The following is a 72,089-nucleotide window of genomic DNA, read 5'->3' as shown; positions in this document are numbered from 1 at the left end:
GTCACCTAAAAATATTTTTAAAAAGGAGTTAGGCGGTAGTGCAGCAGGTTAACTGCAGGTGGTGCAAAATGCAAGCACCATCATAAGGATCCTGGTTCGAGCCCCTGGCTCACCACCTGCAGGGGAGTCACCTCACAAGCAGTGAAGCAAGTCTGCAGGTGTCTTTCTCTCCCCATCTCTGTCTTTCCCTCCTCTCTCCATTTCTCTCTGTGCTATCCAACAACAACGACATCAATAACAACAACAACAATAATAACTACAACAATAAAAACAACAAGGGCAACAAAAGGGAATAATAAAAAAAAGAGTATGAACATCACATGATCTCATTTGGTAGTTTCCCAAGATAACAAAAATGTTGGAATGTTAACTAGGTTTTCCAAGAAGTTCTTTCCTCCTGACTTATCACTGTGGAATAAATAGGTTGTCCCATTCTCTGCCCCCCCACTCTCTTCTCCTCCCCTCCCATCCTTTCTTCTCTTTCTTCTCTTTCTTCCTTCCTTCCTTTCTTTTTTTACCAGAGCACTACTCAGCTCTGGCTTATGGTGGTGTGGGGAATTGAACCTGGGACTTAAGAGCTTCAGGCATGAGTGTCCATTTGCATAACCATTATGCTATCTACCCCCGGCCCCCTCATCTCTTTCTTAAAGATTTATTTATTGGTGGGCGGGAGAGATAGCCTAATAGGTATGCGAACAGTCTCTCATGCTTGAGGCTTCAAAGTCCCAGGTTCAATCAGTCCCCTGCACCACCATAAACTAGATCTGAGCAGTGCTCTGGCAAAAATAAAATAAAAAGAGAAAAAGAAAGCTTAAAAAAAAGAAAGAAATATATATGTGTGTGTTAATGGGGCAGGAGGGGTGGGGGAGAGAGAGCTAGAGAATCACTCTGGCACCTTTATTACTGAGGAATGAACACCCATGCCAGAGAGTTCAATGCTATATATATACACATACACATACACATTTATCCTTTTGTTGCCTTTGTTGTTTTATTGTTGTAGTTCTTGTTGTTATTGATGTTGTTGTAGTTGGATAGGACAGAGAGAAATGGAAAGAGGAGGGGAAGACAGAGAGGAGGAGAGAAAGATAGACACCTGCAGACCTGCTTCACCGCCTGTGAAGCAACTCCCCTGCAGGTGGGGAGTCGGGGCTCGAACCAGGATCCTTACGCAGGTCCTTGCGCTTTGTGCCACCTGCACTTAACCCGCTGCGCTACCGCCCGACTCCCAGAGTTCAATGCTTTATCCACAGCACCACAGCTAGCTTGTTTTCTGGGACTGTCTGACCACCTAAACTTCCACCCAGTTTAACCAGATTCTGAATTCAGTCTCAGCAACCCGAGGGCAGAGTAGACAACTGTGGAGGTCCCAAGTAAATCCAGCTTATCATATTTAGTATATTGATTTGGCTTTTTTGATCAGTGTTCTCAACATTGAAAGTTTTCATTCTACATTGCACTATTATATTAGCAATCAAGGGCATGGTGTTGGTGCACTGGGTTAAGCACTCACATTATCAGCCCCCAGGCCCCACCTACGGGAGGAAGCTTCACCAGTAGTGAAGCAGGGCTGCAGTTGTCTGTCTTTCTCCCCCTCAATTTCTGTCGATATACCCCTCCCCTTTCAATTTCTCTCTGTCTCTCTCCAATAATAAATAAATATTTTTTAAAAAAGAACTTTCAAAAAAACATTAGCAATGAAATGTTGATTCCCCACACTGTGCAAATGTGCAGTTAGGCTGCCAGCGGGTAGAGCAGTGTCCGAGAAGCAGAAGCCATATGCCAACATTCAGCCCCTCCACATGAGCTCATCTCCCACTCCCAGAACTGCTGGAAGCTGGGACTCTGGTTCAGGAATCAACCTACTACTAAGCGCTATTGTTTCTTAGTATACAAAAAACAATGGCTGAGCATGTTCTCTTGTTGATATAGTGTCCCTCACTTTCTATTCTAATTCACTTTCTTTGAAGAACACACACTCCTTTCTTGGTATTCAGGAGCAGAAGTACACATGCAGCACATCCCAGTTCTTGTCTGTCTATCGGACGGTTCATTCCCACTTTCCTGACTACAATTTAAGGTTCACTTTGAAAATGCTGTTCATCCCTCTCAAACTAAACAAGAGCATTTGAACTATTATTATTTTTATTATTGTAGACTTTTCCCTCCTCCCTGGGTAGAGAGAAGCAAACAATAAAATGGCCAGTCACAGACAAGAAAGCATCCTAATTTTAGCATGAATAACTGTTTTTAAAAAAACTCTCTGGAGGGTGCTTGGGTGGGGAGAATACAGGTCCAAGAAGGATGACAGAGGACCTAGTGGGGGTTGTATTGTTATATGGGAAACTGTTGAATGTAAAACATTAATTTCCCAATAAAGAAATAAGAAAATTAAAAAAAAAAAACTCTCTCTACAAATGTCAATATATGAGGCAGCCTGTCCCGCAGAGTAACCTACAGGCCCAGGCTCTGTCGCCTAAACTCGCACTAGTCGCCTTCATCTACTGCAGTGTGGTATATTCTGTAAAGTCACCAAAAGATCAAGATAGTCAGGACTTGCATGTCAGGATCTTGGGTATTAGACATCTTTGGGCATGAGCCTGGATTTTTCTTTTTATTATTTATTTATTGGATAGAGACAGCCAGCAATCGAGAGGGAAGGGTTGTACGTACATGTGTGTGTGTGCGTGTGTGCGTGTGTGTGTGTGTGTGTGTGTGTGTATGTGTGTGTGTGTGTGTGAGAGGCAACTGGAGCCCTGCGTCACCACTTGCAAAGCGTTCCCCCTGCAGGTGAGGACTGGGGGCTTGGCCTCAATCCTTGAGCATTGTAACATGTATGCTTAACCAGACATGCCACCACCCAGACCTTATTTATTTATTTATTTATTTATTTATTTATTTATGACATTGACTGATTAAGGTCATCATGTTTCTGCCTTCCCTTTTGTAAAATGGGTATAGTAAGACCTGACAAGCTTAGTGAAGGCTTATATAATACAAAGGTTCTTTTCTTTTCTTTTCTTTCTTTCTTTCTTTCTTTTTTTTTTTTGTCTTCACTGGGGCTCAGTGCCTGCACTACGAATCCACTGCTCCTGGATTTTATTTTTACCCTTTTGTTGCCCTTGTTTATCATTGTTGTTGTTATTATTGTCGTTGTTGTTGGATAGGACAGAGAGAAATCAAGAGAGGAGAAGAGAAAGAGAGACACCTGCAGATCTGCTTCATCACTTGTGAAATGACCTCCCTACAGGTGGGGAGCCAGGGGCTCAAACTGGAATCCTTAACACAGGTGCTTGAGCTTTGCACCATGTGCGCTTAACCTGCTGTGCTACCGCCCAACTCCCCACAAAGTGTTATTTATTCACTCCCTTTTGCTGCCCTTGTTGTTTCATTGTAGTTATTATTGTTGTTATTGACGTCGTTGTATAGGATAGGACAGAGAGAAATGGAGAGAGGAGGGGAAGACAGACATGGGGAAAGAAAGATAGACACCTGCAGACCTGCTTCACTGCCTGTGAAGTGACTCCCCTGCAGTTGGGGTGCCAGGGGGCTCGAACTGGGATCCTTACGCTGGTCCTTACGCTTTGTGCCACCTGCGCTTAACCCACTGCACTACTGCCCGACTCCCCACAAAGCATTTTTAATAGCATGTAAAATGTAAAAAAAAAAAAACAAACTATAGCATTTCTGACTAGTGAAAAAGCTTACATGTGTGCTAAGCCCAAGGACAGGCATAAGGATCCCGGTTCGAGGCCCAAGCTCCCTACCTGTAGGAGAGTCACTTCACAGGTGGTGAAGCAGGTCTGCAGGTGTCTGTCTTTCTCTCCCCCTCTGTCTTCCCCTCCTCTCTCCATTTCTGTCTGTCCTATCCAACAATGACGATGACACCAATAACAACAATAACTACAACAATAAAACAAGGGCAACAAAAGGGAATAAATAAATAGTTTTTAAAAAGAAGAAGACAGGGATTCGACTTCCGGAGGCGGAGCTACGAGCAGCAGATCGCTTTCTCTCCTCTCCTCTCCTCTCCTCTCCTCTCCTCTCCTCTCCTCTCCTCTCCTCTCCTCTCCTCTCCTCTCCTCTCCTCTCCTCTCCTTTCCCGGATCAACTAGGAATACCAAAACAAGACAGGACTAGAATGACCACAGGAACCCAGTAAATCACCGGTGAGTACAAACACGTGTGGCTGGTGACAGAGAGGAGAGAGGGGCCTAAGGAGAGATTAAGTGACTGCTAACAGTTCAACAGTTTATCAGTGGAGACACCACCTCCAGTCTGCTCCACCAACAAGGGGACAGCTGAAGGGAGGAAAGGACTCCCCAGAGACTCACCAAGTACAACTCTGAGTCTCCATTGCTACTACCCTCAGAATCTGGAGCAGCAACAGGGAGGGACACCAGGGGACAGAGATCTAACCAGGAAACTCAGGAGAAGACCTATACCTCAGTGGCATAGCTGAGGGGCTATGAAAGTCTCTTTGCATAACCACTGGATTATCTCTGCCACACCCTGCTTTATCTCTTGGTCAGGAGTCAGTGATTAAGCTAAGAAGCCTATTGATAGTTTAAAACCCCTCAGGCTCCCATAGCCTACAGGGAAGAAAAACAAAGAGGCTTTTAAACCACTGAGCTCCAACTCAGGGATTGAAACAACTGTTAATTTCCACCACAGTAAACCCTTTAATTAAATTACTTAGACACAAGTCAATCCAGGCAATAGTGATCAATAATTTGAAAAGTACTGATAAAGGGAACTCATAACATAATATATAAAATGGTTAAAACAACAAGAAAAAACATTGGAGACTCGAACCAGGACAAGAGTCCAGCTAAAAGTCCTCCAGAGGGTGAAGCACAAAACAACGAGTTCAACATCCAAACATTAGCTAAGGAAATAATAACAGGAGTGAGTAAAGAATTTGAAAAAATGGTAATCAGAAATGCAGGAACAACAAATGAGAATATGGAAGAAAATTCTAACAATCTCATGGTTATTAGAGAGCTGAAAGCTGAGCTAAGAAGGCAACTAGCTGAACAAGCTAAAACAGTATCAGAGCAAGGCAACAAAATAGATGAACTCCAGAAAGCAGTAGAGGGCAGAGAGAATAGAATCTATGAGGCTGAAGACAGAATTAGCAAGATTGAGGATGAATTAGAGACAACTAAAAAAGAAGTAAGAGATCTCAAAAAGAGATTAAGAGATGCTGAAAACAACAACAGAGTCCTATGGGATGACTTCAAAAGAAACAATATACGCATTATTGGCTTACCAGAGGAAGAAAGAGAAGGAGAGAAAGAAAGCATTCTCCAGGCCATAATAGCTGAAAATTTCTCTAGTCTAGACAACACCAAAGACATAAAGATTCAAGAAGCCCAGAGGGTCCCAAACAGAATTAACCCAGACCTAAAGACACCAAGACATGTCATACTTAGAATGGAAAGGAATAAGGATAAAGAAAGGATCCTCAAGGCTGCAAGAGAAAAACAAAGAGTCACCTACAAAGGAAAACCCATAAGATTAGCAGCAGACTTCTCCATACAAACACTACAGGCCAGAAGAGAATGGCAAGATATCTATCGAGTGCTCAATGAGAAAGGCTTTCAGCCAAGAATACTATATCCTGCTAGACTGTCATTCAGACTAGATGGAAGCATCAAAACCTTCTCAGACAAGCAACAGTTGAAGGAAGCAACCATCACCAAGCCTGCCCTGAAAGAAGTTCTGAAAGGTCTCCTATAAACAACCAGACCACCACAAATAGGACATATATCAAAACACTCTAAAACTCTACAAGAATGGCGTTAAAATATCTTCAATCTTTGATATCAATAAATGTCAATGGCCTGAATTCACCTATTAAAAGACACAAAGTAGGAAGATGTATCAGAAAACACAACCCAACAATATGTTGTCTACAGGAAACTCACCTAACTCAACAAGACAAACACAGACTTAAAGTGAAAGGATGGAAAACTATCATACAAGCCAATGGCCCACAAAAAAGGGCAGGAACAGCTATTCTCATTTCTGACATGATAGACTTTAAGATAGATAAGATTAAAAAGATAGGAATGGACACTACTTAATGCTCAGAGGATCAGTCAATCAAGAGGACTTAACAATTATTAATATCTATGCACCCAATGAGAAGCCATCTAAATACATCAACCTTCTACTGAAAGAGCTACAGCAATATATTAACAGTAACACAATCATAGTAGGGGACTTCAACACCCCACAGCATCAGCCAATTCAAGAGCACTGAAATCATCCCAAGCATCTTCTCAGACCACAGTGGAATTAAACTAACACTTAACAATCAACAAAAGATTAGTAACAGTCCCAAAATGTGGAAGCTCAACAGTACACTTCTTAACAACTTCTGGGTCAAAGAGGATATCAAGGAAGAAATCAAAATGTTTTGAGAGTTCAATGAAAATGAAGATACAAGCTATCAAAATATTTGGGACACAGCTAAAGCAGTCCTAAGAGGGAAGTTCATAGCTATACAAGCACACATTAGGAAACAAGAAAAGGCACAAATAAAAAGCCTGATTGCACATCTTAAAGACCTAGAAGGAGAACAACAAAGGAATCCTAAAGCAACCAGAAGGACAGAAATCACTAAAGTTAGGGCAGAAATAAATAACATTGAGAATAGGAAAACCATACAAAAGATCAATGAAAGTAAATGTTGGTTCTTCGAAAGAGTAAACAAAATCGACAAGCCTTTAGCCAGACTCACAAAACAAAAAAGGGAGAAGACCCAAATAAATCGGATAGTAAATGAAAGAGGAGATATCATAACAGACACTGCAGAAATTCAACATATCATGTGAGGCTTCTATGAACAACTATATGCCACCAAGCTAGAGAACCTGGAAGAAATGGACGATTTCCTAGATACCTACCAACTTCCAAAACTAAGTAAAGAGGAAGTGGATAACATGAACAGGCCCATCACAGCTAATGAAATTGAAACAGTTATCAAAAATCTTCCCAAAAATAAAAGTCCTGGACCAGATGGTTTTACAAATGAATTCTACAAAACTTTCAAAGAAGAACTAATACCTCTACTTTTAAAAGTCTTCCAGAAGATTGAAGACACTGGAATACTCCCTGCCAGCTTCTATGAAGCCAACATCACCCTGATACCAAAAGCAGACAGAGACACAACCAAAAAAGAAAACTACAGACCAATATCTCTGATGAACATAGATGCGAAAATATTGAACAAAATTCTAGCCAACCGGATACAGCAGTATATCAAAAAGATTGTTCATCATGACCAAGTGGGGTTTATCCCAGACATGCAAGGTTGGTTTAATATACGTAAATCAATCAATGTGATCCACCACATCAACAAAAGCAAGACCAAAAACAACATGGTCATATCAATAGATGCAGAGAAAGCCTTTGACAAAATACAACATCCCTTTATGATCAAAACACTACAAAAAATGGGAATAGATGGAAAATTCCTGAAGATAGTGGAGTCTATATATAGCAAACCTACAGCCAACATCATACTCAATGGTGAAAAACTGGAAGCACTTCCCCTCAGATCAGGTACCAGACAGGGCTGCCCACTATCACCATTACTATTCTACATAGTGTTGGAATTTCTTGCCATAGCAATCAGGCAGGAGCAAGGAATTAAAGGCATACAGATTGGAAGAGAAGAAGTCAAACTCTCCTTATTTGCAGATGACATGATAGTATACATGGAAAAACCTAAGGAATCCAGCAAGAAGCTTTTGGAAATCATCAGGCAATACAGTAAGGTGTCAGGCTATAAAATTAACATTCAAAAGTCAGTGGCATTCCTCTATGCAAACACTAAGTTAGAAGAAATTGAAATCCAGAAATCAGTTCCTTTTTCTATAGCAACAAAAACAATAAAATATCTAGGAGTAAACCTAACCAAAGAAGTGAAAGACCTGTATACTGAAAATTATGAGTCACTACTCAAAGAAATTGAAAAAGACATAAAGAAGTGGAAAGACATTCCATGTTCATGGGTTGGAAGAATTAACATCATCAAAATGAATATATTACCCAGAGCCATCTACAAATTTAATGCTATCCCCATCAAGATCCCAAGCACATTTTTTAGGAGAATAGAACAAATGCTACAAATGTTTATCTGGAACCAGAAAAGACCTAGAATTGCCAAAACAATCTTGAGAAAAAAGAACAGAACCGGAGGCATCACACTCCCAGATCTCAAACTGTATTATAGGGCCATTGTCATCAAAACTGCTTGGTACTGGAACATGAACAGACACACTGACCAGTGGAATAGAATTGAGAGCCCAGAAAAGAGGCCCCACACGTATGGACATCTAATCTTTGACAAAGGTGCCCAGACTATTAAATGGGGGAAAGCAGAGTCTCTTCAACAAATGGTGTTGGAAACAATGGGTTGAAACATGCAGAAGAATAAAACTGAATTACTGTATTTCACCAAATACAAAAGTAAATTCCAAGTGGATCAAGGACTTGGATGTTAGACCAGAAACTATCAGATACTTAGAGGAAAATATTGGCAGAACTTTTTTCCGCATAAATTTTAAAGACATTTTCAATGAAACGAATCCAATTACAAGGAAGACTAAGGCAAGTATAAACCTATGGGACTACATCAAATTAAAAAGCTTCTTCACAGCAAAAGAAACCACTACCCAAACCAAGAGACCCCTCACAGAATGGGAGAAGATCTTTACATTCCATACATCAGATAAGAGTTTAATAACCAACATATATAAAGAGCTTGCCAGACTCAACAACAAGGCAACAAATAACCCCATCCAAAAATGGGGGGAGGACATGGACAGAATATTCACCACAGAAGAGATCCAAAAGGCCGAGAAACACATGAAAAAATGCTCCAAGTCTCTGATTGTCAGAGAAATGCAAATCAAGACAACAATGAGATATCACTTCACTCCTGTGAGAATGTCATACTTCAGAAAAGGTAACAGCAGCAAATGCTGGAGAGGGTGTGGGGTCAAAGGAACCCTCCTGCACTGCTGGTGGGAATGTCAATTGATCCAACCTCTGTGGAGAACAGTCTGGAGAACTCTCAGAAGGCTAGAAATGGACCTACCCTATGACCCTGCAATTCCCCTCCTGGGGATATATCCTAAGGAACCCAACACATCCATCCAAAAAGATCTGTGTACACATATGTTCTTGGCAGCACAATTTGTAATAGCCAAAACCTGGAAGCAACCCAGGTGTCCAACAACAGATGAGTGGCTGAGCAAGTTGTGGTCTATATACACAATGGAATACTACTCAGTTGTAAAAAAAAAAAATGGTGACTTCACCGTTTTCAGCCGATCTTGGATGGACCTTGAAAAAATCATGTTGAGTGAAATAAGTCAGAAACAGAAGGATGAATATGGGATGATCTCACTCTCAGTTCGAAGTTGAAAAACAAGATTAGAAAAGAAAACACAAGTCGAACCTGAAATGGAATTGGAGTATTACACCAAAGTAAAAGACTCTGGGGTGGGTGGGTGGGTGGGGAGAATACAGGTCCATGAAAGATGATGAATGACATAGTGGGGGTTGTATTGTTAAATGGGAATCTGGGGAATGTTATGCATGTACAAACTATTGTATTTACTGTTGAATGTAAAACATTAATTCCCCAATAAAGAAATAAATTATTTAAAAAAAAAGAAGAAGAAATAGCCTACATCTACCCATTCATTATTAGGTTTATAACAACATGAATAATTTAATAACTATTTTGTATGCATACATGGTATTGAGTTGAGTTTTAACTATTTTTTTCTTTCTTTTTTATTGTCTCCTCCCAATAAAAAAAATAATAAAACAAATTTAGATTGGTGTTGGGTGGTGGCACATGTGTGATTGAGTGACGTGTTACAAAGTGCAAGGACCCAGGTGTGAGCCCCCAGTCTCCACTTGCTGGGGGAAAGCTTTGTGAGTGGTGAAGCAGAGCTACAAATGTCTCTTTCTCTCCCTCTCTATTTCCCCCTTCCCTCTCTATTTCTGGTTGTCTCTATCCAATAAACAAAGATAATAAAAATTAAAAAAAGAACATTTAGATTTTCATGTGACTGCACAGATAATAGGTTTTTATTAAAGACAATAGGGGTTGGGTTGGACCAGGTAGAGGAATGGAGGGAGGGAGGGAGGAAGCAATGGAGGGAAGGAGGGAAAGAGAGAGAGAGAAAGGAGGGAAGGAGGATAGATAGCATAATGGTTATGCAAAGAGATTCTCTTGCCTGAGGCTCCAAAGTCTCAGGTTCAATCCCCTGCAACACCATAAACCAAGCTGAGCAGTGCTCTGTTAAAAAAAGAAAAAGAAAAAGGAGGGAGCTGGGCGGTAGCGCAGCGGGTTAAGCGCAGGTGGCGCTAAGCGCAAGGACCGGCATGAGGATCCTGGTTCGAGGCCCCGGCTCCCCACCTGCAGGGGAGTCGCTTCACAGGTGGTGAAGCAGGTCTGCAGGTGTCTATCTTTCTCTCCTCCTCTCTGTCTTCCCCTCCTCTCTCCGTTTCTCTCTGTCCTATCCAACAACGACAACATCAACTACAACAACAATAAAAAGACAACAAGGGCAACAAAAGGGAAGATAAATAAATAAAATTACAAAAAAATATTTAAAAAAATAAAGAAAGAAAGAAAAAAAGAAAGAAAAAGGAAAGAAGGAAGAAAGAAAGGAAGAAAAGAAGAATCAGGGAAGGAAAGGAGCAAGGAAGGACGAGAAGGAAGGCAGGCAGGGAAATAAAGGAGGAAGGGAGGGAGAGATAAGGAGAGGGAAAGGCCAGGTGGTGGTGCATCTGGTTGAACGCACAGGATACAAAGTGTACAGACCCAGGTTCGAGCCCCTAGTCCCCACCTGCAGGGGGAAAAGCTTCATGAGTGGTGAAGCAGGGCTGCAGGTGTCTGTCTTTCTCTCCCTCTGTGATCCACTTCCCTCTCCATTTCTGGCTGTCTCTATCTATAAATAAACATTAAAAAAAAGAGAGAGAGAGGGAAAGAATGGAGGGAGGGAGAGAGGAGGGAAGGAAAAAGGAAGGCAGGAAGTAGAGTAAACCAATTCAAATTGCATGCCATTAGATTTGAAAGCATATATATATACATATATACATATACATATGCATATGCATATACATATATACCAGAGCACTAGTTAGCTGTGACTTATGGTGGTGCGGGGAGAAAAAAAGATTAAGATATTTGCTAGGCAGCTGTTTTGTTATTGTTTTTGTTTTTTTTAATTAGAGCACTGCTCAGATCTGGCTTATGGTGGTATGGCGGATTGAACCTGGGACTTGAGAGCCTCAGGCATGAAAGCCTCTTTGCATAACCATTATGTTATACCCCCACCCTTAGGCAGTTTTTTTAATTATTAATTTTATTTTTGAGAGAGATGCAGAGAGAGAGACACACAGAGAAACACCAGAGCACTGCTCAACTCTGATTTATGGTGGTGCGGGGGATGGAACCTGGGACTTAGGAGCCTCAGGCATGAAAGTCCGTTTGCATAACCATTATGCTGTCTCCCCCGCCCAGGCAGTTGTTTTGAGACAGAAATATAAAAATCTGTTTTGCTATGTATTAACCAACCACAATTAACACACACACACACACACACACACACACACACACACACACACACATATGCCATAAAAACACTTGTTATCTGGCAGCAAAGTGAAACTGAAATTCATTTCCTCAACAAGGGTAACAAAAGGGAATAAGTAAATAAATAAATAAAAACTTTCTTTACTATAAAAAAAGAAATTCATTTTCATTTCCTAATTTCTAAAGATTATATGCAAATTTAAGGGATCAAAATCATGGGTGATGCCCACTGATTATTCTAGTCATGGAAATTACATTTAATTTGTAAAACTGGATTACTATGTTGACCTCTTACATAGATTTCTAAGCCAGTCCTCTTAAATAATGAGTAATTGATTATTTTTCTAAGTCATAAAAGACGTCAGAGTACAGTTTATGACTTGTTTATCACAGAAATAATCTATGTCACCTGGGAGAAGAATATGATGACACATATCTAATGAGATAAACAGCCACTGAAATCAGTCTTTCTTTTCCTTTACATGCCAGTTTGAATGTGTACTTGGTGACTGCTTACTTGCCAGGTATCCACTTCTACTGAATGAAAGTTAAATTATCGTGTGGGTAAAGAGAGGGGTGATGATATGAGAAATGTCAGATCAGTGCCAGGAGGCAGGTCCCTGAATAGCCCAGTTGTCCTGGTTCCTAAGTGCTGCAAGAAAATCAGCCAACAAACAAACAGAAACACATTAAAGAAACCAGAGAGGGCTGTTGGTAACAAAATGGTTATGCAAAAGCTGTTCATGTCTGAGGCTCTCAGATCCCAGGTTCAATCCCTGGCACACAGGGGTGAGCCCATTCTTTGACAAGTGCTGAGCCCAAGTTCAAGTCTTGGCACCACATGGGAGTACCACACAGCACTAGGAAAAGCTCCCAAATTGTGGTATGTTCTCTCTTTATCTTCTCTGTTTCCCTAGCTATATGAGAAAAAATGTTAACTCAGGAGTAGTGAAATTGCCCATGCACAAGACCCTGGCTCTGCAAAATACAGACAATAAAAGTTTCTCTTCAAATTAAGTGGTTTTTGTTTGTTCTATTTCATTTGTTTTTACCAGAGCACGGTTCAGTTCTGGCTTATGGTTGTATGAGGAACTGAACTTGGAACTCTGGAGTCTCAGGCTTGAGAGTCTCTTTGCATAATCATTATGTAACTCCTCCACCCAGATAGTTGAAATTTGTTTTAAAATGTGAATCTGGACAGGGGAAGATAGCATAATGGTCTATAAAAGTCAAAGGTTCAATCCCCTGTACCACCATAAGCCAGAGCTGATCAGTGCTCTGGTAAAAAAAAAAAAAAAAGGTTTTAAAAAATAAAAAATTAAGAAAAATGTGAATCTAAAACCTATTTGATTACATCAGTAATTTGAGAATGTATCTTTGCAATAAAAATCTACAGTGGTCAGGGATGTGGCACAGTGGATAAAGCATCCGATTCTCAAGCATGAGGTCATGAGTTCAATCCCCGGCAGCACATGTACCAGAGTGATGTCTGGCTCTTTCTCTCTCCTCCTATGTTTCTCATTAATAAATATATAAAATCTTTTTAAAAATCTATTAAGCTTTCTTTTAACATGCCCATTAACTTGTAATTCCTCTCAATATGTAGTAACATGTTTACATCTGTTATATTTGACTTTTTTGTATATGTGACTACATGATATTTCTTCTATGAACTGGGGTTTGAGTGACTTGTCTTTGCCACCAATTTAAATCAACCTTTGGTATCCACTGGCACAAATGCAAATGAGTTTGAGTCAATAAGCCAGGGTGATCTAAGCATGAATACTGTTCTATCATTTTATTTTAAGGTTCTTTATTTAATGAGATAGTACTTTGTCTGGTATTTCCTGTGTATTTGTGTATGAGTATCCTGATATAGCAAAAACCAAAAGCCTCAAACCCCAAATGCAATTAGGCATGCTGTTCTCATTAGGAATCTCTAGGGCTATTCAAGTTACATATATGTTGTTACATCCACTACAGTACAGCTTGCAAGTAGATGCTATTATATTTATTAAAAGCCAACATTATTCTTTACATGTGGGTAAACAAATAGGGCATACAGTTTAACAATAGGGCATACAGTTTAATTAAGGAAAGACAAATTGTCTTTTGGTCTGAGTGACTAATTAGCCTCACGTCTATCTTCAGTTGGTCTGCATTTACCTATGTCCCTTCAGTGGCCCCTCCTTCTCTGTCAGCATCTCCTCTCCACCGGGATCATTGAGATAAAGGTCACAGATAACTTCTTTTCAGGCCCATATCACTTTCTTCTCCAGACCATAGAATAGTTTTCCAGGGAGTTGGGCGGTAGCCCAGCGGGTTAAGTGCACATGGCGCAAAGTGCAAGGACCGGTGTAAGGATCCCGCTTTGAGCCCCCAGCTCCCCACCTGCAGGGGAGTCGATTCACAAGCGGTGAAGCAGGTTTGCTGGTGTCTATCTTTGTCTCCCTCCTCTCTCCATTTCTCTCTGTCCTATCCAACGACGACGACATCAACAACAAAAATAATAACTACAACAACAATAAAAAGGGCAACAAAAAGGAAATACATATTTAAAAAAGAAAAAGAAAGAATAGTTTTCCAAGTGTTCTTCCACACACAGTTCTTTTTCTTCCCACCTCCACCTTCTCCTTTTCTAAAATTCAGAATTCTAAAGACAGGAAAAAAAAAATTAGGATAAAAACCCGAACTTCTTGAGATTGGACTTTACCAAGTACTTGCCATTTGCCAAAAACAGACCCCATTTTCATTCCCTGCTTGAGGAATCTGACACCCTGAATGTTCATTCCCTGAACACTTGAACTGCTGGACACTGGAACTACCATGATTCCCCTTCCTGGCCTGAACAATCTTGGCCTTCTATACTGAAGGCATTTTCCTTAGCATTCTTTTTTTTTTTTTAAGGATTATTTGTTAAATTTTTTCTTGTCTTTATTTATTTATTGGATAGAGACATTCAGAAATCAAGAGGGAAGGGGGTGACACCTGCAGCACTGCTTCAAGCTTTCCCCCTGCAGGTGCGGACTAGGGGCTCGAACCCAGGTTCTTGCACGTTGTAACATGTGCACTCAACCAGGTGTGCCACCACCTGGCCCCTTTCTTTAGCGTTCTATATGTCCTGGATTTATATGTTCTTATGTCCTTATCCTTTTTTTTTTTTTTTTTTTTTTACCAGAGCACTGCTCAGCTCTGGTTTATGGTGGTACAGGGGATTAAACCTGGGACTTTGGAGCCTCAGGCATGAGAGTCTCTTTGCATAATCATTATGCTAACTACCCCTGCTCAGCCCTTATCCTTTTACACCTTCATAATTCCTTAGCTGTCTTGCCTGGAGGAGACACTCTCAAATTCACATTCCAAGGACTCCAAATCTATTTCCGGGGACCTCAGGATCATCTTACTTGAATAATTTATCAACAGTTCCAGTTATACTCAAAGCAGATTCACTACCTTCCCTCCAAAGTGGATCTATTTCTGCCTCTGCTTCTTGATTCCAGAGTTTTCCCTGTTGATTAGCTTGTTATTCCCACATCATTCAACACATTTTCAGCTTCAGAGACTATCAAGATGCTTTATACTTTCTATGCCTTTTCTCTTCCACTCATTCTAAGTCTCTTCATACTCGTAACTGCTGTTTCTACTGTTTTCATCTCCCAAACTTTGTCTTTTCCCTTTTTTTTTTTTTTTTTTTGCCTCCAGAGTTATTGCTGGGGCTCAGTGCCCACACCATGAATCCACTGCTCCTAGAGGCCATTTCCCCCCCTTTTATTGCCCTTGTTGTTGTAGCCTTGCTGTGGTTATTATTGTTATTGTTGATGTCGTTCGTTGTTGGATAGGACAGAGAGAAATGGAGAGAGGAGGGGAAGACAGAGAGGGGGAGAGAAAGATAGACACCTGCAGACCTGCTTCACCACCTGTGAAGTGACTTCCTTGCAGGTGGGGGGCCGGGGCCTTGAACCGGGATCCTTATGTCAGTCTTAGCACTTTGCGCCACGTGTGCTTAACCCGCCATGCTACCGCCTGACCCCCCTTTCTTTTCCTTTAAAAATATTTTTATTTATTTTAAAGATTTTTATTTATATTATTAACAAGGAAGATAGGAGGAGAGAGAGAACCAGACATCACTGTGATCCATGTACTGCTGGGACTGAACTTGGGACCCCATGCTTGAAGGAGTTCAGTGCTTTATCCATTGCACCACCTCCCTGATCACCTAAAAATGTTTTTAAAAGATATATTTATTGAGTTGGGGAGACAGCATAATGATTATGCAAAAGATTTTCATGTCTGAGGCTCCAAGATCCCAGCTTAAGGCTCCAACATAAGCCATAGCTGAGTAGTGCTCTACTTTAAAAAAAAAAAAAAAAAGATTTCTGTCCTAGCTTCTTCCAACATGAAGACCACAAATCTCATCTGCTATATTCTTACCTTTAGGTTCCTGATTATTAAACAAATTGTTCTGCTTTATATCATACTGCTTTTTCAGCCACCAAGTTGCAGATGCTGCCATGACGCCAACCTGACTTTCCTGGGCAGACAACCTCACCAATGTGTTCTGGGACCTCACCTCCCCAGAGCCCTGCCCCACTAGGGAAAGACAGAAACAGACTGGGGGTGGAGTTCCAGTGGTGCAATCACTTAGTGGGTGGTACTTATACAGAAACAGGCTGGGGGTATGGATCCACCTGTCAACACCCGTGTCCAGCAGGGAAGCAATTATAGACCTCCCACCTTCTGCACCTCATAAAGATCTTTGGTCCATACTCCCAGAGGGATAAAGAATAGGGAAATTTCCAAAGAAGTGGATGGGATATGGAACTCTGGTGGTGGGAGTTGTATGGAATTGTACCCTCCTTGTCCCACAATCTTGCCAATCATTATTAAATCACTAATAAAAAAGATTATCGATTTATTTAAGGAGAAAGATGGCAAAGGAATGATCAGTTATGGCATACAGTTGTGCCGGGGATTGAAGCTGTGCTTTTTTTTTTTAATTATTATTTTTTTTTACTGGGGAATGTTTTATATTCGACAGTAAATACAGTAGTCTGTACATGCATAACATTCCCCAGTTTCCCATATAACAATACAACCAGCTGTGATTTCTTTTTTTTTTATATTTATTTTTTATTTATTTATTCCCTTTGTTGCCCTTGTTGTTTTATTGTTGTAGTCATTGTTGGATAGGGCAGAGAGAAATGGAGAGAGGAGGGGAAGACAGAGAGGAGGAGAGAAAGATAAGACACCTGCAGACCTGCTTCACCACCCGTGAAGCGACTCCCCTGCAGGTGGGGAGCCGGGGTTCGAACCGGGATCCTTATGCCGGTCCTTGTGCTTTGCACCACCTGCGCTTAACCCGCTGGCGCTACAGCCCGACTCCCACCAGCTGTGATTTCTTGTCCTCAGACATGCAAGTTCTGTTCTCTAATGCCAGGCTATCTCTCCACCCTGAAATGTTCTCTTTTCAAATCCATTGAAGCCAAAGTAACATAATGTCTCTGCTTAAATGGCTTCAGAATAAAGCTCTGGTGTTTTTTTTTTTTTAATACCAGAGAATTTGCATAGCTCTAGCTTATGGTGTTGCTGGGACTGAACCTGGGACCTTGGAGCTTCAGGCATGAACTTTTTTTTTTTTTTTTTTACCATTATTCTGTCTCCCCTGCCCTTCTGGTCCCTTGTTGATCTCACCCTACTTGTCCTTGCAATCTCATTTGCAACCATGTCCCCATGGAATCAGGAATCCCATTCACAGATCTCTCGACTAGTCTATTTCTGTGCCTTCCCTTTTCTGTTTCATTTGCCTACAGTATCTGCTCTCAAAATCACTAGATTGCCTATCTGTACCATCTGTTCTCAAACTCTCTTTACTTTGGCAGCCTTTCTCTCACTTAGCTGCAATAATTTTCCCTTCCTGCTAGGATATCCACTGCGCCTTATATGTATATATATTTATCTGTCAACAAATCAGTTCTTTTGTCTAACCATCTTATTTTCCCTACTAGATTGTAAGCAAGATTTCAAGTGTTGCCAAGTGTTGTCCTCATAGCTAGCTTTTCTCCCTCCATGGGAGGATCGGGGTAGGGTGGGGTGTGTGAAATATGCTGAAACAAGAAAAGGAACAGACTCCACAACTCCTGGTTTCTGATGAATCCCTTCATCCATAAGTTCATAGTTCAGCATCTGTCTTTTCATTCAGGAAGATTTTTATTCTTCCCATTTGATGGTCTACAGACCAACAGCACTACTCACAACAGTTTAAAAAAGGGTCCTGTGCCCACCTGCAGGGGAAAACTTCACAAGTGGTGGAGTAGGGCTGCAGGTGTCTCTCTGTCTTTCTCCCTATTTCCCCCACCCCTCTCAATTTCTCTCTGTCTCTGTCCAATAATAAATAAAGATTTAAAAAATAAAATAAAATAAAATAAAAGAGTCCTATGGTCTGAGAGGTGGCACAGTGGGTAAGGTATTGGACTTTCAAGCATGAGGTCCCCAGTTCAATCCCTGGCAGCACATGTACCAGAGTAATGTCTGGTTCTTTCTCTTTCCTCCTCCTGTCTTATAAGTAAATAAACTCTTAAAATAAAATAATAAATGGTACTAATCTCAAATATCTTAACTTTGCAGGGTTGTGTCAACACATATCTCATCTGTGACCCTAAATTTGAATTGTAGGGGATGACTGGGTATTTCCAGTCATTAGTGCTAGGACATTTAATGAAGATGAGAATAAATGAAAAGCTACAGAGTTTGTCATAGGTCCAGAAAAACTAGCTTTCAAAACTTTGTTGTACAATATCAAAACTGTCATGTCTGGAGGGGAACCTCCCAAATCCACATCCCAAAGGGCTCCGATTCTCCCCCTTTCCAGAGACCTTGGAGCCATTTTACTGTGAAGATGGCCAAAACGGACTGGGAGATTCCAGCAGTGTGCAGTAACCAACTATACAGGGCTGGTCCTTCATCACTGAGCCTTGCTCACTGTACATTTTAAAAACATTTTATTTGTGGTCCGGGAGGTGGTGCAGTGGACGGGGCATTGGACTCTCAAGCATGAGGTCCTGAGTTCGATCCCTGGCAGCACATATACCAGAGTGATGTCTGTTCTTTCTCTCTCTCTCTCTCCTCCTTTCTCATTAGTAAATAAAATATTGAAAAACATTTATTTAAGTTTTATTGGATAGAAACAGAGAAATCAAGAAGCGAGGGGGATATAGAGAGGGAGAAAGACAGAGACACCAGCAGCCCTGCTTCATCACGCATGAAGCTTCCTCAAAGTAGAGTGCTTTCTTTTCTCCCGCCCCCCATATAGGAAAGAGAGAAATGGAGAGGGGGAGATAGAGATGGCGGGGGTAGATAGCTTAATGGTTATGCAAAGAGGTTTTTATGTCTGAGGCTCCAAAAGTCCTGGGTTCAATCTCCCACAGCATTATAAGTCAGAGCTGAACAATGCTTTGATAAAGAGAGAGAGAAGGAGGAGGAGAAGGAAGAAGAGAAGGAGGAGGAGTAGAAGAAGAGGAGGAAGAGGAAGAAGAAGAAGGAGAAGGAGAAGGAGAAAGAGAAGGCGAAGGAGAAGGAGAAGAAGAATGAGAGGGGGGGGGGGAAGGACACGCGCAAGAGGCAGTGGCACATGCGATTAAGCGCTCACATTACAGTGCGTAAGGACCTGGGTTCAAGTCCCATGTCCCTACCTGCAGAAGGAAATCTTCAGGAGTGGTAAGCAAGGCTGCAGGTGTCTCTGCCTCTTTCCCTCTTTGTCTCCCCCTCCCCTCTCAAATTCTCTGTCTCTATCCAATAATAAGTAAATAAAAATAAGGGCTTATTTAAAAAAAGGGGGGGGGAAGAGAAACACCCGCAGCCCTGGGAAGCGGGGCTCAAACCCAGGTCTTTGCACAGGGCAGTATACGCACTTAACCAGGTGTGCCACTGCCCGGCCTCCAGAATTGTCTATCTCTCATCTTTGCTCTTTTTTTTTTTTGGCTAGGAGATAAGAGACACCTGCAGCCCTGCTCCAATGCTCAGAAAGCCCCCCCCCCACCAAAGCGGGGTTCCATATCCAGCAGCAGCACCCAGCATCCTCCATTTCCGAGCGGCATAGTAACCCACGGGCGCCGGTCCAGCACCCAGAGCTCCGGAGCCGTCTCCCGCCACGCCCGTGGCAGGGCAGGGCCCAGCGGTCTGCGGACTAGCGAGCCAGCGGGCGGCACCTGCTGCGTAGGGTGACTCCTCAGCACCCACGCCTTCCATTCGCCCCGCCCCCTTCTCCTCGCGCCGCAGCGCGGCCCCGCCCTGCTCTCGCGCCGGCCGGCCGGCTGTGACGTCAACACGCCCCGCCCCAGTCTATAAATTGCGGCGTCGCGGGCTCCTCCCTCCCACATTCGCCAGTTCCCCGTTTGGTGCGGTGCTTTCCTGTTCTCGCCCTGTCGGTCTCCTCTGCTTCTCTCTCGGTGCTCGCCCTCCCGAGACGCTCGCTCGCCTGCCTGTCGGCCTCTCTCCATCTCTCCTTCTCCCTTTCTCTCTCTCGTGTGCGCTCCGGTTCCGTTTCTCCGGCCGCCGCCGCTGCCCTGCTGGTGCCGGCGCCGCGCTTTCCCCCCCGCGTCGCGCCCGCAGCCTATGGCCCAGGCCGCCTTGGGTATTTCTGCTCAAGGTAACCACATCCCTCTTTAAAAATTCCGCCGAAAAAGAGAAGACGCTTTACCCGACTCTTTGGGCCGTTATCTCACGTGAGTAGCGGGGCTGGGGCGCGGCGGGCGGAGGGGCGGGCGGCCGCGCGCCGGAACATGGCGGCGGCGGGGCCGGGGCGGCGGGGTCGGCGTTCCCGTGGTGCTTTGCAGTTTCCGGGGAGGGGGCCGCGCGCCGGCTGCGGAGGGGACCCGGCGGCACGGGAGCAGCGGGCGGCCCTGGGCGTGAGGATCAGTCGCCGGGGCTCCGTGTAACCCCCACCCCCAGCAACGGACAGCGTGCGGCGGCTGGCGGCTTCCGGCGGCCCTGGGGACCGAACCTCAGGCTTCGGAGGCCTCGGGCATGACAGGCTTTGCAGCACCGCTGCGCTCTCTCTCCACACCCACGTCTGCTTGGCGCGTGTTTGTGCCGCTAAGCTGCTAGTCCGGAGGTGGTGTGTGTGGGGGGGAGACAGCACCGTGGTTCTGCAAGGAGATTCTCCTGCCTGCGACTCCCAGGCCCCAGGTTCAATGCCCCTCATCACCGTCAGCCAGAGCTCATCAGGGAGCTGGGGGGGAAATTAATAATAATAGTGGGGCTGGGGAGACAGCAGAGACTCCTGCCTGAGGGTCCCAGGTTCAATCCTCAGCACCATCATCAGCCAGAGCTGAGCAGGGCTCTAGAAAAATATATAGATCGTTTGAAAATGACAAAACATAACTCAGTTACAAATAGGTGGCTTGGGTTGGGGTAGATAGGATAAAGTTTATGCAAAGAGACTGTCGTGCCCGAGGCTCCAAAGTTCCAGGTTCAGCCTGTTCCCCGTCCATCAACCAGAGTTTTGCAGGGCTCTGGGGAAAATAATAATTTAAAAAGAGGTGACAGTGCACATGGTTTCCAAGCACGCTGAGTTGGATGATGGGATGTGGGGCATGTTGACCCTTTCAGAAGCTTTGGGTCCCATTTGTTTTCTATTTAACCAGAGCACTGCTCAGCTCTGGGTTATGGTGGCGTGGGGGATTGAACCTGGGACTTTGGAGCGCCAGGCATGAGAGTCTCTTTGCATAACTATTATGTTATCTACTCCTTGCCCAATTTATTTAAATATTTAATTTTATATTACCGGAGCACTGCACAGTTCTAGTTTACGGTGGTTCCAGGAATTGCCTCTGGGATTTCTGAGCTTGAGTCTCTTTGCATAACCAGTATGCTAATATATATATATTTTTTGGATAGAGACTAATGGAGAGGGGGGGAGGTAGAGAGGGAAAGACACCTGCAGCCCTGCTTCATCACTCCCGCAAGCCTCCCCGCCTGCAGTTGGGGACCAGGGGCTTGAATCCCCGAACTTGAATTTGTGCACTGTGTTGTGAGCCGTCAAGCATGTGTGCCCGCCCCGCATTTGCCCGTTGAGCCTCTTCACTTGGATGGTGTGGTGGGGGAAAGGTTGGTCTGGTGTCTGTCAGAAGTACAGCTAGTGAGGCAAGGCCCTATTTTTTTTTTTTTTTTTTTTTTTACAAAAATACAATTGTTGGTTGTCAAGACAAATATAAACAACTTGAATTTAAAAGCGTACAGAGAAGGGCAATACCATTGTGCTCGCCTTTCACTTAACAGTTTGCTTTATTTGCCATCCAGTTCTACATTTCCAGTTTCCTGTTCAAAGTTGGAAATACCAGGATGCACATATCTCTGGTGCTTGTTTAAGACGTGTTTTGGGATAAAATTAACTTGTAAAAGTACAAGTCATAACTATACCACTCCAGTGAGTTTTGGGCAAAAGTTCACCTGTGTAATGTCATCCTCAGAGAATTCCTTTTTAAAAGGTATTGTATCTCATTTGAGGTTGAGCAAAAGTTATAAGAAAAATCAGATCATTATTCTCTTATATGCAGTGCCCAGAGACGTGGGAGTCCCAAGCTTTACCAGTTTCTGCTACTGCCCTCCACCCCAAGAACCCTTGATAATTTATTTTATTGTTTTAATTTGTTTTGGGTAGAAGCAGAAAGAAATCCAGAGGGAGAGGGAGTGGAGACAGACACCTGCAACACTGCTTCACCACTCACAGAGCTTTCTCTCTGCGGGTGGGGACCTCAAGCCCAGGTCCTTGCACATTGTAACGTGTGCCCTCAACCAACTGTGCCTCCACCTGGCCTCTAATGTTTGATAATTTAGGATCCCACCCATGTTGTACCACACTTCATTTAGGAGTGATTCTCAGGGCCCCTGATTATGACAGTCCCAATTCTTTTCATTTTCTTAATAGTGTGAAGAAATATTGGCCAGATGACTAGTAAAATGTACACCAGTTTTAGTTTGTCTTGATAACCCCCCTTGGTTAAACAGATTTGGGGGCAGGGCTACAGAGCAACTTTCATAAGTCATTGATGACAGCAGTGTGAACTCTTCAGAGAAATAGTTATTTTTGGGATACTGAGTTGCTATCAAAGTGTGGGGGGGTTTTATGTTTTACTGGTCTTATTTCTACTAAAATGTACCTTTTTAAACTGAGGACCTTTAGTGGATACCCTAGTATATTTTGTTGGCTGGGAATGCCTTGCTGAAGAACACTGTTGAGTGTGATCCTTAACACTTGAGTTACTGCTCTTAGGTCTGACTAAGCAGCAAAATGGCTGTACCTAGCAGCGGAGCAGATGAGAATGTTTCAGCATAATTCTCGTTTTCCTTAGGATAAGTTGGAACAAACTGTCTCCAGCATGAGTTGGCATTTTGTTTTTAGATTTATCTCAACGTGGGAAGGACCTGATCCTTACGGGGGAGCACATTCTTTGAGATCTGATGTGGAGTTAGTTGCTGCGGCATGTTGGCATGAGCTATTCTTGCCTCACTGGCCACAAACACTGCTGAGAATGTGAGCTGTCCCCCTGTTTTGAAAATGGTTTTACTCAGGCTGCCTTGATCTGGGTTGAAATGAGATATGTGGTAGATATGCCCAGAGTGTTTCTAAAATCTCTCAGATTCTTGGTTTTATGGTTTCTAGAACATGGGACATTGGAGCCTGAGGCCTGGTCTTTTGCATAAACATTATGCTATCTCCCAATTCCACCATAACATTGTTCAGTCTTAAAATACCACTGTCACACTTAAAAGAATTAATTATAATTTCTTAATGATTAAGGCTGAATGCTCTATCTACTCTTAAGTATTAACCTGGTATTGTACTTGAGGAACTTTGCAGGAAGGAGGGAGAGGAGGAAGAAGTTCATCCAGTTATTATTCAAATGTTTCATTATTGCCACACTTAAAATTTCTCAGTCCCTGGTCCCCACCTGCAGGAGGAAAACTTCACAAGTGGTGAAGTAGAGCTGCAGGTGCCTCTCCTCCTCTTTCTCTATCCCCCCATCCCTCTCAATTTCTCTGTCTCTATCCAATAATAAGTAAACTAAAATAAAATTAAATTTCAGTCTGATTCAGGATATAAATGCAGCTCATAGATTACAATCACTTAACCAAAGCACAGCTCAGCTCTAGCTTATGGTGGTGTGGGGGATTGAATCTGGGCAAGAGTCTCTTTGCATAACCACTATGCTATCTACCCCCTACCCCACCCCACCCCTACAATCACTGTCTTGTTGCTAACACTTTTTTTTTAAGAAAGTCTTTTTTAAAAAAAATTTTATCTTTATTTGTTGGATAGAGACAGCCAGAAATTGAGGGAAGGGGGTGATAGAGGGAGACACCTGCAGCACTGCTTCACCACTTGTGAAGATTTCCCCCTGCAGCTGGAGGGGAGCTCGAACCTGGGTCCTTGTACACTGTAATGTGCACTCAACCACGTGTGCCACCACCTGGCCCAACACTTCTTAAATACATAACTTTTCTTCTTGAAGCGGCTGGTTTGCTTGAAAATCCTGTTTCTTTTTACCCTTCCCTGGGGATTTACAGGCTGTTCCATATGTAGTCATCTTCTCCCCATAGTAGGTATCAGCACACTACACACTAGTGATCTCTATTCTCCCATCAGACAATGAGTCTTCAACCCTTTTTCTTAGTTATTGATCTCCTGGGCTTCACTGCCCCAGGCTGACATTTTCAGTGGGTGTGTGTGTCTGTGTTTGCAGCCTACACCACAGCACTTCAGATTTGACCCTGGGTCACACACAGGGCAAAGTAACTCATTATCCAAATGCGCTATTGTGCTGGCCCTTCCTTGCACCTCCTCTTTTAGAATCCTTGGGAATAGACCAGTAGATCACACATAGCTAAAGTTTCACCCTGTATTTTCTTGTTTCTTTCTTTTCTTTTCTTTCTTTCTTTCTTTTTTTTTTTTTTTACTTCCTTTTGTTTTATTGTTGCAGTTATTACTGTTTTTGTTATTGATGTCCTCATTGTTGGATAGGACAGAAATGGAGAGAAAGATAGACACTTGAAGACCTGCTTCACTGCTTGTGAATCTATTCCCTTGCAGGTGGGGATCTTTATGCTGATCCCTTGCGCTTTGTGCCCCCTGCACTTAACCCAGTGTGCTACCACCCAACTCCCTTGTTAAGATACCACCTATGAATAAAATAATCTGGTATTGGCTTTCTGGACTATTTCACGTGATTCCTTCAAATTCATCTTGAGTTTTAAACTACAACAGTTGAGTTGTTTGCATTTTTTTTTTTTTTTTTTTTTTTTTGCTGTAACTAGTGTTGGAATGTACATGGATTACATAGATCTTTTCAGAGAAGTGTTTGGGTTTTGTGTGTGTTTTTCCACCAGTTATCTTTGGTTTTTCTTTTTCCTTATAGAGAGAAATTGGGGGAGGGAGGGCATCCCTGCAGTACTACTCTGGTGATTGTGAAGCTTCCACTCTGCTGGTGGGGATCAGGAGCCTGAACCTGGGTCCTTTCACATGGTAATAGCACTTGTGCCACCACCCACCCCCTGTATCTTTGTGTTCTTTGGGTAGATAGGACGACCCAATGCCAGATGCTAAGGTAGACCCTATGGTTAATATTCTGCGGGATCTTCAAACTATTCCATGGAGGTGGGACCAATTTACATGCCTGCCAGCAGATTATAAGGGTTCTCTCTCCCAAATCCTTATTAGCACTTGTTTCTATTCTTTTTAACCTGAGATTATCACAGGTGTGAGTGTTGTCTTCATATTCATTTGTCTAGTCATAGTAGAATTACATAGACCTGTATCTCTGCGCAAAACTATATCATGACTTGTGAAAGCCAAATAGGTTAGAAATGAAGGCTTTAAGTTGCTTACCCATTGTGTAAGGCAATTTGATACACATATGTAATTTACCAGCTATATCAACTTTTAAGTTTTGGAACTTGGTGTAGGATTTAATCTTTAAGTTAGAGAAAGAATATTGTGCTCTGGAAGTTCCAACTACTAGAAGGTGCTGGAGTTTCTTCCTCCCCTTTGACAGGACAGAGCAATTGAGGGGTTGGCTGGGTGGAGGAGAGAGAAAGACTTGTAGTCCTGTTTTACCCATGAAGTTTCTCGGCAGGTGGGAAGAAGGGCTTGGACCCTGGTCCTTGCACATTGTAACGTTTGCTCAACCTAGTACTCCACTGCCCAGCCCCATGCTACAACTTTAGATGTATAAAATCTTGTTTGTATGCCAAGCTGATGAGAGTATTTGAAATTGTTTATTTAGGTCATTATATGTTACTACTTTTACTTCCTCCTCTAGGGCGAACTTTCTGACCAAGTATACAACTACCCAGAAGGCCTAGGAGAAGTGCTGTATAGAGAGCAGTTCGACTTCAACGCTGAGCCACCTTGGGAACCTAGCTGATGATAGGGGGGTTCCATCTCCTAACTTGTCCATGTAAGTATTTTCATAACTTTTGGAGGCAGGGGGATTTTTAAAATAAAATTGATAAAATGAGGACTCTCTGCACAATTTTTCAAAACTTGACATTGTATATATCTTAGGGGGTAGACTTTTTATATTTACAGGTTTTCTGGCTTGGTGATGCGCCTTGTTAACCTCTTTAAACATAGGTTGAATACATGTACTGCTAATGTACATACTGATAGACAAGGCTTTAGGAAATCTTAGTTTAGGTTTTTCTATAAGTTGGGGAGAGGATTTTCTTGTTTGCATTGTTTAAATGTAAGAAGTGGGCAAGTAGCGTATCACATGTGGAGTATTAGTTGGTGGGTTCAATTATTGGGCTTTTAATTGGAGTGAAAAAAAAGGCATTTCAAAATAGGCCAAAAAGTTTTCTTCTGTATTATAGTGACACACCCAGAGCATGAGATAGAAGGTGAATCTTGTTTAAACAACTGGCCAGATCCAATGTCATTGCTGGAGTTTATACTCTTATATTTACTTTGTTAGTGGGAAAGTGGAGTTGATAATGTCTCCTAGCATACCAGCTTCTGAACAAATAGAATAGTTTTGGGGGACCAGGTGGTGGCACACCAAGTTAAGTACATATATTACCATGTGCTAGGATCTAGGTTTGAGCCCCACTCCCCACCTGGAGAGGGGATGCTTATTGAGCAGTGAAGCATGTCTGCAGGTGTCTCTGCCTCTCTCCACACCCCTCCCGCTCCCCTCTCAACTTTGTCTCTTTTCGATCCAATTAAAAAAAACTATAGAGAAAGGGTGAAAAGAAAGTGGCCATCAGGAGCAGTGGATTAGTAGTGTTCATTCAGAGCCCTAGTGATAATCTGGTGGCAATTAAAAAGGGAAAAAATAACTTTAATTGTCCTATATTTTTCTTTTTTTTTAATTTATTTTCCCTTTTTGTTGCCCTTGTTTATTGTTCTTGTAGTTGATGTCATCTTTGTTAGATAGGACAGAGAAATGGAGATGGGAGGGGAAGACAAAGATAGACACCTGCAGATCTGCTTCACCACTTGTGAAGCTATTCCCCTGCAGGTGTGGAACCAGTGGTTCAAACCTAGATCCTTATGCTGGTCCTTGTGCTTTCCGTCACGTGCTCTTAACCTGCTGCGCTACCTCCCAATTCCCTATTTATGTATCACTGCACATTTTTTTAAAAAAAGATTTTATTTATTAATGAGGAAGATAGGAGGAGAGAAAGAACCAGACATCACTCTGGCACATGTGCTGCCGGGGATTGAACTCAGGACCTCCTTTTTAAGAGTCTTAAAACTTATCACTGCGCCACCTCCTGGACCACTATTTATTTATTTTTTAATATTTATACCATTTTGTTGCCCTTGTTTTATTGTTGTAGTTATTGTTGTTATTGATATCATTGTTGTTGGATAAGACAGAGAAGTGGAGAGAGGAGAGGAAGACAGAAGGAGAGAAAGATAGACACCTGCAGGCCTGCTTCACAGCTTGTGAAGCTACTCCCTTGCAGGTGGGGAGCCGGGGCTCGAACTTGGATCCATACACCGGTCCTTGCGCTTTGCACCACCTGCGATTAATCCGATGCGCTACCGCCTGACTCCCAGCAGGTGCACTCTTATAGGTGTGCCACCACTGAGGCCCTTCCAAATTAGACAGCTCTAATTTCTTTTTTTCCCAAAAGATACTATTAATGAGAAAGAGAAAGAACCAGACATTACTCTGGAACATGTGTTGCTGTGGATTGAACTCAGGACCTCATGCTTGGGAGTCCAATGCTTTATCCACTGTGCCTTCTGGACCACTAATTTCTTTTTTTTTAAAAAAATTATAATTTTATAATGACATTTTCCCAGAAGACTAAATCATCTAACAAAGTGTATCTGTTAGCAATCTTGTGATTATAATATGCACTCAGCTAGGTGAGCCACCACCCTGCCCCTTCACATACCTTTTAAGGTTGCATTGTATCTAACTGTGGAGAGGGATTTGATTAATTAGTTGTGTAAATGAACTCTTAAAACTTGCTTAAATACTTGCCTTTTTGTCATACTTACTGTTAGTTCTTATATGTACCTTACTACCACCTGCTCCAAGTTTGGAATTGTTTAGACTTAGAAAAATGAGACTTTCATTCTTTACTTTTATTTATTCATTTGAGTAGAGACGATAGAAATCGAGAGGGGAGATAGGGAGAGGGACAGAGATACACCTGTGGCAGTGCTTCAGCATTTTGAAGCTTTCCTCCTGCAGGTAGGGGACCAGGGGCTTAAACTTGGGTCCTTGCACATGGTAGCAGGTGCACCACCACCTGACCCCCAACTTAGACATTCTATTTGTTAGTGGTAATTTTTTTTCAAAGTTTTATTTATTAATGAGTAACATAGGAGAGAGAAAAAGCCAGACATCATTCTGGTACATGTGCTGCTGGGGCTTGAACTCAGGACCTCATGCTAGAGAGTCCGATCCTTTATCCACCTCCACCTCCTGGACCACAGTAGTGGTAATTTAAAGATTCTGTCATGCAAACAAATTCAGCAAAAACACTGTCGGTAGCTGATGCTCTTTAATAAAAAAATATGAATACACGTAATATGATTGAGAGATACATAGTAGGGTTTAGTGTCTTCTTGGCACTTGTAGTGTTTTGTTAATTTTCCCCCTCCCTCCAGAGCACCACTGGGAATTGAACCTGGGGCCTCAGAGTACTTTGCATACTCTTTAAGTTATCTCTCCAGCCCAGAGTAGTATATTTTTATTATCATTTTATGGTTAATGGTTCACCTGGGTACACTCTGTCATCTTCCCTTGGTAGGTGTCTGTAAAAACTCACCCCTGCCTCCTCCCTACCCCTCCTTTTCCTGGAGTCCTCTGCTGTGATGTGTTAGAACACACATTTTAAGTCCTTAAGTTTTACTTAGTATTTTCCTTTTTACGTCCTTAGGTTCTGCCTGAAAGTGAAATGATCTGGTATTCATCCTTCTCTTTTTGGCTTTTACATGACTCTTACTTAACACGATTCCTTCAAGCTCCATCCCAGATGAAGCAAAGGAGATATCTTCCTTGTTTTGATAGCTGAGTAGTGTAGTATTCCACGGTGTATATACACCACAGTGTTATCTATTCTTTTGTCCTTGGACATCTGGGTTGTTTTCTAGTTTGAACTGTTAACAAATTGTGCTACTTTGAACATAGGTAATGCCCCATAGTGGTATTTAAAGGTGCCTCACTATTTTTAGAAAGTAGTAAAGGAAATACTCTGTGCAGACACAATGTGAAGAGTACTACCTCTAACTCAGTACTGTCTGGGTAAATCAGAATCTCCAGGAGGGCTTCAAGAAAGGGGAACTTTGATCAGTTAATGTCAAAATGGCTCCTCCATTTACTGCTGAAAAATTGAACCTAGTCTTAGCTTCAAAAGACACTTGAGGCACTAACTCCAGCTTATTTTTTGTTTAACCAGAGCACTGCTGAGCTCTATGGTAGTGCAGGAGATTGAGCCTGGGACCTTTGGTGCCTCTGGAAGGAGTCCTTTTGCATAATCATCATGCTATTTTGTCTCCTTATACTTCTAATTAGAACTAAATGAAGGTTTAAAGTAGAAAGCATAATGGTTGTGCAAAAAACCACTGGGGGAAATTGGTTATTTTGTTCTTAGATTTATTGAGGGAAAAAAAAAAAACAACTATTCCATAACACATTCAGTTGCGTATTCCAGTTGAATTTCTTTAGTTTCTAAAGCTGTATTCTTAGGATACAGCGACATACTATGACATGTGCTTATGCAGGACTGGAATAAAAGGTTTATGTTGAATATGTGAATCTAGGTCTATAAACACTTTACTGCAAGGATCATCTGATACCCACTTAATAAAGAACTCCTAAATAAGTATAGTATTTTCTTAGGTCATAAAGTTTTAATGTGATTAATGTGCGTTGTACTGTAATGGTTATGTGACTCTCATGCTTGAGGCTTCAAAGCCCAAGGTTCAGTCCCCTACACTACCATGAGCCAGAGCTGACCAGTGAGTGCTCTGGTAAAAACATAAAAGTAGGGTGGGGTATGCTAGTATGTTTAACATGAAAATTATGTAATGACCACCAAGCAAATAGTCAGTATAAAAGCTATTTGCTGGGTGGTAGCACAGCGGGTTAAGCGCACATGGCATGAAGTATAAGGATCGGAATAAGGATCCTGGTTTGAGCCCCCAGTTCCCCACTGTGGGGAGGTCACTTCACAAGTGGTGGAGCAGGTCTGCAGGTGTCTTATCTTTCTCTACCCCTCTGTCTTCCCCATCTCTCTTGATTTCTCTCTTTCTTATCCAACAACAGCAATAATGATAAACAACAAAGGGCAACAAAAGGGATAAAAGAACTTCCAGGTGTAGTGAATTCATAGTGCAGAAACCAAGCCCCAGTAATAAACCTGGATGCAAAATAATAATAATAAAGCTTTTTGCCATCCTGAATTCGTGGAGTTCTTTTTCTTTATATTTTTAAATATTCCCTTTTGTTGTCCTTGTTGTTTTATTGTTGTGGTTATTGTTGGATAGGATAGAGAGAAATGGAGAGAGGAGAGGAAGACAAGGGGGGGAGATGTCGTATGCTTTACATTGGCTTGTTCTAGCCCTCCCCCTCCAAGAGAATTGGATGAGTCCTGTTAATTTCGCGGGCCTGCTTGGCCCCGCCCCAAGGGACCCTGGGAGAGGGTTCCGGAGTGAATAAAGAAATACAGCTTCCCTGCCCAGCCATGTGTCTGGTCGTCTCTGTTACCCGCCCGTGAAGCCAGCCCGGCCAGCTGGAGCCGTCCGGAAATTTTAACAACAAATGGCGACCACGAAGGGACCTGACCTGCGCATCTCTCAGATAAGTAAAGACAATTTGGCTACCTATGCACGATGGCCTTCTCTTCTGCTTGTGAAGAGATCTCCAAAGGCCTCTGCTCTTTCTTCACGAGACTGTTTTGCTGTTTCTGAAACATTTATCTCTGGACCACTCTGTGGTTTCTACTCGCTCGGGCGGACTCAGAACAGCCAGTGAGAAGAGCCAGCGGGCGGGAGGCAAGGCACGGAGCTGCCGTTTCCACCTGGTCAAACAGCCAGCCAGCCGGCTGCGCCCAGACAACCCCGCGCACCGCGCCAGCAGCCCCGCAGCCCGCAGGAGGCCTACGCCACCATGCAAGAGCCCGATGCCAACATGCTGGAGCCCGATGCCAACATGCTGGAGCCTGAGGCCAACATGCTGGAGCCCGATGCCAACATGCTAGAGCCTGAGGCCAGCCCACAGGAGCCGGCTCTCCACCGCGTGGTGCAGGGCACTGGACGCTTGATCCCTCCACGCTGCTCGGCCACTGCAAACAGGGCAGCAGACATGGCAGGGCCATGGGGCAGGGCCGCGGCGGCCTATCATGGCCGCCACCCCTGGGCACCTAGGCCCACGCCTTCTACAAAGATGGCCTGCCTGCCCTCTTTGTATGAATTCTGGAACCATCCCGGGCCTCCCGGACCCCCAGGCTCCCTGCCGAAACTGGGCACACGAGATCTCCAGCCGCCGGTCCGGTCTGAAGGCAGACAAGCTGGAGTACGCAGAGATTTGTGCAGAGATCACAACCTGCAATTCCTAGAAGTGGAGCTGCTCGAGAATGGAGCTGCGCGAGAAGCCACCTCCGGATGGTGGAACCCCCCCCCCCCAACAACTAAGACAGTATAAATTTAAATTTGTGTTTAAAATGACATGTCTTCGCAACAAAGGTTTCTCTCCTTGTGTATTAATGACCATGTTTATGTGTATGTTTAAAGTTTGATAAACAGTAGCTTTAAGGCTAAATTCTTACTAGTCAAAGTTAAATAAAAAAGGTTTTCAATATAATTCTCATAAAGATAAAATTAACTTACATTTAAAGTCTAAGGTAAAAATTAGTTAACAATCAATATATTTTAACTAAGTTGGTCTAAACAAAAGGTTAAATAGACTTGTTGATATGTAAAACACTACCTTCTCTATTAAAAATGGTAGATCGCACAATGGCTATGCTAATTATTCTCATGCCTGAGGTTTCCTCTCCGGCCCACACCTAGGGTGTGCCTCCATCTTGAATGGGTGTAACAAAAGGTTAAAAGACGTTGTTGATATGTAAAAGTCTCAAATTCCTTCTCTATTAGAAATGTTAGATCGTGCAGTAGATATGCTAATAACAAGTTTTGTTTCATAGTAAGTAAGTTGCAGCCAGCTGCCTTTGGGACCCTAGGCCGTTCCCCGCCCCCATGCAAATGCCCGTCGAGGCAAGTAGCCCCCCAGAGGCAAGAAATGTTTTTTTTTTCAGATATGGCCCCCTCAGGCCTTCCCTTGGCAACATGCTGGTTTTAGTTATATATGTTTCTGTTCACCCCACACCCTTGATACTATAGTCATTTAGTTAAAAAGAAAAGGGAAAATTGTCGTATGCTTTACATTGGCTTGTTCTAGCCCTCCCCCTCCAAGAGAATTGGATGAGTCCTGTTAATTTCGCGGGCCTGCTTGGCCCCGCCCCAAGGGACCCTGGGAGAGGGTTCCGGAGTCCGAGAGTTCCTGAGTTCCCCAGTGAGAGAGTTCATGAGTTCCAGAGTTCGAGAGTTAGAGAGAGTGCTTGTGAGAGGGGTTCCTGAGTTACAGAGTAAGAGAGAGTTCCAGTGTGCCAGAGCTTCAGAGGGTTCCTGAGTACGAGAGTTCATGAGTTCGAGAGTAAGGAACCCCGAAAGAGGGTTCCTGAGTTCGAGAGTGCCAGAGTTTCAGAGGGTTCCTCAGTAAGAGAGTTCCAGAGTTCCAGAGTTCCAGAGTTGGAGAGTTCCTGAGTTCGAGAGTAAGAGGGAGTGCTTGTGCCGCCGCAAAGAGACAGCAGAGTTCTGTTTGGTGATTAGTTTGTCTTAGTTTATGAATCGTTGTTCCTGAATAAAGAAATACAGCTTCCCTGCCCAGCCGTGTGTCTGGTCGTCTCTGTTACCCGCCCGTGAAGCCAGCCCGGCCAGCTGGAGCCGTCCGGAAATTTTAACAACAGGGAGAGAAAGACAGACACCTGCAGACCTGCTTCCCTACTTGTGAAGCAACTCCCCTACAGGTGGGGAGCCGGGGGCTTGAACGTTCATGGAGTTCTTAAAGACTTACATAGAAAGGGCAAAAAAGGGAGTCAGGCAGTAGCACAGCGGGTTAAGCGCACGTGGTGCAAAGAGCAAGGACCGGCTTAAGGAGCCAGTTAGAGCCCCGGCTCCCCACCTGCAGGGGAGTCACTTCACAGACGGTGAAGCAGGTCTGCAGGTGTCTGTCTCCATTTCTCTCTGTCCTATCTTAAAACGATGACATCAACAACAATAATAACTACAACAACAATAAAAAATAAGGGCAACAAAAAGGAAAATAAATATTTTAAAATTTTTTTAAAAGGGCAAAAAAAGTGGAATTGTGTGCAAAAAAACAGAGAGGAGGAGAGAAAGATAGACACCTGCAGACCTGCTTCACCGCCTGTGAAGCAACTCCCCTGCAGGTGGGGAGCTGGGGTTCGAACCGGGATCCTTATGCTGGTCCTTGTGCTTTGCGCAGCCTGCGCTTAAAAAAAAAAAGCCCATTTTCTAGTGACAACCTAGCGAAATCACCTAGAGTGATACTGTTACATAGTTAGCAAGATAATCTGTTATTGCAGTTTTTTTTTTTTTTTTAGATTGCTACCAAGGTTATTGACAGTACTACAAGTCCACCACTCCTGGTGGTCTTTTTTTTCCCCCAATTTATTGATTATGACAGAGGAGAGGGAGATAAATAAGTAGAGAGAAAGATCTACAAACCTACTTCACCACTTGTGAAGTGTCCCCCTTGCAGATGGGGAGTGGGAACTAAAACCTCCTTGTTTGTGATAATATGTGTGCTTAACCGGCCATGCCGCTGCCTAACCCCCCACCTCAACAAGCTAGTCTTGTAGACTAAATGTAACACTGCCATTGGGTACATAATTAATAGTGTGAAATTATAAGTAATGGGTGTTTATAAATATGGCAAAGGACATTTTTCTTCTGGGGTTACTTAGGCTTACTAGAAAATTTAAGGAGTTTTATTTTTGTTAATAACTTTCTTTTTAATGTCAACTGAAGCAGACCTTGCACTAAGTATTCAATCCTGGTTGTACTAAGTAGTCATTGTGGGCCATTACTAGTTTATAGTATTTTTTAAATTTTAATGAGGGGTTGAGATTAAGAGAGAAGAAAATATTATAGCCCTGCTCAGCTCTGGTTTATGTGGTGCAGGGGATTGAACCTGGGTCTTTGGAGCCTCAGGCATGAGAGTCTGTTTGCATAGCCATTATGCTGTCTAACCCTGCCCCCATTATTATTTTGAAAAAAAGTTTTATTTTTCTGAGTAAAATTTTATTTATGAAGTTTGGAGTCAGAATGGGTTGTAGTTTGTTGACCCAACTTTTCAATGCTCACAAAGAAAACATGGCTGTATCATAAAACCTAAGTTCTACTTTTTACCGTACCATAATCATATGTACATTTATATGAATAAATAAATATGTATGCATGTACTTGTAAGATTTGTTGTAAGGAATTGGTCCTTGCAATGGTAACAGTTTGATGAAAGTATTTTTGATTTTGTTTTGGATAGAGACAGACAGTGAGAGGGAAAAGGGAGATAGAAGAAGGACTCATGCAGCACGGCTTCAAGGCCTGTGAAGCTTCCCCCTTGCTGGTGGGCACTCAAGGCTTGAACAAGACCCTTCTGCATTGTGATATGTTCTCTGAAGGATGCACACTGCCTGGTTCCTTGGGCTATTATTGTGGCCTAAAACGGCAAATGTTTATATAGATAGTCTTATGAACACAGTTTATTGGAATTTGTTGGCTACCAGTTGCAATATGTAGCTTCTGGGAACTTGCTTTTAGTAGTTGAAACCTGCTTGCTCCAGACCTTGCATCTGTAGTGCTAGAAGTCTTCTTTTTGAAGTTTCTAATGCTTTTCTGGACAGTTCTTTCTTTTCTTTTCTTTCTTTCTTTTTTTTTTTTTTTTTACCAGAGCACTGCTCACTGGTTAATGGTGGAGGGGACTGAACAATTGAACTTGGCACTTCAAAGCCTCAGGCATGAGAGTTTCTTTTCATAACCATTATGCTACCCCCCTTGCCTTGGACAGTTCTTTCTCTCTTTTTAATCTTTACTACTGGATAGAGACTGAAACTGGGAGGGAATGAGGAGATAGAGAGGAAGAGAGACACCTGTGGCCCTGCTTCAACACTCATGAAGCTTTCCCCAGGTTCCTGTGCACAATGTGTGCTTGACCAGGTGTGCCCCATCTGGCCCCCAATGGACAGTTATTTTTTTTAATTGTTATTTATTTATTCATGAATGACAGACAGAGATAGAGAGAACCAGATATCACCGTGGTACATGTGCTGCTGGAGGTTGAACTTGGGAACTCATACTTGAGAGTCCAGTGCTTTATCCACTGTGTCACCTCCGGGACCACAGTTATTTCTAAATGTGGTTAGTAATACTGTCTTGGAGATAGAATGTAGATGTGACTTAGATAATTTTATAAGCTGTGAGCTAAGTTATATGCGTAAGTAAAATTAAAGGGGTGGGCTGCTGGGGGTGGTGCACCTTACCTAATATGCAAGGATCCAGGTTCAAGCCCCTAGTCCACAACTGCAAGGGGGGGGAAGCTTCATGTATGTTGCAGCAGTACTTCAGGTCTGTCTCTCCCTCCCTCCCTCTCCCAACCCCCCCCCACTATGAATATACTTCCCCCTTCCTCTGAATTTCTCTCTGTCCTATCAAAATGAAATAATAAATGGAGGCAGAAAAGCCCCTAAATTTCAAGTAATGGTAGTGTATTTCTCCAATTAATAGAAAAGTCCTTTTAGAGGAGTGGTTGACATATTGTGGTTTCCTGCTTAGATGTTTCTGAAACAGTGCTCTCAGCTTTTCAGCTCTCCCTGTTCTACTTCCAGGGAGGTCTTCACTTCAGAAATCCAGACTCATACACATCCAGCTTGGTGTCAAGTGGGCTGTTGGCTGCCAGAATTATCTTGTGATTATTTGAAAGATGTGTCAGTTTCTCCTGAAGTACAGTCAACTATAGAAGCCTTTGTAGCAGGTGTGTAACAACTCAAGTGCCCAGCTGTTGTAGCCACTATTCTTGGAGCTGCCCTCCAACGTGAGGTCTGACAACCTCATGCAATGCTCCAGGAACAGAGTGCAGTTGTTTGGAGCCTTTGGTTTCTTTGGCAGGTCTTCAAGAAAGGTGTGTTCAGGTACCACTATGAAGGTGTCAGTAAGGAATGTTAAACGTTTTTTTCTTCCCAGCCACCAAGAGGGTAGTTGAGTGTTGTGCTTAATAAGCTGAGCTTCCTTTTCACCATGGATTCTGGAGGTGCTTGTTTTGAATCTATCATAGATCCTCTTTTGAGTAGAGAACACTCTTAGTGTCTCTATACATTGAAGAGCCTTTATTTAAAATAAATATGCAAACATTTTGAAGATAATCTAAAATTTTAGTAGCAGCAGTAGTGGGCCAATAATGTTTTTTAGAGCCATAAGCAAGCCATGAAAAAGGACTGTTGGAAAGTATATCCAGAATTGAAACTTGTTACAATCATTATTAAATCACTAATAAAAACAAGATTGTAGAATAATGGGTATAACTCCATACAGTTCCCACCCACCACCAGAGTTCTATGCCATTCCCTCCAAAGTTACCAGTCTTGCCTGGTTTTTCTATAACTATTATATATTTATCTATATATTCACTCTACCTCACCGTTTTTCATTTTTCTTTTTTTTTTTTTAAATTATCTATTGGATTGAGACTGCCAGAAATCGAGAGGGAAGGGGGAGATAAAGTGGGAGAGAAACAGATACCTGTAACCCTACTTCACCACTCACAAGCATCCCCCCTGCAGGTGGGGCTTGGGGGCTCGAACCCAGGTCCTTTTGCACTATGTGTGCACTCAACCAGGTGGGCCACCTTGGGGCCCTAACCCCATTTTTTTCCCCCTATGGTCTGTCTCCATTTCCTTTTTAATTCACCCCTATATTTACTACTACTACCAGTGTCTTTCCTTTTTTCCTGTTTCTCAGATAAGCAAAATTGTGCCTGGTTTTCGGTGTTTTCCAGAATGGTTTCCCTTTCATCAATGGTATAAAATACAGATTCCTGGTGACAGATGCTTCAGGTCCTGATGGTGGGCTAGGGGTACAGAGCCCTCTGATTTTCTTCCCTATCCTTTATCCCTCTGGGAGTATGGACCATAATTTTTTGGGGGGAGCAACAGGTGGAACTTCTGGAGGAACATCACTTGGGTTTAAATCTGTGTGTGTGTATGTGTGTGTGTGTATATATATATATATATATATATATATATATATATATATATATATATATATATATATATATATTCCTCTTTAAGTCTGTATTTTTAATGAAGAGGTTCCAGGAAATTTCCCTGTGATGTTTCAGGTTGAGCTAGATTAACTGGATTGGTGTGGCATGTGTAACACAAACCCTGGTCAAGGACAGCATGTGCACACTTTGTGTCTTTCAAACTCCCTTGAACTTGAGTGCCATAGGTTTCTTTTTCTTTTTTTCTTTCACTTACTAAGGTCAGCCTGCTCTTAACTACCAATAATATATGCAAGCCTTTTTGTTGGTTTTAATACTGGGCTGCTCAGGTTACTTTTTTTTTTTTTTTTTTTTGCCTCCAGGGTTATTGCTGGAGCTCAGTGCCTGTACCACAAATCCAGTGTTTCTGGAGACCATTCCCCCCCCCCTTTGTTGCCCTTGTTTATTTATTCCCTTTTTGTTGCTCTTGTTTTATTGTTGTAGTTACTATTATTGATGTTGTTGTTGGATAGGACAGAGAAATGGAGAGAGAAGGGGAGAAAGATACCTGCAGACCTGTGTCACTGCTTGTGAAGCGACTCCCCTGCAGGTGGGGGGCCGGGGGCTCAAACCGGGATTCTTATGCTGGTCCTAGCGCTTTGCACCACGCTGCGCTACCGCCTGACTCCCGCCCTTTTTTCTTTTTTATCATTGTTGTGGTTACATTTTACTGGAACAAAATTGCTTGAAAACCTCTCTCCTGAAGTCCTTTTGTGTTTTGCAGGTTCTTTTGTGGAACTAGTTTTTCCCAGGCAGTTTTCTTACTTTAAGGGTAACTGGCAGCTGGGGACCCAGTGGTGGCACATCTGGTAGAGTGCATGCATTATAGTGTATAAAGACCCAAGTTCAAACCTCCAGTCCCACTTGCAGGAGGGAAGCTTCATGAGTGGTGAAACAATGCTGCAGGCATCTCCTCCCCCCACCATACATAGGAAATTGCTTTTGAAGAGTTAGTAGTTGCTATCATACATTCACCACCTTTTGTGTATAGTCTTCTAAGTATTGGTTTTAATAACTACTTCATTTTAGTTCTCAGATGATTAAGGAAACCAAAGAATATTGTATTACTACATTTGTTTCAGTGGTTTTGGGATGTGTTAATGACTTTTAATTTTTATTTTTTAGTCAAATACTGCCAACATAGCAAATGAATTGTATATTTCTATTGTGGTAAGTCAGTTAAGGAGTGCTAAACCAGTCCTATGGTTACTTCTGAAATATACCTTCCCTTTCTCGTTTCTTTCATCTTTATTTATTGGATAGAGACAAATTGAGGGTGAAGGGGGAGATAGGAAGAAAGAAAAACCTACAGCAGTGCTTAGCAGCTCAAAAAGCTTTATCCCTGCCGGTGAGGCTTGAACCCTGGTTCTTGCATATTATAATGTGTATTCAGCCAAGTGTGCCACAACCTGGCCCCCAATATCTTTTAATGGGGGAGGGAGGATGGACACCCACCACTACTGCCACCCTCACCCCACCTGTGCAAGACTGAAATACCCTGACCAGAGCTTGGCTCAGATCTGGTTTATGGTGGTGCATTTGGGCCTCGAGCATAAAAGTGATTCTTCGCTCTTTAGAACATAAGCAATATTTTCTTTCTGCAGCCCAAAGTTCCATTTCAGTGGTGATACTGAAATGGTATAACAGTCTTCCCTTTAGAGCAGGACATGCCTTATAGTATTTTTATTCATGTGTGTAGAAACCTTGCTTGTCAGCTGTTAAAGCTTTGCCCTCATGTTTAAAGTGGTCCCTCCCATTTCTGAAACCATGTGTGAGGACCTAGTTGGTCCCAGCCTCTGTTCACCACAGAGGAACGCCTTCATGTGAGACACTTGGAAGACCACTGTACTGTCTAGTAGGAGTGAAGGTGGAACCCCAGAGGCAACCCTGGTGTCACAGTTACTTCACTTGTACAGAAATTATTCTGTAGAGATAGAAAGCAGATCTTATGGCGGTCTGAGGTGGTGTTGGGGCTTTACTGCAGGTGGAATGGGACATGCGGAAATGGAGTTGGTGGTTAGGACAATGTAGACACTTGGCAACATGTACTCATTATTGTGTGCAAATTGTTGGGGAGGTGCCTGAAAGATGGAAAAGTTCCAAATGGGATCCTGTCTGGGAATTTGACAAGCTACAAAGGCAACAGCAAGGTTTGAAAGTAGAACATGCATGCAGTTCAGTGACTGTGATTAAGCATGTAGAGTGATAGGGAGACAGCTTAATGGCCCGGGGCATCAAAGGTCCTGTGCTCAGCTCCTGGCACCACAAGCCAGACAACAGTGGGAGCATAAATATGAGAACTGGTTATGGAAAAAATGCTTAGTGGTCTGGGAGGTGGCACAGTGGATAAAGCATTGGATTCTCAAGCATGAGGTCCCAAGTTCAATGCCTGGCACAACATGTACCAGAGTGATGTCTGGTTCTTTCTCCTCTCCTATCTTTCTCATTAATAACTAAATTCTTAGAAAGAAGAAATGCTCAAACTTGGGATTGTGTTGAATTAAAAAAAAAAAAAAAAAAAACCCTAAGCCAGCAAAATAGCTTTCAAGATAGTGTGCCTGCATTGCCATGTCAGCAGCCCGCTTTCAACATTACTCTGGAGGAAGCTTCCAGCTATGGGAACTTCCCCCACTTCAGGAAAAGCCCACTTAGAGCAGTGAAGGACACTAGTTTGACGCATTCTTAACTGCTTTCTAGGGGGCTGGGTGGTAGCACAGCGGGATAAGCATACATGGTGTGAAGCGCAAGGACTGGAGTAAGGATCTGGGTTCGAGCCCCTGGCTTCCCACCTGCAGGGGGGTTACTTCACAAGTAGTGAAGCAGACCTGCAGGTATCTTATCTTTCTCTCCCCCACTGTTCCCTCCTCACTCCATTTCTCTCTGTCCTATCCAATGACAGCAATAGCTAACAACAATGATAAACAACAAGTACAACAAAAGGGGAAAAAATAACCTCCAGGTGCAATGGATTCATATGGAGCCCCAGAAATAACCCTGGAGGCAAAAAAAAAATGCTTTCTAGTGCAGTTTCCCTGTTCTTTATCCCTTTAGGGAGTATGGACCCAGGATCATTATGGAGTGCAAAAGGTGGAAGGGGGGCTGGATTCTGTAATTGCCTCTCCACTGGACATGGGTACAGACTGGTGGATCCATACCCCAGCCTGTTTCTATCTTTCCCTAGAGGGGTAGGGACCTGGGGAGGTGAGGTTCCAGGACACATTGGTGAGGTCATCTGCCCAGGTAAGTCAGGTTGATGTCATGGTAGCATCTGCAGCTTGGTGGCTGAAAAGATTTAAGATATAAAATAGAACAATTTGGGAGTCGGGCAATAGGTTAAGCATAGGTGGTGCAAAGTGCAAGGACCGGTGTATGGATCCCAGTTCGAACCACCTGCAGGGGGATCACTTTACAGGCAGTAAAGCAGGTGTCTTTCTCTCCCCGTGTCTTCCTCTCCTCTCTCCATTTCTCTGTCCTATCCAACGACGACGACAACAACAGCAATAACTAAAACAAGGGCAACAAAAGGGAATAAATAAATTAAATAGAGCAATTTAGTAATTAGGTGTTTAAACATGAGAGTATAGCAGATGAGATTTGGAAAATACTTCTGTTTGCCGCAGTGTGAAAGAGCTTTGATGAAGCTGACTTAACAAAACTTTGTATGTTAAAGGATAAAGCTTTTTATTGTCCTTCGCAGAATTTTACTATAGTGGGTTTTCAGAGCTGCTTTTAGGAGCGAGCCATTGAAGTGGAATCTACTTTTAGGATAAAAGCCCTCACCTAAGGTGAACTCTAGTATAGTGCAAGTGAGAGAGGGGAAGGGGAAGCTGAGGACAGAGGAGAGCTTGTGCAGGCTTTAAAACAGATTGCCAAGAGCTGATCTTTGCCCATTTTAAGTGTGGAGGCCAGCTGGGTATCTAGTACTAGAGAGTGAGTCATACTTTATCATATAGAAGACTAGTTTTGTTTCTGTTAAATGAAATGGTTGTCTAAGGTCAGGGCCAGTAAATTCAGCAAAGACATTCTGGTACATAACACCCCTGTGGAAAGTGGGCAAGTGATGTGAGATACATGAACGACTTAGACTGATTAAAGAAATTCTAGATTTAGTCTAAAGCCTTTTTAATCCCCACCACCGTTTTGGTAGCACAGAGAAATTGAGAGGGAAGGGAGAAAAAGATAAGACACCTGCAGACCTGCCTCACCTCTTGTGAAGTGTCCAGTCTCCCCTGCCTCAAGTAGGGAGCAGGGAGCTAAACCCAGATACTTGTACATGATAAATGTGCACTCAACTGGGTGCACCACTCACTGCCCAGCACTATAGTCTAATGCCTTTTTAAAAGTCCCTTCCCTGGGAGTTTGGGCAGTAGCACAGTGGGTTACGCACAGATGGTGCAAAGCACTGGGACTGGCATAAGATCCTGGTTTGAGCCCCCGGCCCCCCACCTGCAGGGGAGTCGCTTTACAAATGGTGAAGCAGGTCTGCAGGTGTCTTTCTCTCCCCCTCTCTGTCTTCCCTTCCTCTCTGTCCTATCCAACAATAATAACTACAACTGTAAACACACACACACACACACACGGGCAACAAAATGGAATAAATAGTCTCCCTTCCCTTTTTTTCTTTAACCTGAGTACTGCTCAGTTCTGGTGAGCCTCAGGCATAAAAGTCTCTTTGCATGACCATTATGCAACTTACCCCTTAAAAGTGAGTTCTTATATATTGAGGATATACAGCTGCCTAACTTACATGTAGCTTCAATTGTGGGGTGTGTGTGTGTGTGTTTACCACAGGTAAAAGATAGTAGTGTAATTAAAGACATACTGAAGTTAAAGAGAAAAGAGAAAGTGACCCAGGGTTACACAGCTCTCACAGCAGCCAAGATTAAAGCCTTCCAATTCCTTATCCAAAAAATGATTTTTTTTTTTTAAATATTCCCTTGTTGCCTTGCCTTTTTTTGGTTGTTGTAGTTAACTATTTGTTGATGTCATCATTGTTGGATAGGACAGAAATAAATGGAGAGCGGAGGGGAAGACGGGGAGAGAGATACCTGCAGGCAGACCTGCTTCACCACCTGTGAAGCAACTCCCATGTAGGTGGGGAACCGGGAGCTTGAACCCGGATTCTTAATGCCGGTCCTTGCGCTTTGTGTCAACTGTGCTTTACCCACTGCGCTACCACCCAACTCCCCCCCAAAGTTTTAAATCAAATTTATAAGAGAGCCACATTACTAATTTGTTGTAACAACATTGAGGTAACATGTAGTCTGTATGAAAGCCTTGTGGTTATCCAGTGTAGCCACCTCTGTCCCTGCCCCTGTCTATATCCAGCCACCACATACTCTTTATTTTTATTTCTATAGGTGGGGAGAGGGAGAAAACCAGAACATCACTCTGGAACACATGCATTGCCAGGGATCAAACTAGGATTCCATGCTTGGTGTCCAACATGCTTCCGATGGCATTGAATAATCAGATTTCTGACCAAATTAGGTCCTTGTTACATTGTCATTAATAACTCTTCTATGCAGTTAAACAATACAGACTTTGATGTTACTTCTGTTTTGACAGTTTGTTGCATATTCTAAGGACCCAGACATAAGGCTTGGTGGCCCGTCTCTTGTTTTTCCTGGTTTATGACTTTCGGCTTTGTGGAATACGGCTGAGATGAAAGGATTTATTGACGATGCAAACTACTCCGTTGGCCTCTTGGATGAAGGAACAAACCTTGGAAATGTTATTGATAACTATGTTTATGAACATACCCTGGTAAGCTCTCCGTGTTCCGGATCCCTGGAACTTAGTCTTTATGTATTCTTCCCCCCACACACACCCGCCCTCCATCTTTATGCATTTTCTAAATACTTTTTATTTATTTATTTTTTTTGCCTCCAGGATTATTGCTGGGCCTCCACTGCTCCTGGAGGCCATCTTCCCTCCTCTCTTCCCCCCATTGTTGTGATTGCCATTGTTGGATAGGACAGAGAAATTGAGAGAGATGGGGAAGACAGAAGGGGAAAGAAAGATAGACACTTGCAGACCTGCTTCACCACTTGTAAAGCAACCCTCCAACAGGTGGGGAGCTGGGGGGATTGAACTGCTGGAATTTTCGCACCAGTTCTTAATACGTTGCACCATGTGCGCTACTGCCTGGCCCCAGGAATTTCTAAATCCTAAGGCATTGGTACTTAATTTACAGGGCTTTTCTGATTGTCTTAACCTGGCATTGTCTGCTTTTCTTAAGCAGTGATGAGGTTTTCTTTGTAGTTCACTTTTTTAAAAGTTACTTATGAAACCGATAAGGGCATCATGGTGCATGTGATGCCAAGGATCAAACTTGGACCCATTTCATGCTTTATTTGGACTTCAGTGCTTTAGCCACTGTACCATCTGCCTATCACTTGGTTTTTGTTTGTTTGTTTTGTTGTTGTTAATTGCCTAGCTGGTAGATTTTGTTCTTGATAGGAGTCCGTTTCTTATGTTGCCCAAATTTATTGAAGTATACTTCCCATGTTACTGATATTCAGTAATAGGATCTCAAAAAACTTTCCCCCTTTTATTGACATTTACCGACATGTTCAAATTTCCCTGTACCCCAGGGGTCCCCCCTTTATTTCTGTCGTAATTATAGGGAGAGGAACTGCAGAACTATTGTACTGCTTATGTAGCTTCCCCCAGCAGATGGGGACCAGGGGCTTGAACCTGGGTCCTTACACACTGTTGTGTGTGCTCAACGAGGTGCGCCACCACCTAACTCCCCCAATCTCATTTTTCCTCACATCAAAATGTTTAGAAGGTTGGGGGTGGGGTGATACTTATCATAATGTTCAATCTGTTCTAAAGTCAGACCTTTCTACAGTTACTAGTACAAGTATGGTGACCTCATAGTCACTTTTGTAACTCCTAGATCAACTGAGGTCCTTGAATATTTTATCCATTCTTATCATACAGTCTAAATTATTCCACAGAAACATTTAGCCAAAGTATGGGAGGAATTTTTCTTGGTGATTCTCAAAAGAACAAATTTATTCTAGTTGACATAATGGGGACTTTTCAAAAAACAGCACAACAATGAGAAATCAAATTTGAAAGAAACAGTGTGTTTCTGATTCTTATTGTTTGCCCTCCCCCTGGCTTAGTAACTAACAGGCCTTAGATATAGTACTATATGTGTGTGTCTTGACTCATTTGTGAAGGAGAAAATGTTTTTTCCTACCTCCAAAAGACTCTACATTTAATAGCTCTTCTTCTCCCCCTCCCCTGCCCCCTTGACCTTAAGACAGGGAAAAATGCATTTTTTGTGGGAGATCTTGGGAAGATAGTGAAGAAGCACAGTCAGTGGCAGAATGTAGTGGCCCAGATCAAGCCATTCTACACAGTAAAGTGCAACTCTACTCCAGCTGTGCTTGAGATTTTGGGAGCTCTTGGAACTGGATTTGCTTGTTCCAATAAAGTAAGTATTTTTCACTGTTTGCTTATTAAGTCGAAACATTTAAAACATCACCGTTAACTTTGGTGTTATGCCAGTAGCAGTAGGGAGAAATTTGCAGGAAAGTTTTGACTTTTGGATGGGCTTCTAAAGTTGTGTGAATTGGCAGACTTTACAGAGTGTACCAATGAAAGGAAAGTTTCGTTGAGGCGAGGCTTTGAAACACAGTGATCTCTCCAACAACCCCTGTGTTGTGTCTGGGATCAAAATCAGGCCCTCATTATGGGCAGGCAGAGAGTGTGTGCTTTGTCACTGAGCTGTCCCCTGCACAAAGATAGCAGTAGGAGAGAGAACCAAAGCATATCTGGCACATATGCTGCCTGTGTGTGAACTTGGGACATGATGGTTTATAGTCCAACAATTTATCCACTGTCTCACCTGGCCAGAACATTTATTTGCAGTGAGTGGCATCAGTGCTCTACTCCACCATCTGAAGTGCTGATGTTGTCTTTTGCTCTTTGGTGTCTGATCAAACCCAGAGAGACACACACAGAACACAGTTGCTCTACCACTGAGCCTGTCCTTTACTCATTCTGAGGCAGAAACTAAAGTAAGATTAGAAGCTCTGAACCGGTCGTTCTTATTTAGTTATTTCAACCTTTCCTTTCTGAGACAAAAACTAGCTAAAGCAAATTTATTTATGAAGATAGTGAAATATAATTGAGATTTTTGTTAGTTTTCAGCACAGTATTGTAAACATTGCTAGACTATGGACTGAATGAGCATTTTGTCATCAGGTTTAATCTCACCTTTTTGTGAGGGGGAGCACCAGCAACTACTAGTACTAGAGCACTGCACTTGATTCACGGCTCTGGTAGACTCCACTTAGTTTTTAGATAGAGAAAGCCATCTCATCCATAGACCCTGTCATTCTAATGTAATGTAATGCTTTGAATTTGATAAAATTGTAATGTATAAGACAATAGTAATTATTAAAAAGTGGGGGAGGGAGACAGGGTGGTCATGCGTGCCCTGTTGAGTGCAGAGATCACTATTTGAGAGGGTCTCCCCCCGTCTTTTCCCCCTCTCAGTTTCTTTGTCCTACCATGTAAAAAAATGGGGGGGGGGTGCTGCCACCTGTGGTGTCCCGCTATGCAGACACCAAGCCCCAGCAGTAACGCTGGTGGCATTTTTTTTTTTTAAATCTAGGTTTGCGTGTGCTTGTGCTCTCCCCCACCCCATATATATCTATATATAATTATTGGATATAGACAGAAATTGAGACAGGGAGGAGGAGATAGGGAGAGAGACACCTGCAGTCCTGCTTTACTTGTCAAACTTCCCTTCTGCAGGGCAGGACCAGGGGCTCGAACCTAGAACCTTGAGCACTGTAATGTGTGTGCTTAACCAGGTATACCACCACCCGGCCCCTTAGATTTGCTTTTTAACTGGTACTACAATTTATTTTTGCAGACTGAGATGGCATTAGTGCAAGAATTGGGTGTATCTCCAGAAAACATTATTTACATAAGTCCTTGCAAGCAAGTATCTCAGATAAAGTATGCAGCAAAAGCTGGAGTGAATATCATGACATGTGACAATGAAATTGAACTGAAGAAAATTGCACGTAATCACCCAAATGCCAAGTAAGTGTAAAACTGTACATGGGGCCACTATTCTATTGCTGGGGGATTGGGCTTATCTTCATACGAGGAGACAGTAATGTGTAGTAACAAACATTAGTAGGGCAGTAATTTAGTCTTTTAAGGAAGAAAATTTTGTTGGGATAATCAAATTATGGCCACAGCTATATTTTCATAATGACATTAACTCTTAGATATTTGTCATGATGGGAGCAGGATGTGCTAAGTCTAGGTCAGGGGCAGATAGTTAAGGATCAAGTTCTCTATACTTCCTCAGGGCATACTGTGTGCTAGGGAAGCTTCATTGCTATGGTCTCTTACACTTTAACTCTATAGAATGGTACAACCTTGAAAGATCAAGCCATAAGAGTTTATAATTAACAAAGGAGGGAAATTCTGTGACTGTTGGAAGTGAGCCCAGCACCGTATACATAGGACTGAGTTGACTTCTGCCTCCAATTTTTTTCATTCCATGGCTCTACAATCTTTAGATCTCCTCTCATGCTGCCCATGGAGTTTCTATGTGGTGCTGGGAGTCAAAAGCAGGACCTCACACACAGTGTGGTTTATACTCTCCCTGCTGAGCTGTCTTCCGGTCCCTAAATACTTTTTTGATAAAACAAGAAATTTGAGGCAGAAATAATCCTGTGGCTACTGTGTCAGGAAGACAGTCAAATATTCTAAAAGCTCCTTAATAAAAAACGATTTGCTCACTAAGAGTATTTGTCATGTTATATAGATGAAAATGTCATATATAATTGTCTATAGTTTCTTTAGTGATTGTTACAGTGTTCTTGTCTTTGATTTCTATGTAAATCTTTTGTTTGTGGGTTAATTCCAAATCATAAGGGGAAATGTCTATAACCTGAAAATAAACTCTGCATCACTTCATGTAAAGTGAATCATACATCCCTGCCTGGAGGTAGCATTGTTTTTATAAGTCTTAGCTCCTCTTATTACATCCTTTGTTCATTAGGACTTTCTTGGGGAAATGGCTTTGCAGACAGCATTTATATAGTTGTAGTTTTTAGTAATTTATAATTTCATAAAGATCTAATGTTCCTAATCTTGGGAAATAACAAGAAAATTTGGTCTAAAAAAGACCAATTTAAGATAACAACTACCATTTTTTGTTATAAGGGATTAATGGAATGTGCAGAATAAATGACTGAAGATTAGTTAGCAAGAACAATTTTGGACATCTGAAACATTTAAAGCCCAGATTTTTTTTTTTAAATGAAAGATAATGATGGCATTGCTATTCAATTTAGTCTTTCTAGGTGGATTTATGGACTGGTGGACTTCATTTGAAAGTAATGTCTTTCATTACAGAACCCAACCAACTCTTGCTGCTACAAGAGAATCTTAACTTCCTGCTTTTTCCATATTTCCTTCCGTGTAAGCTTCATGCTTTAGGCCCTAATTGCTAGTTTTCTCTCTATACAGGATTGTTTTTCATTAGGTTCACTTGATTCATCCGCCGCTGGATTGGGAGCACTGGCAACATAATCAACACACTTCCTACAACCTTCTGGCTTCACATGTGCTGATGATGATGTAAACCAACTCTGCCCCAATCATCTTCCCCTTCTCTTAGGGTCTTACTACATATTGCAACAGAAGACAATATTGGCGGTGAAGAGGGTAACATGAAGTTTGGCACTTCCCTGAAGAACTGTAGGCATCTGTTGGAATGTGCTAAGGAACTTGATGTCCAAATTATTGGAGTTAAGTGAGTATTGGTTTACACTTCATTATGGTGATGGACTGTTTTTCTAGTCCGTGCCACAGGCATAAAAATGCTATTCCCTCAATCCAGGCTTTATTCTTCATACCTTTTGTACCTTTACCTTCCCCAGTAAAGAAGGAAATAGTACATCTGATTAAGTTAAATTACTTTCAAATGGAATGAAAGCCATTTTTCTCTCAATGTTTTAAAAGATTTTATTTATTTGAAATATATGAGGAGAGAGCAGAGCCAGATGCTGTTGGGATTGAATTAGGACCTCATGCTTGAGAGGCCAGTGCTTTATCATCCACTGTGCCATCTCCCAGACCACTCTGATAATTCTTGTCTCGCTCTCTTGATGTGTATTTGAGGAAACAAAGACCTAGAAGCTTAATAGTTTTGGAATTGTGATCAGAGACACACATTTGGAGTTTCTATGCAAAAAACTCAAATTTTGTAAAGGTGTTTGTTGCAAGTTTCATCATGAGATCCACGAGTCTTAACTTTCTATTTAAATTATTAATAGATACACATTTTTTAATTCTATTAAATTTAATTCCTGCATGGGTGACAGTATTGCTATTTGTGAGTTAGCATTTCAGCTACCTTCTCCCCCACCCCCTCCTGCCAGAGCACTGCCCCCATCTGTGGCTGATGGTGGTGCAGGAGATTGATTATACCTGAGGCTTTGGAGCAAGAATAGTTATGCAAGAATATCTTTCTGCATAACTATTATGCTATGTCCACCGCCCTCAATTAATTTAAACACTTCTATTTTGGTAAGTGCTACTAAATCACCCTGTATAATGCACCTGAATTTGATTTGTATTTCTTTTCCCAATAGCCGCCTTAATTATATTGTTAGATAAAATTATGATTTTGTGGCATACTGGTGGTGGCTAAGTATCAAGTAAATATAAAGCATTATTTGTAGTTTATTCTTACATTGGTTATAAAATTATACCATTATCCAAACACTTTTTTTTTTTGGTAAAAAAAGGGCTGGTAGGGAGTCGGGCGGTAGTGTAGCGGGCTAAGCGCAGGTGGCGCAAAGCACAAGGACCAGCATAAGGATCCCGGTTCGAACCCCGGCTCCCCACCTGCAGGGGAGTCACTTCACAGGCGGTGAAGCAGGTCTGCAGGTGTCTATCTTTCTCTCCTCCTCTCTGTCTTCCCCTCCCTCTCTCCATTTCTCTCTGTCCTATCCAACAACGACAACAACAATAATAACTACAACAATAAAACAACAAGGGCAACAAAAGGGAATAAATAAATAAAATAAATATAAAAAATTTTTTTAAAAAAGGCTGGTATTACAACCTGAATACTTAAATTTTAACTAGTGCTTTTAACCTTAAGTATTTTGTAATGTGAGAACTTAATGTGTCAAAATGAATAATAATTGAAAGTAATTAGATGAAGGCCCTCTAGAACTTCACGTTACTTTACACTTAATACTTTTTTTTTTTTTTTAGATTTCATGTTTCAAGTGCTTGCAAAGAATCTCAAGTATATGTACATGCACTTTCTGATGCTCGCTGTGTGTTTGACATGGCTGTAAGTTTTCCCCTTATATTACTTTGTTACTTTAAGCCAGGATGTGATTTAAGACTAAGATCTCTCTTCTTTTTTTATTGCCACCAGGGTTATTGCTGGGGCTTGGTGCTAGCACTGCAAGTCCCGGTGGTCTTTCCTTTTCCTCCTTTCCCTTCTAATTTTTATTAGATAGGACAGAGAGAAATTGAGAGAGGGAAATAGACAGAGGGGCCTAAGAGGGTAGTGCACCTCGTTGAGTACACACACTGCAGGTGGAAAACTTCACAAAGGCTGCAGGTATCTGTCTGTCTCCCTCTCTTTCCCCCCTCCCCCCAATTTCTCTGTCTCTCTCCTATAATAAATAAAAATTCTTGGGAGTCGGGCGGTGGCGCAGTGGGTTAAGCGCACGTGGCACAAAGCGCAGGGACCGGCGTAAGGATCCTGGTTCGAGCCCCCGGCTCCCCACCTGCAGGGGAGTCACTTCACGGGCGGTGAAGCAGGTCTGCAGGTGTCTATCTTTCTCTCCCCTCTCTCTCTGTCTTCCCCTCCTCTCTCCATTTCTCTCTGTCCTATCCAACAACAAAGCAACATCAACAATGGCAATAATAACCGCAACGAGGCTGCAACAACTAGGGCAACAAAAAGGGGGAAAAATGGCCTCCAGGAGCCATGGATTCATGGTGCAGGCACCGAGCCCAGCAATAACCCTGGACGAAAAAAAAAGAGAGAGAGAGAAATAAATAAATAAAAATTCTTAAAGAAGGCACAGAAGCCTGCAGACCTGCCTCACTGCTTGTGAAGCCTCTCCCCCCTGCAGGTGGGGAACAAGGACTTGAACCCCATTCCTTGTGCTTTGTGATATGTGGTTTAATATGTGCTACCACCCAGCCCTGCATTATTTTTCCTATGTGTGTAGCACACTAATTATACCACACACATTTTTATTAATGTAAGTATTTAGAGTTCCATTACAATTTTTTAAGTGGTTAAAGAGATGAAGTAGTAATTTATTTGAATCTCTGCAAGATAGTATAGCCATCAGGGAGACATAAAATGGAACTAGGTTGTTTCTGTTACTTTGAAACAAGCAAAAAAGAAACTACTAAATGTCATAATAGAGATTTAATTCCTTGCTCAGGAGTTTTTTTGTTTGCTTTAAATTTCTTTACCTGTTGTAATGTGGAAACTTGTGAACTTGTTTCATCTCCAGGGAGAATTTGGCTTCACAATGAACATGTTAGACATTGGTGGGGGCTTCACAGGAACTGAATTTCAACTGGAAGAGGTAAGGTTGTTTATTGGATGGACATGCTGTAATCCACTCTCATTCTTTGCTACTTATTAAGTATAGGGTTATAGAATAGGGTTTTACAGTGACAGAAACTAAAGCTTGCCATAAGATATTTTACTCCAGGGAAATAAACAGTGAGAAGACCAGGCTTATTTTTATTTATAAATAACCAGTGCACTGCTCAACCCTTGTTTATGGTGGTGCCAGGTCTTGAACTGGGGAGCCTCCCAGCATGAAAGTCATTTGGATAACTAGTATATTATTTCATCTACCTGCCCTAACTTCCAAAATTCAATTTAAAAATTTTAAATTCTGACATCAAGATTTCAATAATAGCTAGATACTGACTTGAAACTTTGCCATTTTGTTACTGTTGAAAGTATAAAGACAACTTTAGTCACTAGATATTTGCCATTGGGGACAATAGTATTTATTTTTATCTTTTTAAAAGTATTCTCTTTTAGATATTTGTTTTTTATATTTTAATTAATTATTAGATAAATGGAGAGTGGAGGGGGAGATAGAGAAGAGGTGACAGACACTTGGAGTTGTGCTTTACTACTCGAGAGGCTTTCCCCCTGCAGGTGAGTCCCAGGGACGTGAACCTGGGTCCTTGCACACCGAAACATGTGCACTTAACTAGGTGCGCCACTGCCTGGCCCCGGGACAGTATTATCAAAAAGCTTAATGTCATCTTCATAAACTTGACAAATTGAAAGGGCAGCAGCTCATCCAGTAGAGCACACCTGTTGGCTACATGAAGACCTGGACTTAAAAGGGCAGAGGAGCAGTGTTACGGGGTCTTTGTCTCTCTCCCTCTCTTTGTTTCACATATGTAAAAACGTGGGTCTCTTATTTGAAGATGACTGCTAAGTAACTTTCATGGTCAGTAATTGGAACTGCAATTTTTTTTTTTTGATGTTTAAATTGTCTAATACGATATTAAAATCTAATGTGTCGCTTCAAATCTTTAGGTTAATCATGTTATCAGCCCTTTGTTGGATATCTACTTTCCTGAAGGATCTGGCATTAAGATAATTTCAGAGCCTGGAAGCTATTATGTGTCTTCTGCATTTACACTTGCAGTTAATATCATTGCAAAGAAAGTTGTTGAGAACAATAAATTTTCCTCTGGAGGTAAGTTAAAGTTTGTAGTTTAGTTGCCTTTGAGACAATTCCAATTTATATTATATATGTAGATATCATGAAATACATTGGATTGTCGGAAAAGTCATTACATTTTTTGCAACGGTTGGTGCTAGTTTGATTTTGAAAGAATTAGTCATTTGCTGCTGTGTCATTTGACAACTGGCAGTTCTTACTTGACTCTTTAAGGAAATGAAATTGAGCGATATGCTTGAGTTTTTACAGTTTGAAAACAGAGGACCAAACTGCATTTTTGCCATATTTGACTGTCTTGTTTCCATAAAGAGAAGGATTCACATTAAGCTTATGAAAAGTTGTGTGCCGTGACAGTGCTGTTATATTAGAACATCAGTGCCAATGATGGTTCCTGAAGGCTCCAAACTGGTGATCTCAATCTCAACAACAATCCTCAGTCAGGAAGGCCCACTGAGGTCAATGACAACATAAACACATCAGCCCAAGTCAAATCCCTGTACATGAGAGACTACAAAAACTGAACATCCATCACTCAACGCCCATGATGACTTGAAGGACCAGGAATATTTAAGCCAGCTTGACATTTGGGTTCCTCACAAATTAAAAGTTCATTTGATGGTGCATATAAGCATCTGCAATGTGCTCGCGAGACGTGAAGAAAATGGGTCCTTTTCAAACGCTGATAGGATAGGAAGTGGATTGTTTACAGTAGGTGGAGATTCACCTCAAGCGACATCAAAGGCAGACACTCATCAGGTGAAGGTCATGCTTTCAGTGTGGGATTTTAAAGTTGTTCCTTTTTTTTTTTTTCCTAAGTGCCTGCCAAGGAACCAGTCAGTCCAAATGTATACTATTGAAAATCGGACATTAGAACAGAATCCACCATCCAGAAATGAATAGAGCTTGTTAAATTGTAAAAAGAGTTGTGTTCCATCAACAAGAAACCACAATACACTTGATCATGTGTTAAAAATTACTGGAGGGGCCATGCAGTTGCATGGTAATGCTAGTACCAAGTCACAGCAATACCTGGTGGAGCGGTTAAAAAATAATTAGAGCTTGGATGGGATGTGTTACCACCCATCATACCCAACCACGCCCTGTCGGACATCACTTGATCTCTTCAGATTCCGTGCATGGTATAATGTTCAATGCAGACGACGCTGTAAATTAGCACCTTGATTTGATTTTCATCGATAGAGATAGGTCCATCTACGAATAAGAAATTAAGAAGCTCATTGAAAGATGGCAAAGGGTTATAGAGCAAAAAGAGCAACACACCATTGACTGAGCATTGCTAGTTTATATAATAAATGACCTTTGTAAAACAGGAAAGACGTGGCTTCTGATAATCCAATAGTATATACTCTTCAAAATGGCTTAGTATAATGTCTAAACCATTTTGTTCCATGTTTATTGTTCACTAAGATTTCTAGTGTATGAGTATATTGCTGTTTGCTTGTTTACAATAGTGAGCTATGGGGCTGGTGCTGTGACACATCTGGTTGAGCGCATATGTTACAATGTGCAAGGACCCAGGTTTGAGCCCCTGGGGGAAAGCTCTGCATGTGGTGAAGCAGTGTTGCAGGTGTCTGTCTCCTTCTATCTCCCCAACCCTCTCAATTTTTGACTATCCAATAAATAAATAAATAAATAGAATAAAAACACAATAGTGAGCTATTACAAACAAAACTACTACAAATATTCTTTTATAAATCTTAAGGCAATTTTTAAATTACTAGTTAGAAAACAAGTAACCACCCTGGAAGTCACAAAGTCTTAAGAGACTGCTTCTGTTTTTGTTGTGTAAGTTCATGTGTTTCAGTTCTAGATTACACATGGATGAAATCATCTAGTAGTTTGTCTTTAACCCCACAGAACCTTGGTGGTGGGTATAGTGTAGAACTTTACCCTGGAGATCACTATTCATCACAAATTTTAAAAATTGGGCTTAGGGCAAAGTAAGAATAGGTTTGCTAGTTGTAAAATACATGTCTTCAAATTGGTGGAACTTTTTACCCTTGCACTTGGGACATGCTTGTGCAAGTGCTAGATGCCCCACCTTTACTGACTTGGCCTTTCAGGTTTTTATTTTAGTTTTGTTTAGTGTGTGTGTGGGTAGCTTATTGTAGTTTTAACTTGCATTTGTTCGGTGATGGTGTAAATTAGAACATCTTCCTTAGTCTTTATTGGTTGTCTTGTGAAGTGTCTTTAGTTAGTAGTTTTAGGTGCTAAGTATAGATCAGTGTTCATAAGTTTTAATATTTTGAAATTTAATAACTACATGACATCTGTAAATACTAAAGTACTTGAAAACTGTCCTTTGACTATGCATTCATCTTTGCTTTCCCTGTTTTGTTTCAGTAGAAAAAACCGGAAGTGATGAACCAGCCTTCGTGTATTATATGAACGATGGTGTTTATGGTTCTTTTGCAAGTAAACTGTCTGAGGACTTAAATACCATTCCAGAGGTTCACAAGGCAAGTCTTAATATAAATATCCACAAGCTAAGTTTGGGGTTTTTGTTGTTAGGGTGGCTAAGACCAATGCCCTTTTCAGGATTTGCAGCCCTCTCCTCTCTGTAGCAGACTGCCTCAGATGCAGTTAGGGGACAGCACTGCCCCTGGGTTTAGATAGGACTTTTTCTGCGAGTACACTGAGTTAGAGTGAAAGGTACCCCTACCCACTAGCAAAGTGAGTAATTGGAAGAACTGAGTGTTTTGTTCTTTTTGCTTCAGAAATACAAGGAAGATGAGCCTCTGTTTACAAGCAGCCTTTGGGGTCCATCCTGTGATGAGCTTGATCAAATTGTGGAAAATTGTCTTCTTCCTGAGCTGAATGTGGGAGATTGGCTTATCTTTGATAACATGGGAGCAGATTCTTTCCATGAGCCATCTGCTTTTAATGATTTTCAGAGGCCAACTATTTATTACATGATGTCATTCAGTGATTGGTAAGGTGTTTTGCTTTGTTTCTAAAAAGATCAGCTAGGGCCTAGGCTGTAGCACACTAAGCACACTTCACTATATGCCCACCCAGGTTCAACTCCTTACTCGTTGCCTGCAGGAGGAAAGCTTCATGAGCTGTAAAGCTTCCCATTTCTTTCTTTTTTTTTTTTTTAATTTTTTATCTTTATTTATTGGATAGAGACAGCCAGAAATCAAGAGGGAAGAGGGAGGGAGAGGAAGAGATACAACTGCAGCACTGCATCACCACTCGTGAAGCTTTCCCCTTGCAGGTGGGGACCGGGTCCTTGCACATTGTAACATGTGCTCCACCAGATGCGCCACCACCCGGCCCCAAAGCTTCCCCTGTCAATTTATCTCTTATCAAATTAAAACGAAAGTATATATCAATATAGTAAAATAATGGCCTTTTCCTTAGTGAATGCATGGTTTCTATGCATTCAGATAAAACGATTATCTTTTAAGGATCATTGAAACACTAGTTATTTTATTGTCCACTATGTCCTTTGTATTTAAATTCAGGATTATGCGATTTATTCTTTGTAGGTATGAGATGCAAGATGCTGGAATTACTTCAGACACAATGATGAAGAACTTTTTCTTTGTGCCTTCTTGCATTCAGCTGAGCCAGGAAGACAGCTTTACCACTGAAGCTTAAACAGGCATTAACACTTCTTTAGATCTGGAGTTGCAGATTAAGCTTGTCTGGTCTACATTCCAATGTGAAAAAAAATCTAAACAATTTTATTTTATTCTCTTGGAAACAAAAACTTAGTAATTACTATTTGGGACCAGACAAAATCAGCTTTTATCATAACTCATTGGGAATAATTGGGAGATCTATCTAGATAATGTATTCAGATTTAAAATTTAACAGTTTGTCCAACCCCTTAAGCATTTAAAATAAAATATGCAACAAAATGGATGACTTAGTGGAGATGGAAGCCCATTAAGTGGGTTCCCCATTCAACCGTTTACATACAAGTACAGTTTTTATACTAAGGATTCGTGTTAAAAAGTCTTGTAAAAATTAATGTCTTTCACCCAGATATAACATGTCAGTGAAAGACCATTGTGACTTCATTAGATACGTTTAGTGTATTTAGAATGTGTAAATTTGTGCTTTGAACTGTAGTTTAATAAATGTAAAATTGCATCATAGTATTTGTTGTATTTGACCTAATGTAACCCTTGTATGATTGCAATAAAATTTTATGTAGATTTTACTGTTTTTCAGGCTAAAATTTTGGGAAAGGGGCTAGCTAGTAAAGTTAGTTTTGAAATAGATGTGTATGTGAACTGTTTTGAAGGTTATTTTCCTTTATATAGCCCATCTAGGTTTTGTTTGGCTCAGTACATTTTTCAGTTATTTAATAAGTAATTTAAGATATTTCTGGTAGATCATTGTGAAGTTCAGATTCATTGGAGAGTTGATGTGCAGTAAGCATGATTGATGTTTAACAATTTTAACACCAAAACTGTTAATCCTGCATAAGCCAATTGTAATAATAGGTGTTTCTGTATAGATAGAATGCATAGAGTACATTAGTAAATTCTTGAATCACAAGTCTTTCAGCTGAAATGGAAGATTCTATTAAATTAATGCTTTGAATAAACTTGGGGGGAGGGGAATAAATTGCAGAAAACTGCAGAAGGGCTACATCTAATCCAGAAACCTGCTGCTCATTTGCACGGAGTGTGATAATTTAAACTCAGAGTTGTTAGGGGTTGGAATAAAGCACACCTACCTATCTTCAGTTTCTTCATTATAGTGATCTCAAACCTAGGGATTTGTTTTTATCTTAGCTACCCATTCAGTTTCTTAATTACTATTTGCTTAACTTTCCATACAAAATGCTTGTGATTGGAGGAAGTGAGTTAGCATCATTAGACTGTGATGTTGCAGGGAACCTGTGCTCACTGCTAGTAGTTAGTGATCCTAGATCGCAATCATAATAGTGATAAGAAAACAGGAGTCATTTTTTCCAAACTTATCCTATGTTCAGATGTGGAATTTCTGTCCCACAAGAGGAAATGTGACTTCACTTTGGTGCCAATGGACAGAAAATTCTACCTGTGCTACATAAGAGAAGTTTGGAATGCACTTAAAAAACTGGTTTTTACACCTTGATTTCAAGGTAGAAAGAAATTGATCATGAGTCTCTAATAGATTTCAGTCTCTTTAAACCAGTAGGTGCTTAATAATTTTTGATTTGATCAGTGCCCATTTGGATTTCATGGGTCCTGTTAATGAAACAATAATAATCCAATTCATTTTCATCTAATAGTATCCTTGGTCTTTGCCCAAGGTGTAAGAGGTTTTATGCAAAATTCCAAGCTACCATGCAACTTTTTTTAAATTAGGAAAGAACTGTTCCTGACCTTCCTTACATGAGCTTTGTGGTCCAAAAATGCCAAACACTTTGAGAACAAGGTACAGCTTTGAGCTTTGTGGCATGTTGATTTTGCCATTTCTACAGGAGAACTGTTAATGTATTTTAACAGCTCAGAATTGCAAAAGTCACCTGTGGCTGGTATGGCATCTTTTAAATGTCTGTATTGTATTTGAAGTTTGAACCTATGTATTTAAAATTGATATGCTGAAGAGTACTGAATTAATGTAATAATTTTTTTTATAATGTAACCTCAGTTCAGAACCTAATTGAAAATATAAAACCCAAATGATTTCTATATAGTAAAAAATGAACTGTAAAGGTAACGTGTGTGATTCTGAATACAGAGATGAAATGTCTCAATTCATGTTTTACTTTGGCTTCTGTGATGACAGTTGAAATCTTATGTATCAGCATTGCATGAATTTTCAGGATTCCTAGAAATAACATCTAATAAAATGCTAGGTACTGCATATTGAAACAATAACATTAAACCAAGATGTTTTAGGGAACATTTCCTGGACATTATTTCATCAGCCTCTTAGGAACATGAATTTATAGCTTCCAAGTAGGACTTGACACTGATCCATTCCAGTGAGCAGGCGAAGTTAAACAGCCACCCTGTTAAACACTAGGATGCATGTGAGTACATGACCAATACATGCATGATGCTGGTCGTCAGACCTGTGGCGGTATAGTAAGGCTTTAAAGAAAATGGTTAACGTTTTGACATGGAATTTTCCTGGTTCTTCGTATGGAACGTTGAGAATTGGGTTCTTATGGGTAGGTTCTGAAGCGCATAATGAAAATCAAACTTAGCTCTTTGGACACAGTAGTGGCTAGCTGGCTATCCTGCTCCTGTCTTAATCTTTCTTCAGAGGAAGCATTACTAAGAATTTCAATGGGGAGTCAGGTGGTAGCAGAGTGGGTTAAGTGCAGGTGGTGCAAAGTACATGGATCAGCGTAAGCATCCCAGTTTGAGCCCCTGGCTCCCCACCTGCGGGGGGGGGGGGTGTCCTTTACAAGCGGTGAAGCAGGTCTGTGGGTGTCTTAATCTTTCCCCCTCTGTCTTCCCCCTCCACTTTTTTTTTTTTTTTTTTTTTGCTGGTATCTCTCCCTCTCTCCCCCTCCCCTCCACTTTCTGTCCTGTCCAACAACATCAATAACGATAAAACAAGGGCAACAAAAGGGAATAAATAAAAGTTAACTATAAGGAAGTAGCAGGTGTAGAGTGCTTGGAACAGTGTTTGAGTCTTAAGTTCTTAGCAGCCAAATAGGTGAGTTTATGCCATGACTTAGCTAGTTCCTTCTATTTGCCTATATAATTGAGAGGCCCATCAGTGAGCCTTTTGAGTCACTACCAACACCTACCTTCAGAAGTAAGTGTGACTTCTAAGTCCTGGGCTCAGTATAATCCAGTCTGTCTCAAGTAAATTGGGTTTTTAAAAATAATTGTTGTGGACTGGCACACTTAATACCAATAACCCTTTAACTTGGGGGAACAGATAAACTGCATGCTGAGCTTTCATTGCTACAACTAAAATTTAACAAACATCTATTTTAGATTGCATGAGTGTCCCGGGTTTGATTACTACATGTCTTCCTCTTTCTACTTCTTCCCTTACTGGTACAAGTACCGGGGCTCAAACTAGGAACCTCTGGCAAGAGAGTCCCTTAACTGAGTTGTCTCCCAAGCTGTTGGAAATAGAGGTCTTTTAATTATTGAAGCTCTCTCAATGATTTATTTGTATATTCATGGTAGGAGACAGAATTACTGGCACATGCAGTGTCTGGGATCAAACTCAGGACATCGTACATAAACCCAGCACTCTTGCTGCTGCTTGTAAAACACTGGTCTGAAAGGATGTACCCAAATGAACATTTCAGTTATTTCCAGTACCACTACCTGTGCATGCATGCCTGTGCCTGCGTCTGATGGAGAAAGCCAACTATAGTTTTTTTGTAGATGATTCATATATTTCAGGCTTTACTGTGAAGAGAACAAAATCTAGGGAGACAACCTAGCTTACCCTTGCATGACCATGGACACCTGTACCACAAGGAAAAACAGCATCTACTTGGGAGATGGTACATGTCTTTTAAAAAATACTTTTGCATTCATGGGATAAGGACAAATTGAGGCAGGAAGGAAGAAGTGGAGAAAGACTCCTACAGCACTGCTCCACTGCCTGGGAAGCTTCTTTCCCCCCCCCCCCCCAATGTTGGAACCCAAGGCTTGAACCTGGGTCCTCATGCTCTACCAGGTGCACCACTGCTGGTCCTTAATCCAACAGTTTGATCCCTGCAACCAAGATTCTGCTCTGTGATTGCAGAGGAAGCTTCTGGTACAGCTGAGCAGTGAGTGGTCTGGTTGAAATAAAGCAGCCCAGGAGTTCGATGTAGTGTTGAGCTCTCAAGCATAGGGGATCTCAAGTTTGATCCCCAGCATTGTAGGAACCAGTGTGATGCTGTTTTACACCCCCACACACACACACCTCTTTCTCCTTTAATAAATCTAAAATAAATTACATATCCAGTGAGTAAAGAAAGCCCGGGAAAACTAACAGTTCAACCTGTGTTGGCCACAGAATCTGCTGGGAGAACCTCTCCTGAGAACTGAGCTGACTGGGAAGGTGGTGGAGAGAATTCATCCTTCCAACTTTTTTTTGTTTTTTTACCAGAGCACTACTCAGCTCTGGCTTATGGTGGTGCTGGGGATTGAACCTGGAACTTCACGAAGCCTCAGGCATGAGAGTCTGTTTGCATAACCATTATGCTATCTACCCCCACCCCTACCAACATTCTTGAAGCATCTTCCAGATAAGATAGATGGCAAGTTTTTAGTAGTGAACTTAATACATACTGACTTAAAATTTAAAGACTGATTACAAAGGAGAAAGAACCAGACATCACCCTGGTACATGTGCTGCTGGGGATTGAACTCAGGACCTCAAGCTTGAGAACCTATTGCTTTATCTACCATGTCACTGGAAGGTGCTGGGGATTGACCTGAGGACCCCAGGCTTACAGACCCAACTCTGCTATTAGTTGAGCCATGTGCTCAGCCACATCACATGAAGACCTATAAAATGCACATGACATGTCCATGTTATAGTACCAATGCCATGCTACTTTAATAAAGCTAGATTTAAGGAATAAATCATAATAAAGTGGGGAGAAACTTAAAAATTAGGTAAGGTCTTACAAAGGAAAGGGTGAGTCGTGGAGAAATGCTGCTTAAAGGTGAGCACTTAGCCACCCAGGAGGTGAAGCAGGTCTACAATGCCTGTAATGAGTGGGGACTGGGGGCTTGAACCTGGGTCTTTGATTTGTCTGCTCTACCAAGTGCACCAGCTGACCCCAGTAACTCAATTTTTTTTTTTTATTATATCTATTGGATAAAGATAGTCAGAAATGGCGATGGGAGAGCTAGACACCTGTAGTCCTGCTTCACCACTCATGAAGCTATCCCCCTGCAGGTGGGGGGACCAGGGGCTCGAACCAGGGTCCTTGGGCACTGTAACATGCGCTCAACCAGGTGCACCATCACCCAGCCCCCTCAATTTTTTTATTGTAGTTGTTATTGATGTTGTTAGGACAGAAATGGAGGAGGGGAAGACGGGGAGAGAAAGACACCTGCAGACCTACTTCACTGCTTGTGAAGTGACCCCCCTGCAGATGGGGAGCCGGGGGGCTCAATCCAGGATCCTTATGCCGGCCCTTGGGTCCCACACCATGTGTGCTTAACCCACTGCACTACTGCCCAACCCCGTCACTCAATTTTTTAGTTATTTTTACCAGAGCACTGGTCAGCTCTGGCTTATGGTTTGTGCTATCTGCACCTCATTTTTTTTTCAACTTTGAATTTTGATTTTTTACTTTTATTTTTTGGTATTTATTGGATAGAGACAGCCAGAAATCAAGAGGGAAAGGGGTGATAGGGGAGAGACAAGACACCTGTAGCCCTGCCTCACCACTTGTAAAGCTTTCCCCCTGCAAGTGGGGATGGGGCACTTGAATCCAGGTCCTTGCTCATTGTAATGTGCACTCAACCAGGTGAGCCACCACCTGGCCCCTAACTTTGAATTTTGTTACAATGTATTGTACATTATGACTTTATGTGAGAGTGACTTTCTTCCTATAGGACCAAGCACAGAACCAGAAGCAACTAAGCTCCAAGTGTTTTTCTTTTTTACCAGAGTTCTGGCTTATGATGGTGCAGGGGGTTGAGCCTGGGACTTTGGAGCCTTGGGCATGGGAGTCTCTTTGCATAACCATTTTCTACTCCTGTCCCAAGGTGCTTTTTTCTAATGAAGACTCTTGTGGGTGTCTGGGTGATGCTCCCCAGACCTGATCCTCAGCTGGTGGCAGTGGCAGCGCTTCCCACTAGATGGCGCTCTTGGGTTGCTTTTGCTCAGTTGTGTTCCGGCAGGTGCCACCAAGTTATGAGGGGTTTTTTTGTTTGTTTTGGTGGTTTCATCTGTAAGTACATTCTGATCTTGTGTTTATGAATATCACCAGTGCCCCTTTGCACTGCTTCTGGTGGGGAGGTAGGGAGCAGCCTTAGGAAGGAGTGAACTCCTGACTCTCCCTTTCCTGGACACCCTGTAGCAATGGCTTTGCCTTGCAAATCCTTCAGCGCACAGAGGTTTATAGTCACAGTGACAAGCAAGGGAGCTCTCTGCTCCCAGGTGTGAGCTATTACAGCCTGAAGACTGGATACTCCAAGGATGTGGTTGCTTACCAGAACACTGCTCAGCTCTGGCTTATGGTGGTGCTGGGCACTAAGAATTTTTTTTTTAAGATTTTTATTTATTATTGAGAAAGAAAGGAGAGAAAGAACCAGGCATCACTGGCACATGTGCTGCTGGGAATTTAACTGAATTTGGGACCTCATGCTTGAGAGTCCAGTGCTCTATCCACTGCACTCCCTCCTGGATCACAGGACTAAGAGATTTTCTTTTTAAAAAAATTATTTTTATTTTACTTATTATTGGATAGAGACAGAGAAATTGAGAGGGGAGGGGAGATAGAAAAGGAAAGAGACAGACACCTGCAGGCCTTCACCGCTTATGAAGCTTTCCCCCTGCAGCTGGGGACTGGGGCTTGAACTATAATGTGAGCACTCAACCAGGTGCTCCACCACTGGGCCCCAACATAGATACTTTAAAAATATTTTTTTTTAATATTTTATTCATTCCCTTTTGTTGCCCTTGTTGTTTTATTGTTGTAGTTATTATTGTTGTTATTGATGTTGTTGTTGGATAGAACAGAGAGAAATAGAGGAGAGGAAGACAGAGAAAGATAGACACCTGCAGACCTGCTTCACTGCTTGTAAAGCGACTCCCCTATAGGTGGGGAGCTGGGGGCTCGAACCAGGATTCTTAACGCCAGTCCTTGCGCTTTGAGTCACTTTCACATAACCAGCTGCGCTACCGCCTGACTCCCTTAAAAAATATTTAATGAGAGACAGAGATTGACTCAGCCATGGCTGATGGTGGTCTTGCTTTAGGCAGGAATGTCCTCAAGTGCAATACTGTGAATGTGGCTTTTGCCAGGTGGAGTTTGAACTTCTTCAGGTTGGAATGTCACCTACCCACCAAGGATACACCTATGTATAGCATAGGAGCTTTCTGACTAGTCAGAGAAGGCCAGGTAGGGACAGGCTTCTCATAGGCTTCTCATCATGGGGCTGTCGTGACTTACAAAGCAGAGGATTCAGGGAGAACTGGCTGGCTGGCTGGCTGGAAGGAAGAAAGGAATAAACTTTGCAGGTTGGTTTCACTCAGTGAAGGGGAGCTGTTTGCCTGCAAGAGAACGTTTCTGTGGCTCTTTCAGATCCAATGGTGTGCTTGTGTGCCTTGAATAAAGATCCTGAATTCAGTCAACTGGCTTCTTGTAAATGTCTTTGTGTGCTAAGATGTGTCCAGCATAGTGTTTTTGGAGCTGGTCTTAGATGGTTGTTTGCTTGTTTTTCTCCACAAGATTCTGATTTTCTTTTTTATGATTATTATTGTTATTGTTTATTCGATAGAGATAGAGAAATTGAGAGGAATGGGAAGATAGAGACATCTGCACCACTACTTCAGCACTTACAAACCTTTCCCCCTGCAGGTGGGGACTAGGGGTTTGAACCTGGGTCCTCGTGCATTGTAATATGCACTCTCAACCAGGTGCACCACCACCTGGCCCCAGCTTCTGATTTTTTTCTTTTTTTAATTTTTTTAATTGTCTTTATTTATTAGATAGAGATAGAAATCAAGAGAGAAGGGGGAGATAGAAAGGGAGCGAGAGAGAGAAAGACCTACAGTTCTACTTCACCACTCTTGAAGCTTTCTGTCTGCAGGTGGGAGCTGGGGGCTCGAACCTGGGTCCTTGTGCATTGTAACATGTGCTCTCAACCAGGTGAACCACCACCCAGCGCCCAGGCTTCTGGTTTTCTTTTTAAAAAATTTTTAATTCCCTTTTGTTGCCCTTGTTGTTTTATTGTTGTTGTTATTGATGTCATCGTTGTTGGATAGGACAGAGAGAAATAGAGGAGGGGAAGACAGAGGGGGAGAGAAAGAGAGACACCGGCAGACCTGCTTCACCGCCTGTGAAGCGACTCCCCTGCAGGTGGGGAGCCGGGAACGGGGATCCTCTCGCCAGTCCTTGTGCTTTGAGTCACGTGCGCTTAGCCTGCTGCGCTACTGCCGGACTCCCAGCTTCTGATTTTCTAAGGTACAGATTCACCAACACAAAACACTGCCTGTTTGACTTCCACTTTCCCACCTTTCCAGTAGGCCTTGAAATGTTTCACTGATCTGCATTCCCTCTTCACATGATTTTTTTCTCTCTGTTGTCATTGGGGCTTCACTCCATGATGATTCCTTTCAGACGGAGAGACAGAGGCGAAGAAACATCTGGTAGAACAGCGCACTATCCAACTGCACTATTTTTGCCAGCCCTTGTTCTCCACTTTACCCTTTTCTCTTTTTCTCTCCCTTCTCTCTTCCCTCCCTTCATCCCTTCCTTCCTCCCTCCCTAAATTTATTTGCTCACCAATGATAGAAGAGAACCAGAACACCATTCTGTCATATGTGATGCCTGAGATCAAACTCAGAACTTCATGTGAAGCGCGGCTGCAGGTGTCTTTCTCCAGAAGAAAGAAGAAGGGGGGGAGGATCGGGCAGTCGTGCAGCGGGTTAAGTGCACATGGCACGAAGTGCAAAGACCAGCATAAGGATCCTGGTTCGAGCCTATGGCTCCCCACCTGCAAGGGGCGGGGGGGGGGGGTCGCTTCACAAGCTGTGAAGCAGGTATCTGTTTATCTTCCTTTCCATTTTCCTTTGTCCTATCCAACAACAACAACATCAATAACAACAATAACAACCACAATGACTATTAAAAAAAAAACAAGGGCAACAAAAGAGTGAAAAAAGTAGCCTCCAAGAGCAGTGGATTTGTGGTGCAGGCACCAAGTCCCAGCAATAACCCTGGAGACATAAAAAAGAAAAGAAAGAAAAAATAAAATGGAAAAAATGACTTCCAGGATCAGTGGATTCATAGTGCTGGCACTGAACCCCAGGGATAGCCCTGGCATCAAAAACAAACAAAATAATTTCTTTTTAAATTTTTTTTTAAAGATTTCATTTATGAGAAAGATAGGAGGAGAGAGAAAGAACCAGACATCACTCTGGCACATGTGCTGCAGGGGATCGCACTCAGGACCTCATGCTTGAGAGCCCAAAACTTTATCACTGCACCACCTCCTGGACCACATCTTTTAAAATTTTTATTAGTGATTTAATAATGATTAACAAGGCCATAAGATAACAGGGGTATAATTCCACACAATTCCCATCACCAGAGTTCCATATCCCATCCCCTCCATTGGAAGTTTCTCTATTCTTTGTCGCTCTAGGAGTATGGACCGAAATTACTATTATTATTATTATTATTACCAAAGCACTGCTCAGCTTTGGCTCATGGTAGTGCAGGGGACTGAACCTAAGACTTTGGAGCCTCAGGCAAGAGAGTCCCTTTGCATAACCACTATGCTATCTGCCTCCCTCCCAGGACCAAAATTCTTTATGGTGTGCAGAAGGTGGAAGGTCTGGCTTCTGTAATTGCTTCTGAACATGGGTGTTGGCATCTCCCCAGCCTTTTTCTATTTTCCCTAGTGGAGCGGGGCTCTGGGGAGGGGAAACTTCATGTTTCTGAGGCAGGCCTCTGCTGTGTCACCTTCCTGCTGCTCTCCCCATTTCTTCCTTTTTTTTTTTTTCCAACTGTATTTCCCTTCTGGGTATCACTTCTTCATTTTGAAAGGCTGGGTGAATTAGCACTTCCTTTTCGTTATTTTTGTTTCACTTATTTTTAGCAGAGCAAGGCTTGCCTTCACTCTGGCTGGATGTGGGAGACCTCCCCCAGCACATGCTGTGAAAACAGAGGAACTTTTCCCCCTCTGTTCAGCACTCTCTTTATCCTCAACTCGCCTAAGCTTTCATATTAGAATGTTGTTGTTGCGGATTGAGAGAAAATGAAAAGAAGTGAGAGAGAAGGGAAGAGAGAAAGAGAGACACACCTGCAGACCTGCTTCACAGCTCAACATTACACCTGCAGGTGGCAGTGGGGGCTTGAACCCAGATCCGTGCCCAGGGCATAGGGATGTGTCCTTTACTGGATGTGCCACCTAGAGTAGTTTTTAAAATATTTTGTTTGTTTGCTTATTATTGTTTAGAGAAATTTAGAGGGGAGGGGAAGACAAGAGAGGGAAAGACAGACATCTGCAGCCCTAATTCACCACTCATGATGTTTTTTTCCTGCAGGTGGGGAGGGGGGCTTAAACCTGGGTCCTTGTGCACCTGGTTGAGCACACACACTACAGTGCACAAGGACCCAGGTGTATTTTTTGACACCAATTTGATTCTGTGATGCGCCTGCCCCCACCCTGTTTGAAACATTCCTGTCAGGATAAAGCCTGTTCAGACAGAGACTGTGGTCATGGCACAGAGAACCGTGATGCTGCTCTGTCCTGCTCCTCCAGCAAAAGCCTTCTTGTCCGTCTGTCCCTGTGATGTGCTGGCTCTCAAGCGCCCTTCCCAGAGATCTCCCTCCCCATAGCTCCGCACTGCGGGCTGACCTGCTCTGACTCTGCCTTTTTTGGCTGCCTCAAGTCCTCTGGCTTTGCCTTCAAGCAAAGGGAAGTAAAGATGCCAAGAGGAAGAGAGAGAGGTTGGGAGGTTCACTTCTTGCCAACTCACCTCACTGGTTAACTCAGTGAAGCCCAGAGCTCCTGAGGGGAAACTACACTGCCTACCACCACCAGTCTGAGAGCCACTCTTTTCTCTCTTTTTCTCTTATATTTATTATTGGATAGAGACAAATTGAGAGGGGGAGACAGAGAAAAAGACACCTGCAGCCCTGCTTTACCACTTGTGTAACTCCCCCTCTGCAGGTGGGGCCAGGGGCTTGAACCTGGGTCTTTGCACAGTGTAATGTGTGTGCTCAACCACGTACACCACAACTTGGCCCCGCAAAAGACTTTTATGTCTGTGGCTCTGAAGTCCCATGTTCAGTCTCCAGCACCACCATAAGCCAGAGATGAACAGGGATCTGATAAAATAAATACATAAATAAATGTACATATTTATTAATTAGAGCGAAAAGAGCGAGCCAGTCGCATCCTTCTGGTACATGCAACGGCAGGGATTGAACTCAAGATCTTTTGCTTTGCCAGTTCTGTGCTTTGGACACTGGGCCAACCTCTAGGCTTTGGTCCTTTTAGTTTTCCCCTAGTCAAAGAAAAGTATCAATCCCCAAGCTCTTGCCTTCTCTCTAATTGAAGAAACTGTCCCCCTTTCTGACCAGGAAGGCTGGAGACCCTATGGGCGAGTTTATTCCCTAAGATCTAGGTGGACCTCCTCCTCCTTAGACCTAGGAGGGTCTCCCTGCAGTTCCGAGGGGTAACCGATAGGGGGCACTGCGCCCGCAGGTCTCAATGAAGGGGGGCGGGCCGTGGTGACTTGCTCTCCCCAGCAACACAGGCAGGATCACGGCCCCGGGGGCGTGGCTTCCGGCTCTCCTCCCCATTCGCCCCGCTCTTAGAGCGTCAGCAGGGGAAACGATTGGCACACAGCCTGGGGGCGCGGCTTCCGGCTTCCTCTCCCCGCCCGTAGCGGTGGCGATTGGCTCGCGGCTCCGGGGTGGTTGGCTTCTGGCTTCCCTCTGCCCTGCCCCGCTGCTATCAGGCTTCGCCTCTGGGGCCGGGTCATTCCGGGTGGGGGCAGGGAGCTGGGCACGGGCTCGCCACCGCGCCCACCCCGCCCTCCTCGCCTCTCCACGGCTGGCTAGTTTTTTGCGGCCGGACGGGGAGACGTGACCGCGGCGCGGGCGGGGCCTGGAACCGGCGGGGTGGGCGGGTTTCTGGGCACCTGCCCAGGCGGAGGGGCCGCGGTGGTCACGCCCCAGCGCCGGCTTCCCCGGGGAGCAGCGGGCGCGCCTGGAGTGCAGCCCGGGGTAGGCGATCACGGTGCCAAAGCCAGCAGCTGACCCCCGGCGCTGCTCTGTCTGCAGCCTAGAAGCAGGCCCTCCAGCTGGAGGGAATCCTGACCGGCAAGGCGGCTCACTGGATAGTGAACTGGATTCCAGTCTGGCCCCCACAGCACTGAAGGGACAGTTGGTGCTGAGGTCTCTGTTTTGACTCCATTAAATGTGGATCTGGCGTGGTAAATCCCTAGTGATGACAATCCCTCTCCCCGAAAAAAAAAAAAATCGGAGAGACTCCAGGGAGAGCAGACTTGCCTAGCTACCCCTAAATCCAAGAAACGCCATCTGGTGCCACCTACTCTTAATTTTGTCCTAGACCTTCCACAATCTCTTGCTCACTCTCATTTTTGCCGGGACAAGACCCAACCTCCAGTAAACTACAGTCCCTCTTCAATTTCCTCTTCAGGGGGAGAGCAATGGAGCCCTGCAGCAACGCGTTTTCCCCTTGGGCTTTATGCTCAATCTCTAAGGTTTAAAATACGGCTTTTTTGTTATTCAGATAGGAAGGCAAGAGCTGAAGGCAAAAGCCCAGAAACTGAAGTCATAAAGGCAGAAAGGGCTCCCCCAACTCTTATTCACTATGAGTCTTTCAGGTACCATTTTCAGCCCCAGTTTTGCCTCTTGCAGATAGGCTGCTTCAAGCTACTCAAGGCTTCCCAGCTTGAATTTCTTGGTTGTTAGATGGGAACTATACTGCATGGTGGTGGCAATACTCAGAATTAATCTTTCAGAGGTTCTTTCAGTTAACACCGTCATTTTGTCAAGGAGTTCATCCTATAGTTCTAGTTCTCCCCAGGCTCAAGGTTATTTCTGCTTTTGTTGCTTGGAGAGGACAGGTGCCCACCCCCATATTAACTGATGTCACAGCCCCTGCAGCAGGGAGGCCTCTGCCAAGTGACTCAGACTCAGATGTGGCTTCAGGGTCCTTTCCAAAGTTGGAGGTGGGGGAAGACAGATACATGCTGACAGAAGAGTTCTGAGACCCAGACTTGGAGGTTTTCTCTAAACTCATGAAAAGACTAACTAGCAAAACAGGAGGAAAAGAAGGTTGGCAGAAAGCAACTCCATGCTAGGGGTGATTTATTGTAGTTAAATCACAAACTCTATACAAGATTCATCACCTGCATTTCCCTGGGGGGTGGGGTGGGGGGGAATAATCTAACTTAGTGCTTCACTTGTGACTGCTAGGTTTGCAGGGCATGGTGCCGCCTCCAAGAGGTTCCTATGAACCCTTGGGGTGGAGTGGAGAGTTGCTGACGCAGAGCAGAGCAGCACTTTCATCTTTGCAGTGTCAATGGGAAATGACCACAATTCTGCCTGGTTCTCATGTCAAGAAGTTTCCTCGTGGTTGCTGCTGGCTCCAAAGCTGTGTGCACTCTTGGGAAACCATCAGAAGCCCCACCCCCTCCTTCCTGTTGGATTCTTTGGCTCTGGAGGCAGAATGGGTGTCCTGGGAAACATTTCAACCCCAGTCTCTGGGAGGCTAACTGCTCCTGGAAGCCTGCCAAGGCCACTCATAGTTCTGAAAGGCCTGAATGTCTGAAGGCCAGGAGGCTCCATTCTGAATGTGGCCCTGACCTGAATACTTTTTTTAAAAAAAAGATTTTATTTATTAATGAGAAAAATAGGTGGTCTAGGAGGTGGCACAGTGGATAAGTCATTGACCTCTCAAGCATGAGGTCCCAAGTGCAGTTCCCCACAGCATATGTGCCAGAGTCATGTCTCGTTCTTTCTCTCTCTTCCTTATATTTCTCATTAGTAAGTAAATGAAATCTTTAAAAAGAGAGAGGGAGTCGGGCGGTAGCACAGCGGGTTAAGCGCACATGGCGCGAAGTGTGAGGACTGGTATAAGGATCCCAGTTCGAGCCCCGGCTCCCCACCTGCAGGGGAGTCGCTTCACAGGTGGTGAAGCAGGTCTGCAGGTGTCTGTCTCTCCCCCTCTCTGTCTTCCCCATCTCTCTCCATTTCTCTCTGTCCTATCTAACAACAACAACATCAATAACAACAACAACTACAACAACAATAAAAAGGGCAACAAAAGGGAAAATAAATAAAAAGAGAGAGAGAGATCCAAATGTAACTCTGGCACAGGTGGCCCCAGGGACTGAACTCAGCACCTCACACTTCCAAGTCCAATGCTGTATCCATTGTGCCACCTCCTGGACCATTCTGAATACTCTCTGTAATGACCATTTACATTCCTGGCTCCCCATGGACTGAATGCCGATGCTTGGGCTCCACCCTAAGCCAATAAAAACAAATTTCTGCCTCAACCTCTATGTTTACTTTCTCAGGTTTATTTGTGAAAGCATCACTCTAGCAGAGGCAGTCCTGGGGTTGAACTCAGAACCTTCTGTCTTAAGCCCTGTGCTCTACCATTGAGCCAGCTCCCCTACTGAAACATTTCTTTTTCTTTGCTATTTTTTCTCCTGTCTTTGGGTAGCATTTGGGGAGCATACCAAAATGTTCCTAAAGCACAGCCCAGGGGGTTCCAATGTACCCTTGGGGTGAAGAAACACAGGCAGAGCAGCACCAACTGTGAGAGATCTAAGGGCAGGGCAGAAAAAGTACTTGAAATCTGAACAAGAGGATTTGTACCCGACACCAACTAATAAAAGTCATCCTGCAGCAGTGACTGAGCAGAACTGTGGAATTCTTGGAAGGAATCCAGCAGCCTGGGAACAGGTACAACTGGGTGCCTTGGGGTAGAGAGAGGAACCCCACAAGGCTCCAGGTCCTGCTGGACCACCAGGACTGCACATGAGAGCTACCTCTGTCCTGTTGGGCCAGGTCAACACTGCTCCTTTCTTTTCTGTCTTCCTTTTTTTTTCTTCTTCTTTTTTTTTTTTTTTTTTTGCCTCCAGGGTTATCACTGGGGCTCGGTGCCTGCACTGTGAATCCACTGCTCCTGGACACCATTTTTCCCTACTTTGTTGCCCTTGTTACCCTTGTTGTTGTCATTATTATTATTGTTGTTGTTGTCATTGCTGTTGTTGTTGGATAGGACAGAGAAATCGAGAGAGGAGGTAAGACAGAAAGGGGGAGAGAAAGATAGACACCTACAGACCTGCTTCACCTCCTGTGAAGTGATCCCCCTGCAGGTGGGGTGCCATGGGCTAGAACCAGCATCTTTAGCTAGTCCTTGCGCTTCCCGCCACCTGCTCTTAACCTGCTGCACTACCGCCCGGCTCCTACTGCTCAGCTCTGGCTATGGTGGTGCAGGGGATTGAACCTGGGACTTTGGAGCCTCAGGTATGAAAGTCTTTTGGCATAACCATTATGCTATCTACTCCTTCCTCCCCCCCCCCTTTTTAAACCAGAGCACTGCTCACCTCTAGCTTCTGGTGGTGGTGGTTGGAGGGGGTTAAGACTGAACCTGGGACTTTGCACCCTCAGGCTTGAGAGGCTCTTTGCATAACCTTTATGCTATCTCTCAGGCCCCCATGCTCCCTTGAGCCTTGGAGCTTCTAGGCTAACTGGAGTGCTTACCATTCCCAGATCTTTAACGTTTTGGTTCCAAATCTGAAATGCCCTCTCCTCAACTGTTCAAAACCTTCCTCTCTTGGGTCTTCACTCTACCTAGATTTCCCCAGAAGCTGCTGGCAGGAAGGTCCGGCTTCCTAGGGAAGCTGGATGCTTCCCCCCCACACACACTGCTGTCTGTGAGCGTAGGCTGGAAGGCCCCCAGATTCTTGGGGGGCTGGTAGGGGTAGGCTCATGCTGGACCACCCTGCACACTGCTGCCTGGGAGCTGCAGCGGAAAGCCCCCAGCTTCTTGGGGGGGGGCTGGGGGTGGAGCAAGCTGGACGTCCTCTAGGCAGTCTGCTGTCTGCAGAGGGGAGCTGCTGTAGTCGAGCTGGAGAGTGGGGGGCTGGGCCTGCCCCTTAAGAGTTGGCTCCATGGCCTCTGGTCCTCACTGTGGGTTGGGGTGGAGGCTGGGGACCTGGCGCCAAAGGGAGAAAGGGTTTGCG

At 42.9% G+C, this 72,089-nt stretch overlaps 1 protein-coding gene across 4 annotated transcripts; it reads left to right on the top strand.

Moving 5' to 3' along the window:
• The first annotated feature begins 19,991 nt into the window (after positions 1–19,991).
• On the top strand, positions 19,992–57,954 carry AZIN1 (antizyme inhibitor 1). Of its 4 annotated transcripts, NM_001292055.1 has the most exons (13): positions 20,136–20,349; positions 25,945–26,082; positions 36,056–36,201; positions 43,054–43,251; positions 44,762–44,935; positions 46,385–46,557; positions 48,152–48,286; positions 49,759–49,840; positions 51,030–51,104; positions 52,085–52,247; positions 54,597–54,712; positions 54,971–55,185; positions 55,745–56,424. In NM_001292055.1, exons 4-13 carry the CDS (start codon positions 43,150–43,152, stop codon positions 55,854–55,856), a joined length of 1,347 nt encoding a protein of 448 aa, NP_001278984.1. In that variant the 5' UTR covers positions 20,136–20,349; positions 25,945–26,082; positions 36,056–36,201; positions 43,054–43,149; the 3' UTR covers positions 55,857–56,424. The 4 variants fall into 4 exon arrangements, with proteins under 4 accessions (XP_016041789.1, NP_001278984.1, NP_001288744.1 ...); XM_016186303.2 differs by lacking the exon at positions 36,056–36,201 and having other exon boundaries at positions 19,992–20,349; positions 54,600–54,712; positions 55,745–57,954; NM_001301815.1 differs by lacking the exon at positions 36,056–36,201.
• Positions 57,955–72,089: the final 14,135 nt, after the last annotated feature.

Source organism: Erinaceus europaeus, chromosome 1 (genome assembly GCF_950295315.1).
Source record: "Erinaceus europaeus chromosome 1, mEriEur2.1, whole genome shotgun sequence".
In the NCBI taxonomy this organism is placed as follows: domain Eukaryota; kingdom Metazoa; phylum Chordata; class Mammalia; order Eulipotyphla; family Erinaceidae; genus Erinaceus; species Erinaceus europaeus.
This window is presented reverse-complemented; position numbering and strand designations above follow the sequence as displayed.

Coding starts and splice junctions, on each gene's coding strand:
- AZIN1 (XM_060196330.1), top strand. CDS start 43,150: ATGAAAGGATTTATTGACGATGCAAACTACTCCGTTGGCCTCTTGGAT. Junction 43,252..44,761: donor ATGTTTATGAACATACCCTG/GTAAGCTCTCCG, acceptor CTTGACCTTAAG/ACAGGGAAAAATGCATTTTT. Junction 55,186..55,744: donor ATGATGTCATTCAGTGATTG/GTAAGGTGTTTT, acceptor TATTCTTTGTAG/GTATGAGATGCAAGATGCTG.